Source organism: Benincasa hispida, chromosome 4 (genome assembly GCF_027475165.1).
Source record: "Benincasa hispida cultivar pf3 chromosome 4, pf3_genome.v1.1, whole genome shotgun sequence".
Taxonomy (NCBI): Eukaryota; Viridiplantae; Streptophyta; class Magnoliopsida; order Cucurbitales; family Cucurbitaceae; genus Benincasa; species Benincasa hispida.
The window spans coordinates 43,196,079-43,268,167 of NC_143481.1; the positions used below are offsets into that span (position 1 = coordinate 43,196,079).

At 33.2% G+C, this 72,089-nt stretch overlaps 3 protein-coding genes across 10 annotated transcripts; 2 read left to right on the forward strand and 1 right to left on the reverse strand.

The window, feature by feature from the left end:
- Positions 1-22,806: 22,806 nt before the first annotated feature.
- Positions 22,807-36,735, forward strand: LOC120076210 (uncharacterized). Of its 4 annotated transcripts, none has more exons than XM_090312671.1 (14): positions 22,811-23,035; positions 23,124-23,189; positions 24,381-24,446; positions 24,580-24,655; positions 24,860-24,937; positions 26,205-26,302; positions 26,734-26,807; positions 28,068-28,155; positions 28,242-28,399; positions 28,780-28,822; positions 29,390-29,455; positions 30,392-30,469; positions 31,044-31,188; positions 36,457-36,735. In XM_090312671.1, the coding sequence occupies exons 1-13, from the start codon at positions 22,934-22,936 to the stop codon at positions 31,158-31,160; spliced, it is 1,110 nt and encodes a 369-aa protein (XP_090168797.1). In that variant the 5' UTR covers positions 22,811-22,933; the 3' UTR covers positions 31,161-31,188; positions 36,457-36,735. The 4 variants fall into 4 exon arrangements, with proteins under 4 accessions (XP_038885903.2, XP_090168798.1, XP_090168797.1 ...); XM_090312670.1 differs by lacking the exon at positions 36,457-36,735 and adding an exon at positions 35,330-35,739; XM_039029975.2 differs by lacking the exon at positions 36,457-36,735 and having other exon boundaries at positions 22,807-23,035; positions 31,044-31,421.
- A 5,453-nt stretch (positions 36,736-42,188) lies between these two features.
- On the forward strand, positions 42,189-46,398 carry LOC120075638 (protein ROH1D-like). Of its 5 annotated transcripts, none has more exons than XM_039029220.2 (4): positions 42,189-43,910; positions 44,963-45,034; positions 45,131-45,273; positions 46,244-46,398. In XM_039029220.2, exon 1 carries the CDS (start codon positions 42,625-42,627, stop codon positions 43,798-43,800), a length of 1,176 nt encoding a protein of 391 aa, XP_038885148.1. In that variant the 5' UTR covers positions 42,189-42,624; the 3' UTR covers positions 43,801-43,910; positions 44,963-45,034; positions 45,131-45,273; positions 46,244-46,398. The 5 variants fall into 5 exon arrangements, with proteins under 5 accessions (XP_038885148.1, XP_090168799.1, XP_038885146.1 ...); XM_090312673.1 differs by lacking the exon at positions 46,244-46,398 and adding an exon at positions 44,696-44,870 and having other exon boundaries at positions 45,131-45,435; XM_039029218.2 differs by lacking the exon at positions 46,244-46,398 and adding an exon at positions 44,719-44,870 and having other exon boundaries at positions 45,131-45,435.
- A 2,337-nt stretch (positions 46,399-48,735) lies between these two features.
- LOC120075305 (Cupredoxin superfamily protein) lies at positions 48,736-50,974 on the reverse strand. Its single transcript, XM_039028573.2, has 4 exons — positions 50,576-50,974; positions 50,361-50,476; positions 49,628-50,032; positions 48,736-48,919 (listed from the first exon to the last, which is right to left on the reverse strand). Exons 1-4 carry the CDS (start codon positions 50,700-50,702, stop codon positions 48,854-48,856), a joined length of 714 nt encoding a protein of 237 aa, XP_038884501.1. The 5' UTR covers positions 50,703-50,974; the 3' UTR covers positions 48,736-48,853.
- Between the last annotated feature and the right edge of the window lie 21,115 nt (positions 50,975-72,089).

The following is a 72,089-nucleotide window of genomic DNA, read 5'->3' on the forward strand; positions in this document are numbered from 1 at the left end:
TTCAATTATATACGATATAATTGTCATGATGTATTTGATACATTATAGTTTAATGTGAGGAAATAAATAATTTGAATGAGATTCAAATATATTTTCTATAAATGTGATTCATAGTTGTTAAATTTAATATAAATGAGATTTATATTAAATGTCATTTAAAAGAGAAAATAAACTATAATTTATATTGTATGTGATACAATATTAAAACTATATGTTATATGTTATATTTGAAATAACATATAATTTAATATAAATATAATATGATAAGTTAGTTACCATATTTATTTATATTATATTATTATTATTATTTGAATAATATTTCCCATCTTTTCTCTCCACCCACTGTTATGTTGTTTATAGCATAATAGAGAATAAAAGAAAATTAGTTTTTCTTCTTCTCCAAGGTTGAACATCGTTGTACGATTGAGAGCTTTTATAGAATTGTCCTATGTTCTTGTGTTCTTGAGAGAACTCTCAATCTACCTCCTCCACACTTTAAACCTTTCCCTCTCACTAAAATAGTCAGAGCCCACCATTCATGGGTTCTCACCTCGAGAATACCAAGGACTCTTTTATGGTTGTGTCCGATTTTTTTGGTTCAAGAAATTCTTGAAGAAGGTATTCAAGAAGTTGTTGATTCTGTTTGAGGGATTCGTGAAGAAAAAGGTTCTTCAAAGGTGATATTTCCTGAACTTATTTCTTGAAAAGCATATTGTAATTTAACTTTAAATGCATATCTATTGTATGTTTACCGTAGACTTTACATTCGATAATTTATGGAATTTAGATTATCCGCTTTCGTTCAAGGTTCTCTTCATACAAATTCCTTTAGAAAATGCATTAAATAAAATAATTAAGACATTTTGAGCTGATCGATGTGGAGAGTTTTTGGATCTAACATTCCATAACTATTTGATACAACATGGAATTGTATCCTAACTCTCAGCACCTACTACACCTCAACAAAATGGTGTATCTGAAAGGAGAAATCGAACCCTGTTAGACATAGTTTGTTCTATGATGAGTTACACTTCCTTACCTGATTCGTTTTGAGGTTTTGTAGTACAAACTACAACGTACATTTTGAACCGTGTTTCATTCAAAAGTGTTAGCATAACACCTTTGGAATTATGGAATGGACGTAAAGCTAGTTTACATTATTTCAGAATTTGGGGTTGTCTAGCATATGTGCTTGAGGCAAATCCTAAGAAACTGGAACCTCGTTCAAAATTGTGCCTATTTGTAGGCTACCCCTAAAGGAACGAGAGGTGGTTACTTCTTTGATCTTAAGGAAAATAAAGTGTTTGTATCGACAAACACTACTTTTCTGGAAGAAGACCATCTAAAGGAGCACAAGTCCTGCAGTAAGATTGTGTTGAATGAACTTTCCAAGGAATCTACTAAACCTTCAACAAGAGTTTTTGAATAACCCAATAACTCAACAAGAGTTGTTGAAGTTGGATCATCTAGTAGGTCAAATCTACTTCAAGAGTTGAGGAAGCCTCGATGTAGTGGGAGGGCTACGAACCCACATATCCGTTACATGGGTTTAACATAAATTCTAGCTATGGTAGCTAACGAAGATGTTAAGGATCTATTGTCTTACAAGAAGGCAATGGAGGATGTTGATAAAGATGGGTGGATAAAAGCTATAAATCTCGAAATTGAGTTGATGTACTTCAATTCAGTTTGAGATCTTGTAGATCTATCTGATGGGTTTAGGTTGCAAATGGATCTACAAGAGAAAACAGGGTGCTGATAGGAAGGTGTAAACATTCAAGGCTAGACTAGTGGCAAAGGATTATACCCAAGTTGAAAGATTCGACACTTAGTAAATGAAGAAAGCTTTAACTAAAGGTAATTAAACCCGAAACATTCATCAACTTCATCCACAGATGCACTTAACGATTAAATATAAATGCAAAAACCCTCCGAGACTGTAAAATGAAGTTCAAAACAGACTTGTAATTTGGAATATCATAACAACCTGGCTCTGATACCAATTGAAGGAAACCGCTCACGAGGATTTCCATGAGCAGCGGAAAGATCATTCCAAATTACAATCATGTATGAATGTTACAATTACAGTCATAAACACAAATATACGATTATGCATTCATTATAAAAATTAAAGCATGATACAACAAATAAACAAGGAGAAATCTACACACATTTGTAGACTTGTCTCCACGCTTCTTGTCACGACCGCTCGAATACAACAACCTCGAACACTCGTCTAACATGAACGCTACACAACACGAACACCACACACTCGAACTTAACAATCGCCTCGGTCACGAACACCCCGACAACACAAATGGTCTCCACAGAACCTCGATGGTGTCGAGTTAAGTATGACATCACCAAGAAGGCTACCTTGGTATTCTCGATGTGAGAATCCAGAGGGTGGGCTCTGTGTGGACTTGGTTGGAGGCAAAAGATGGAGGAATCAACAATAGTGTAAACGATTGAGCAAGTGGGAGAAGACGGAACCTATCGTATAGGTCGATGTACAATCGTTGAGCAAAAGCTAAGCGGTCTTCTAGCAAAAGCTAAGCGATCGTTTAGCTTATCGCTTAGTTGTGTGTCTGTCGCCTACAAACACTACACGATCGTTTACCTCTAGTCAAGATGTCACTTAGTGAATCTTATTTACTTGACAACTTCTATGAGATTAATTTTTTCGAGAGAGAATATCTCAAAATCAATTTTGACAAAAACTTACTAAAATTAGGAAAAGCATTTTCCTTTTATCTCACAGTTACCATGAATCACCAATAACCTCCCACTCAATTGGTTATTAGAGAAAAATATTTAATTGTCAAATAATTAATATTAGTATAAATATAAATGATAACCAACTTATCATACTATATTTATAATCTATAGTTTTAATATTTCATCTCATGAAACATATAAACCATAGTTCTTTTTCTATTCTATGGCACTTAATGTAAATCTCATTTACATTAATCCTCCATTAGATGTGTCTCATACATCATACCAATCATATCATATATAATCGAATTACCTCTTGTCAATTTGAACATTTCAAATCAACACCAAGACCTGATCCTCAACTGAATCCATTGAGCTACTAAGGGGACCTTATGGATATGTAGCTCGAAGCTCCAACGGTACGTGAATAACTTATTAAACTTTTTAGTCACGGGATCCACCATCCGTTAACTGTCAGGCACTCCATTAAAGACCGACAGCTGAACTCTCCTTATTACATTTATATTATGTGTCCATATTAACCAATCAGAAGTGTGACAACCCTTCATAGATCACTCGTAAGTACAGCTAGGCCAATAACCGTTATGCCCTTATAGTTACATCTAACTCCTTAAGTACCATTGATCCCTCTAATGGACATAAGTCATTGTCTTACTATGACTAAGTCCTCTCTTCCAAAGAGAAGTTGTGGCCACTGTGTTCAAGCCCCGAAATCAGCCCTTAAGGGAGCAATCTCTCTACTTATCCCTGCTTCAGGAAATGAGTAAATTACATCTTGTGGATTGAGTTTCCAGTTCCCATATTAGACAAGTCCCCAAAAAGGTAGGCATGTTGAGTTGGGAATCTGGCCACTCGCACTCATACTAATCAAAGGACCGCCCTCAAAGGCAGGAGTTCCCAAAATACTCAGGATTGAGGTCGTGTCACCTATGGTCGTTTAAGTGGGATGTAAGTCTCTAGTATCAACGATATTATATACAGAGTCTAGTCATCTCGTGGTCCGGTCTTATACAAAATTTTTGTATCGAATACCCTCACTCGCACGTCTCCACATGAATGGTCAGGATCTATCATCTGTAGTAGTTTATAACACTTGCAAACCTTTATAAAGCGGATCGTATCCGTAGTGTCACCAGCATCAGGTATCCAACCTTAATCCTTATACTACAAACCTATTTAGGTTATTACTTAAGGCATGATCCTTTTGTATATCATATATACATGCTTAAGCTCACATAAGATAACCAAGGAGCTTTATTTATTAGATATGAGTAAATGCTAGAATGAAATAACATTTATTTTATTCATCAAACAATGTGTATCATTACAAACAACGAGACTCTGGGAGAATTAGGACACCAATCCCAATAGATGCATGCCTCAATTCCACTTCAATCTTCTCTATTTATTGCAGGACATTCATGCAAAGAAGAATGTTACATGAGGTGCAGTTCATGCCTGGAGATTTGAAGCAAAACTTAAGTGGGTTCACTGTAAGCTAGTTGAAGGTGTTAATGGAAAAATCCATAATTCTATTTTGTGTTTTTCAAAATTTTCCAATTTTACAAAATGATTTCAAAAAATCAATTTGAATTTCAAAATTGAAAACTTTTATTAATTTTACAAAGTTAATTTCATAAATTAATTTTCTAATAAAAATAATAAATAATTAATTATAATTAATTTAGTATCAAATATTAAATTAATTTTACACAAATTTTACCTTCATGAATTTAATATTTAAATCATATTTAAATATTAATTAAATTCTCCAATTCTGTTTAATTCTAAAATTAAACGCATAACTATATCTTATATATTTACTAATTTCCTTAATTATAATTTGAACGTTTCAAATTAACTTATCATGCTACTCTAAAGCTAATCCATTTACGAGCTAGTAGGGGGACCTCGCGGACCTACAGATCATGAGCTCCAACGATATGAAATTAATTGGCTAAACTCTTTGCATCGAATTAACCCCCATTCGTTAACTAATGGGTCACTCCACTAAAGCCCATAGTTGCACTCCCCTCACTGTAGATATATTATGTCCACTCAATATAACCACGATTAGCAAGTTAACCCTTCACATGTTGTTCGTAATAACGGCTGTGTCAAATATTTGTTTTACCCCCGAGATTACCGCTTGTTCCTTAAGTCCCACTGATCCATTAATGAATAATTGGTTTGTGATCCGATCAACAAATCAAGTCCCTCTTGGGCCAATGAGAGGGTGGTGCTCTTGTTCAAGACCCAGAGTCAGCACTTAAGGGAACAACCTCTCTGCTATCCCTAAAAGCGAGTAGGAATGAATTCCATCTTGCAACCTATGTGGCCATCTATCTACCCGGTCTTACCCCTGAAATTGAAGATTATTGAGCCGGCGCTGTTGAGCCAACCCTCACCTATGCAAATCTAAGGATAATCCCGAATAAATAGGAGTTCATAGTTAGCTCATGATTAAAGTCAAGTTACCTAGGTCATCGCTTTGAAATAGTTAGTCTTAAACAGTAAACAACGTTATAAAGTAATAGTGATTGATTTCGTGGTCCGATCTTGTACAAACTCATTGCATAGGACGCCCCCACTCATCATGTCATAACATATACGAATTAGGATCACATCGTCTGTATAACTTTACAACTCTTTGTAACAACTACAGAGTGGGTCGTATCCAATAGTGTTAACAGAATAAAGCACCCAACCTCATTCATATACTATAGATCATTTTAACTATTTACTCGAACCTGATCTACTTTTATGTCTCCATATAAAGTTCAAGTACTCATGTAATAGTCATGGGTCTTTTCGTTTATTGGATTTCTAAAACGAATTAAGCAATACATATATTCAATAACAACTTATTGAATTTTTAGAATAAGTTTTATTGTTTACAAACCACAAGTTTTAGGACATAAAACCCAACAAACTTTAAAGATCGACTCACCAAATTATCCGTTGTAGAAATGTGCACGCAGGGTATACACTAAGAACTCCTCTATATCCTGCAGGGAATAAAGGCCCGTACCTTTGAAGAATTGGCGAATCACGCCCACGACATGAAGCTAAGTATCGCTAGCAGGGGAACGAGGGACTTCTTAGGCCACGAATTGAAGAAAGACAAGAAGGAGGTGAAGGGCGTCGAAAAAATTATGAAAGGTGCCACAAAGGAATCAATGGTCGTTAATACGGTCCCGTTGAAGTTCTCCTCGAAAAGGAAAGGGAAGAAGATAGAAAAGAAAGATGAATGAGGCGAAAGATGTTGCCTAACCCTAAAAAAGCGACAGGAAAAAGTCTACCTGTTTTTTGACTCCGACGTTGCGGATATGCTCAAGCAACTACTAGACAACCACCTTATCCAGCTACCAGAATGTAAACGACCGGAACAAGCCGACAAAGTAGATGATCCCAACTACTGCAAGTATCACAGGGTCGTTAGCCACCCAGTCGAAAAATGTTTTGTACTGAAGGAATTGATCCTCGGATTGGCCCGTGAGAGGAAAATAGAGCTGGATCTATACGAGGTGGTCCAAACAATCATGCTGCGGTGATGGTAACTCCAAATATATCGACACCAATCATATATTATGAAGAAAGGGAAAGCTAGTCTAGTTTGGAACCCTCAAACCTGTGGTAGTGTAGTTTCAGCAGGAAGTCCAAGCCACAGATCCTCAAAACAGAGGAGAGCACGATGACGATGACGATAACGAAGGTTGGATCCTTGTGGCGCGCCGTAAGAAGGAAAGACTGAACTCTACCCAAAAAGAGTCACGCTCTCATAGAAACTACAGGAGATGAAGCAAGACACAAAAAAGGAAGGGTAGAAAGAAGGCTTGGAGGCCCAAGGCTGTTGACGAGAGAGATGAGGATGTTCCTCGTCCCAGGCGACAGGTGACGTTAGCAAATTTCGTCCCGAAGAACTTCTGCAATTGGGGTTGAAAGAAGATACCAGAGGCTGTTACATGTCATATTGTCAGTACCATGGAAGAAGAAGATACCATTCTATGCCCATTAAAATTGATAGGAGAGCCAAAGGGTTCGCCACCATTCAACGTAGCCGACCTACTCTCGCTCCCGCGAGAAGCTAAGACGACCCTTATTGAGGCACTGTTAGAATCCAATGCATCTGGTGCATCGACCTCCACAACACATACGTATGCCTCGTGTTGCACATCCATAGGCTTCTCAGACGAAGATCTGCTACTGGGATCCAAATTGCATAATAGGCCTTTGTACGTCTTTAGATACATTCGAGAACAAAGAGTGGGTCGAATCCTCATCGACAACGGATCCGCCGTTAATATAATGCCTAAGACAACTATGAAACAGTTGGGCATACTCATGGAAGAGCTATCAAACAGCAAATTAGTAATTCAAGGTTTCAATCAAGGCAGCCAAAGGGTGATAGACATGATACACTTAGAGCTTCTTATTGGCGATCTGAAGGCCGACGCGTTATTTCATGTGATAGACTCAAAAACCACCTACAAGCTGCTATTGGGACGCCCTAGGATTCATAAGAATGGTGTGATTACATTGATACTGCATCAGTATTTTAAGTTTTACCAAGATGGGATTAAGAAGATTGAAGCAGATTCTAATCTGTTTTTTGAGGTCAAGTCTCACTTCGTTGCAAAGTTTTACCTAAAGAGCAAGAATTTCGGTGAGACTATACCGATAGAGACCTTGCTGGCAAAGAAAGCAGGTGGATCCAGGTTGAGGTCACCAATAGACACAGAGAAAGGGGCGGGTAGCAAGGTACAAGCCTCCAGCCCAAAAGAGAGTAGGAAATCCCTTGGCGTTGAAGAAACACCCGTGGTGAGGGGCGAAAAAGCCTCAAAACCTTTGATTATGCGCTATGTCCCTTTGTAGAGATGAAAAAAGGGCGAGTCACCTTTTACGGAATGCTCAAAAGGTTTGCAGGTCGGTGACATAGAAATTCTATTCCCAAAGCTACTCGACGCTCAGTCTTTCGAAGGTTGACTCTGCCGAATGAAGGAAAGGAGGAAATCATTAGTTTAATCATACCAAGTTGATTATGTAGTCGATAACGATAAGCTTTAGCACCTGATCGCATTTTAATACTTCCACCAAGCATATGTTGGATATATCGTAGTAGTGGTAGATCTTCAAGTCCCATAGTAATTTCAAGAGAAGTATATCCTTGTTTACTAACTTGAATACTTCCATCACCGTCGATAATTCCAGCTAGCCACTCACAGAAGGATTTAGGATAAGTTGTTGTGCATGTAGTCTCTGAGGTTCCTACTAGACTGCTAGTATGTCGTTGGTTACCTGCTGATTGTGTCTTAGATACTCCATTTTTACTAGATCGGGGTTTTACTAGAAAACCACTGATGAACATAGTAGGAGTACCATTAAGCAGACAGTCCCAGCATATAGCGCAATGCGTATTCAGATTTTCATCTGAAAAGGGCCATTTAAAACCGAAGAACCAAAAGAGATGCTGGTATAATATGGGGTCTCCCCCTCCAGCGGGATCAGAAAAGGTTGTATTAAAGTTTCGATCGGTTAATAACATGGTAATAGCCCCTGCCAGTACCGGAAGTGATAATAAAAGTGGGAATGCTGTCACTAGAACGGACCACACAAAGAGGGGTGATCTATGCATAGTCATTCCAGGTCCACGCATGTTGGAAATAGTCGTTATAAAATTGATAGAACCTAAAATGGATGAATACCAGATAGATGAAGACTAGAAATTGCTGAATCAACTGCTCCTCCAGAATGGCTGGTAATACCACTTAAGGGCGGATAGACCGTCCACCCAGTGCCGCTACCCACATCTACTAAGGCTGAGCTTAATAGGAGCAAGAGACTTGGTGGCAACAACCAGAATGAAATATTATTTAATCGTGGAAATGCCATGTCAGGTGCACCTATCATCTGTCAATTGTCAGTGGTGGTGCGATAATCAGTCTCCAAGAGACTAGGTGCAGTTCCAAATGAGAGAGAAGGAAAACCTCACACTCCCATTTTTTATCACCTGAAGCACGAGAGGGTTGAAGATCCCCTCAACCAATATGTACCTAGTGAGACAAAGAGAAATGGAAAAGCCTGTGCAGACGCCCCCGAAATGACCATAAGAAAGAGAGGGCCGATACCCTAAGTGTCCATCTAATGATGAATCGATCTTAAAAACGCTGAAGGGTCATCGGACCAGAAGCCATCAGAAGAGGCAAGAAGTAATGAAGAGGTTCATAGTACCGTCCCCTCATGCATGAAGAGAAACATCTTCGTTACTCTAAACACAAGTGAGGGCTCGCTCAAAGTAAAGAGGTGCGACGTCGTTTTCACCAATCCTCATAATAGAAAGCTAGAGCAGGAGGAAAGCGAAACTTCATGCCACCACATCACCATCATCGAAGAATCTGAAGAAGGTAGGACCGAAGAGGAAATGGAGGACGCTCCACAAAGTCTAGAGGATGGTGATCAATCCACGGTGGATGAGTTAAAAGAGGTGAATCACAGCACAGTAGAAGAGTCGCGTTTGACTTTCATCAGTGCATCCCTCTCGGAAGGGGAAGAGGACGAATACATGAGTTTGCTCACCGAATATAAGGATGTTTTTGCCTGGTCATACAAAGAGGTGTCGGGACTAGATCCAAAAGTAGCAGTCCACCATCTCGCAATCAAACAGGGGTGTTGATCTGTTAAGCAGGCTCAGCGATGCTTTCGGACAGAACTTATCCCCCCAGATTGAGGTTGAGGTTAATAAGCTGATTGAAGTCGAGTTCATTCATGAAGTTAAATACCCAATATGGATAGCCAACATTGCCCTGATTAGAAAAAAGAATGGACAACTTCGTTTCTGCGTAGACTTTCGCGACCTAAACAGTGCATGCTCGAAAGATGATTTTCCATTGCCCATCACAGAGATCATGGTCAATGCGACAATGGGACATGAGGCCTTATCCTTCATGAACGGATCTTCCGGGTATAACCAGATACGAATGGCCCTTATAGATGAGAAAATGACGACGAACCCCAAAAAGGATATATTGCTACAAGGTAATGCCCTTCAGATTGAAGAACGCTGGTGCCACTTATCAACGTGCCATGCAGAAGGTGTTTGATGATATGTTGCACAAACATGTGTAGTGCTATATGAATGACCTTGTGGTCAAGACCAAGCGAAGACAAAACCATTTGAAAGATCTAAGAACCGTGTTTGATCGCCTGCGAAAGTACCAGTTAAAGATGAACCCCCTCAAATGTGCGTTCGGCGTAACTTCAGGAAAGTTTCTGGGCTTCGTTGTGAGACATCGAGGGATAGAGATAGACCAATCCAAGATCGATGCCATCTAGAAGATGCCAAGACCAAGGAATCTGCATGAGTTGAGAAGTTTGCAAGGCGGTGTCAACCCTTTCAAAGACTGATGAGAAAGGGAGAGAAGTTCGAATGGGATGAGACCTGTCAGAGTGCTTTTGATAGCATAAAGAGGTACCTAATCAGCCCTTCTATCTTAGGCCCTAGTAGCGGGTAAGTCGTTGATACTATATATCGCAGCGCAAAAGAGATCACTGGGGTACTGTTGGCACAAGAAGGAGAGAAGGGAAAAGAACACGCTCTCTATTACTTAAGTAGGACCCTAAACGGAGTTGAGATCAATTATTCCCTTATCGAGAAGACGTGCCTTGCGCTCTTCTTCACTATAAATGAGTTGAGGCACTATTTACCGAGATTAAATGGCAAAGGCGACTAACACAACTAGAGTGCTACAAGTGGCTATGGTGCTTTCATTATTTATAGTAAATTCGTTCGCCTTAGTACAACCTTCTACGATAGAAGACAATGGCATATCACCAATACGGAGTGGATAGGTAGATGAAGATAGAGGGCCACTTCTAACATCGTGTTTATATATAATGAGGAGTGAAAAATGTCAAGTGGAACTTTATAATTATTACTTCAATATAAGCAAGAAGGAACTATATCTAAGTTGTTGCGTATTTGTTAATTACATGGGCGAATCATATGCTGAAGCATTTGAGTTTTGGTTCTCATTTCCTGGTCTCGAAGCCTTAAAGCCTAATCCAAAGAAGCTTTTCAACAATTGTGTTAGGAGATTAATTTTTCCCGCACCGATGTCACTTTAAGCCAGACATTTAAGGGGTTTTTTTATAATTATTATTTGAACAATAAAAATATACTCATAATTGTTTGTGACTTTAACGTCACTGTTGAAGAATTATCCTTTCTTCTTTTCTTTATTACCATGTCATATATAAGTGGAATGTATTTTAGCTCGTATAGAGTTACCAAACTATACATATGAAACTGAACTAATCTACAATATATAACGTATCTTAACGTATATTAAAATTTTAGATCCTCATCTTACAATTTGATATGGAAAGAAAAAAACATGCATTTATAGTCACACAATTCACTTAAATTTGAAATTGAGACGAAATTTAATAACATTTGAACAACTATAACCCCAATGTAAATCGGCCATTGTACACCACATCTTTTATTACTTTTTTTCATTAAAACTAAGCTTTATAATTAATTAATTGGGAAACTATTCCTTTCGTAAGGTTTTGTCGATCGGTCAAGCTATGATGATTTGGAAATCTGAGAAATTTTCATGATGTTAATTTGTTACGTAGAATGACAGAATATGTCATGACTTCTATATATATATGACGTTGAGAACATTTCATATTTGAAATTGTTCTTTTGTCTTTTAGTACATAATTTCATAATTATTTTCTCGTGGTTGGGTTAGAACAATTGAAAATTTGCACATTTTGCCAATCAATAGCAATCTTGAAAAAATATCTTCGGATGTTTAATAAACCTAAAGAACAGATGAATGTGTTAAAAATTTTAGAAAATGAAATTTATAAAATAAAAAGTGTAAACAAATCAAGAACTAAGGTGAAACCATGCCTCTATTATTATCTATACAATATAAAAACCTTTGAATATTTTACGAAAATTTTAACAATTAGATCTTGTCATGCAAGAAAGAAAATCTAAATTCTAATTTAAATTTAAAGCATAACGAAGTTGAGAAAACGTTGACCGTAATTTCTTATATTCATTATTCCACGATGGTTTTAAAATTATCTTTTTCGTTCTTTGAATTTGTAAGGCCAAATTCTAAATAAGTAAAAGACCAAAAGATATTAATTAGCTAAGAAAACGATGCCATGAATTTTAAATTATGCTGGAGTAAATTTAACTTATTGCTTTTTGTTTTCATGGTAGAAGTTGTTCCTATTTTGCTACTTAAATAATTTCTCTTTGTAACGCAAAACAGTTGTCAAGAGAAACTACATGAATTCATGTTTCTTAAGGTATTTGAATAAGAAATAAATTTTTATTTTAGTGTGTTGTTTTTTTTTCGTTCTATTAAGATGATCTCAGGATAAGAATATTACAGAAGTTGTGTTTTAAATTATTATTGTATACATCGAGATGTAAAATCTAGAGTTTTTATTCTTCTATAATTATGTTTCTATGTAAATTTCAATGATTCAGATGAAAATTAAACATTTTTAATTCTCCAAACACATTTCTTATATGCATAATTAGTGTACATTAGTACTAGAAAGATAACAATTACAGAAATTGAATTTTAACGTAGGAATCTCAAGTGTTGATATTTCACAATTTAGTTGAAGGACTTTTCCTTCGATGCCTCAGTAAAGAAGAGTTAGCAAAGGGTTTGGAGGAAGCACACTCAGGCATGCGGCGCGCATCAAGCTGGATCAAAGCTACAATTCCAGCTGAAAATAATGGGTTACTATTGGCCGGGAATGATCCAGGACTCGATGGATTATGCAAAGAAGTGCGAAGCCTATCAATATCACGCGAATTTCATTCATCAACCGCCCGAGCCTCTGCATCCGACCATAGCCTCGTGGTCTTTCGAAGCATGGGGGCTTGATCTGGTCAGCCCTATAACATCTAAGTCGTCAGTAGGGCACTCCTACATCATCGCAGCCACTGACTAATTTTCAATAGGGGACGAGGTTGTCGCTCTAAGGGAAGCTAAGAAAGAAAATGTGGTTTATTTTAGTCACACTCATATCATTTATCGGTACAGTATTCCCCATCAAATCGTGACAGATAACGGGAGATAATTCTCCAACAGTTTGATGGACAGGTTGTGTGAAAAATTCAAATTCAAACAGTACAAGTCATCCATGTATAATGCCGCCGCAAACGAGTTGGCAGAGGTATTTAACAAGACATTGTGCAACCTGTTGAAGAAAATTGTTTCCAAGTCGAAGAGAGATTGACAAGAGAAGATCGGTGAAGCGTTGTGGGCTTATCGCACCACTCACCATACCCCACCCCGTACTCTCTCATTTATGGGGTAGAAGTTGTCCTTCCTTTGGAAAGAGAAATTCCATCGCTAAGAATGGTGGTGTAAGAAGGGTTGAGTACAGAGGACAATGCCAAACTGCGGCTCCAAGAGTGGGAAGCACTGGATGAAAAATGATTAGAAGCTCAACAAGCATTGGAATGTTACCAGGTGAGAATGTCTAAAGCCTTCGATAAGCATGTAAAGCCTCGGTCCTTTCAAGTTGGTGATCTAGTGCTCACGGTAAGGAGACCAATCATCACGACAAGACATACGGGGAATAAGTTTACACCTAAATGGGATGGGCCCTACATCATCAAAGAAGTTTATACAAACGAAGCATACAAGATAGTTGATCAAGACAGGCTAAGAGTCGGCCCAATCAATGGCAAGTTTCTCAAGAAGTTTTACACTTAACAAATGTTTTAAAAAAAAATCTTTGTACAAACTACGTTACAACTTGATCCCTGTCATTATAAAGGGTACGTAGGCAATTTAGAGAAATTTAAGTTCAGTCGCGCATTAAAAAAAACATTCTTTTGAACTACATTATGACTTGATCCCTATCATTATAAAGGGTACGTAAGCAGCTTGAAAGATACTTCAAGTTCAGTCCAGTTAAAAAAAACTTGAACTACCTCATGATTTGATCTCTTTCTTTAAGGGTACGAAGGCAACTTAAAGAAATCTAAGTTTAGTTCATCAGAAACGGTACCACAACCACCTAAGTATAATACTACAAGATTGATGTTGATCATCCCCGTTAAAGAATGACACTCCAGATTGAAGATGTTCATCTCTATTGGGGGAAACACAATGGATTGAAGATGTTCATCCCTCGTAAGGAGCTAGCACAGTAAATAAAAAGCACACACTTGGAATGCGCTTCGCTTCCTCTTCAAAATCAAACTTGGATGCTCCTCCATCTTCAAGTTCAGAGGCTTCGTCGATGCTCTTCAATCTTCAACTTCAGAGGCCTCATCGATGCTCTTCCATCTTCAAATTCAGAGGTTTCATCGATGTTTCATCTTCATGTTCAAGTCTGGAGGCTTTGCAATGCCATCTTCATGCTCAAAGTCACAAAGTCGAGCTCAATGCGAAGATTCATCGATGCTTCGTCGAACTCAAGTGCGAAGGATTCGCCGATGCTTCAAGCTCAAATGCAGAGGATTCGCTGATTCTTCAAACTCGAGTACAAAGGATTTGCCGATGCTTCGTCAAACTCAAATGCAGAGGATTTGTCGATGCTTTGTCAAACTCAAACGCGAAAGTCTCGCGATGCTTCTCCATCTTTAAGTTTAAGAGGCTTCATCGATGCTGCTCCATCTTCAAGTTCAAGATCGGCATGTATGGCCCCACTTCCATCTTCAAGTTCAAGATCGGTGTGCATGGCTCTGCTTCTTTCTTCAAGTCTAAGATTGGTGAGCATGGCTCCACTTCCATCTTCAAGTTCAAGGTCGGTGTGCATGGCTCCGCTCCATCTTCAAGTTCAAGGTTGGTATGCATGGCTCTGCTCCATCTTCAAGATCAAAGTCGTGGTACGGTTTCGTTTCCTATCCAAAATGTCAGCGCGACATTGCTTCATCTCCAAAGTCATGGCATGGCTTCGTTTTTATCTCCAAACTGATGGCGCGATTTCCCATCATCTCTAAACTGATGTGCGGCTTCACTTCATCTCCAAACTGATGGCGCGGCTTCACTTCATCTCCAAAATCATGACGCGACTTCACTTCATCTCCAAAATGTTGGCGCAGCTTTGTTTCATCTCTAAAATCATGACACAGCTTCGCTTCATCTCCAAAGTTTGGCATGATTCGCTTCATCTTCAAAGTCGTGGCTCGCTTCATCTCCGAAGTCTGGCATGGCTCACTTCATCTCCCGAGTCTAGCGTGGCTCGCTTAATCTCCTAAGTCTGGCATGGCTTGCTTCATCTCCCATGTTTGGTGTGGCTTCACTTCATCTTCACGATTCATGTTTATGGCTCTGCTTCATCTTCACAATTCATGTCGGTGCAACTTTTCTCATTCTCCAAAATGTTGGTACAACCTCGCCACATCTCCAAAATGTTGGTTTAGCTTCGCTTCCTCTCCAAAAATGTTGGTGTGGTTCTACCTCATATGCGAGGACAACTCTAGTCCGTCCAGCTTCACCTCATATGCGAGGACAACTTTGGTCCGTCCGGCTCCACCTTATATGCGAGATCGACTCTAGCCAATCTGACTCCGCTCAAAAGCTTGATGGCATATTCTTCCCATCTTCAAAGTTTGATGGCATATCCACCTCTCTTCAATACTCAATGGCATATTTCCCTTATTTTCAAATTTTGATCAAGGAGTAACATAATAAGGTAGACCTTTTCGGGATCCTCCCTAGGATGATCGAATGGAAGAGTTGTAAGCCTTGAAGGAACTCTTATTCAAGAGTACCTACGAGCGAAAGTAGATCTTTCCAATTCATTGTGGTAGAATTACCGCATATATATTCAAACATACTTTCATAATGTTAAAGGGATCAAGAAATCATACCAGATCAAGATTTCTCGAGTCTGAAGCCCAACCGTCTACCTCGAACAGTCACCACTCGAACAAAAGGAATCAGAGAAGACAACACCACTTAAAGCCCTCAGTATTCTTGGAGTGAGAATCCAAAGTGTGGGCTTTATTCGAATTTGATAGAGGGAACGAGGAAGGGTGACCGTACACAACAATCAAACAAGTATGGAGATGCGGTCGTCTATCGCATAGACAATATGTTTGATCGTTTAGGTAAAGTGTACGATCGTGTAGTAAAAGTAAACGATTGTGTAGGAAAAGTGTGAGCGATCGTCTATAAGATCGTTTAGTAAATACCGGGAGCTAAATGATCACTTAGTAAAAAGATAAACAATCGTTTATATAATAGCGCGCGGCGGTGTAATTGGTATGCGATCGCTTAGCAATATCGTATATGTAAGCAATCGTGTAATCCTATTGTATAGGCACTGATTTTCTAAATGATGACACTATCTTTTTCACGATACCCACGCACATCAAGATCAACATACCGTCTGCTATTTATAATGCACTCATCCGTTATTTTAAACGAAGAGACGCCTTCCCATTTCCTTTATAACCGTCCAATTAATGTGATCTTATCACATTCATAACTTATAAATTAATATCAAATATTAATTATAATATTTTTTCCTCTACTAGATATAAATCATATTTATATCCAATTTCTTCCAAATTAATGTATCTCGTACATAAAGTTAATTATATCATATTTAATTAACTCGTTCAGTTATATCATATATAATCGAACTCCCTCTTGTCAATTTAAACATTTCAAATTGACCCAAAAACTGACTCTCAACTTATATCCAAGCTACCAAGAGGACCTTATGAACCTATGGCTCGAAGCTCCAACGGTACGTGAATAGTTGACTAAACTTTTTAGTCACGATATCCACCATCCGTTAACTACTAGGCATTCCACTAAAGACCGACAGTTAAACTATTCTTTCCATAGATATATTTATATGTCCATTGGAATCATCAATACAATGACCCTTCACAAATGCTCGTAATTACAGCAAGCCAATTTACTGTTTTGTCCCTGTAATTACATCTTCCTCCTTAAGTACCATTGATCTCTCTATTGAACAATACAACATAGTCCTACTATGTGTGAACACCTCTTGGGCCATGAGAAGGTGTGTGGCGTGACATCGTTCAAGCCCTGGAATCAACCCTTAAGGGACTATCTATCTACTTGCCTCTGCCTCGAGGAAGGAGTGAATTCCATCTTGTGTAGTTGAGTTCCCAGCTCCTAAATCAGACATCCCTAAAATGGTAAGTTTGAGTCGGCGTTTTGGCAACTCGCACCCATGCAAATCAAAGGACCGCTCTCAATGACAAGAGTTCCCAACTCACCCAGGATTGAGGTCATGTTACCTAAGTCATTCTAATGAAGTGAAGTCTCAGTTATGAACGGTGTTATATAACGAGACGTTAACACTTCGTGGTTAGGTCTTATACAAACTCTTTGTATAAGATGCCCCGCTCACATGTCCCCTACGCAAATGATCAAAATCAGATCATCTGTGACAAGTCATAACACTTGTGACCATTCTACAAAGTGGGCCGCATCCGTAGCGTTACTAGGATAAGGTTTTCTTCCTATATGGCTATATCCATATACGACAGACCATTTTGGTTATCACTCAAGACTTGATTCACTTGTATGTCACCATATACATGCTTAAGTTACATACAGATAACCAGGGATTTTACGTTTATTGGTTTGTAGTAAAATGAAAAACATCTAAATGTGCAAAGTCAAGTAGTGAAGTAAATATCATTTATATTATACATCACAAGTGTTCGTACAAAGTTGTTTACAAACTACTGAACACGAGACTTTAGGATACAAACCTCAACAAGCCTTTGCGGGACCCCTCTCATGACGACCAAGATACACGAACAGTGCTACAACAAACCTTTTTGGGATCCTCCCTAGGGTGATCGAATAGGAAAGTTGTAAGCCTTTGCGGGGCCTCCCATGACGATCAAGATTCACGAACGGCTCTACAAGGCATACTTTTCCAGGATCCTCCCTAGGGTGATCGGATGAGGGAGTTGTAAACCCTTGCGGGGCCCTCCCATGATGATCAGGATGCATGAACGGCTCTACGAGACAGACCTTTCCAGAATCCTCCCTAGGGTGATTGAATGAGAAAGTTGTAAGCCTTTGCAAAGCCCCTCCCATGAAGATCACGATGCACAAACGACGCTACAAGGCAAACCTTTCTGGGATCCTCCCTAGAGTGATCGAATGGGAGAGTTACAAGCCTTTGCGGGGCCCCTCCCATGACGATCAGGATGCACGAACAGCGCTACAATGCAGACCTTTCCAAGATCCTCCCTAGGGTGATCGAATGGGAGAGTTGTAAGCCTTTACAGGGCTCCTCCCATGACGATCAGAATGCACGAATGGTACTACGAGACAAACTTTTCCGAGATCCTCCTTAGGGTGATCGAATGGGCAACTTGTAAGCCTTTGTGGGGCCTCTCCCATGATGATCAAAATGCACGAACAACGCTACAAGACATACCTTTCCGAGATCCTCCCTAAGGTGATCGAATGAGAGAGTTGTAAGCCTTTGCGGGGCCCTCCATGACGATCATGATGCATGAACGGTGCTACAAGGTAGACCTAACAGCACTACAAGGTAGACGGTGATCAAATAAGAGGTTGTAAGGCTTTGCACCCCCCTCCCCCCATGACGATCAGAAAGCACGAACAGGGATATAATAGATAGACCATGCCAAAGTCGTCCTTATGTGCACCAAAGACGGGTCGATGAAATTAAAAAAAAATTGTTTCGTTGTGCTCCTTTGGTTGCGCTGTAACTCCTACAAAAAAATAGTAAGGGGGCAAGTTAGTAAAAAAATAATAATAAAAAAAGAAAAAAAGAAAAAATCTTCTGGAAAAAAAAAAAAAAAAGAAAAAACAAAAGGAACAAAACATTGAAAGAAGAAGAGGAAAATGAGAGAAAGTAAAGATAAGAAGAAGAGGAGGGGATGAGGATAATGGAGGGGTTTGGGATCCTATTTATAGATGTTTCCTAGATTCCATAACAAATTAGGAAATTCAAATTAAATAAAGATTTGATTTAAAATATTAGATTCTTGTTAGATTTCCTAATTTGATTATATCCCAATTTCAAATTAAATTAAACAAATTCCCTATCTAATTTGATTTTATTAGAATTTGTCCTTCAACTAAGATTTGGACATATTCCAAATTTTATTCAAAATCAAATTGTTCGAATTAAATTGTAAATAAAATCTCAAATTAAAATTTCAACATATTCCAAATTGTATCCCAAATTCAAATTATCAAACTTTTATTCTTAAGCCAAATTATTAAAGATAAAATCTCAAATTAAAATATGGTCATATTCCAAATTTTATCCCAAATCTAAATCACCAAATCGTGACTTTTATCCAAGCTAAATTATTAAGGATAAAATCTCAAATTAAAATTTGGCCATATTCCAAATTCAAGTATCCTATTGAGTTTTATCTTCAATCAAAATAAATTGCGTATAAGAAAAAAATCTCAATCGATCTTTTATTAAAATTTGGGCATATCCCAAAATTTATCCCAAAATTTATCTTAAATCCAAATCAAACTAAATTGGGACAAAGCTCAAAATTTTTCGTAAATTTGACGATATTCCAAATTTTATCCCAAATTTAAGTTAAACTTATGTACTAAATTCATAGTTTGACGGACACATCAATTGAAGTCAAATTTAAGAACAAATATATTTGGATTTTGATTCCAACTTTATATTTTTTGAGATTTATCCACCCATATATGTGCATAAATCTCGAAATGGCATTTGTTGAATGAGAAATTTTGAACCAATCACAAGTTTCCACGTCATTTACTAAATTAATGACGAAATTCCAAATTTGGGCTCAATTAGGAGTTGACATATGTCTTGAATTGGAGTTGAAGACAAATTTCGATGACGCCACATGGTTTTATCATAATCGTTGAATCAGATAAGATTAATTTGGCCCAATTTGATATTATTAGGGTCAAAGTTTAAGGTTGAATTTGACCCAAATGTCAAATCAGGCCTAAATCTGATTAATTGGGCCCAAAGTTGCAGATCCATGGACCAACCAAGCCCAAGTCCAACTAGTTGGGCCTAAAGGCTAGTCCCATGGATCAACCAAGCCCGAGCTCACCTGTGAACTCTATAAATAGAGAAGCTCTCCTCATTTGGAGGGGTCAGCATTTTCGGACTCTCCTGAAGTTGTACTCTAGAAGACAGAAGACCCTTGAAGACACAAAAACTCTTCCAAAAGACTTCTAAAAGACTTCTACTTTAAGAACGCTCGATGTTTTTCTTCTTAAAGTTAAGCACATTCACCCAACTGAGAGAGAATCGGAGGATCAAGTATTAGAGATCAAATCACATCGCATCAAATCAACTTCGACATCAACACCAACTTAAGTTCAACTCCACGAAACACCTTATGTGTTGAATGAGAAATTTTGGACCAATCACAAGTTGCCACGTCATTTACTAAATTAATGACGAAATTCTAAATCATTAAATTTGGGTTCAATTAGAAGTTGACATATGTCTTGAATTGAAGTTGAAGACAAATTTCGATGACGCCACGTGGTTTTATCATGACCGTTGAATCAAATAAGATTAATTTAGCCTAATTTGATATTATTATTTGGGTCAAGTCCCAACTAAGCCCAGAAATAGATTGAATTTGACCCAAATATAGCCTAAATCCGATTAATTGGGCCTAAAGGCTAGAATTAACCAAGCCCAAGTCCAACTAATTGGGCCCAAAGACCAGGCCCATGGATCAACCAAGCCCAAGCCCACATGTGAACTCTATAAATAAAGAAACTCTTCTCATTTTGAGGGGTCAACATTTTCTACATTCAGAGAGCCCATGAGAGAATTCATCAAAAGACTCCTGAAACTACTCCGAGAAGACGACTCTTGAAGACACAAAGACTCTTTCAATACTTCTACTTCAAGAACGTTCGGTGCTTTTCTTCTTCAAGTCAAGCAAATTCACCCAACTAAGAGAATCAAAGGATCAAGTATTAAAAATCGAACCACATCGCACCAAATCAACTTCGACATCAACACCGACTCAAGTTCAACTATACGAAACACGTTTCTCTGGAAACCTCGTATGAACAGATACATTATAATATTAAGTATTTATTTGAGATAAATTAAATATTTGAATTTGATTCAAATATTAATTATGTGAATTGTATTCATATAATTAAATTCAATATAAATGAGATTTATATTAAATATCGTTGTTGAGAGAATTAAATTATAGGTTATATTGTATATGATACAATATTAAACTATAGATTGTATGTTATATTTTATATAACATATAGTTTAATATATATATTATATGATAAAGTAGTAATCACATATATATATATTAAGGTTTATTATTAAAATTATTATTATTATTTTTTTGAAAAAACAGTTCTCCCAATTTTTCTCTCCACAAAGTGGGATAATGACTTCAATCTTCTTCTTCCTAAAAGAAAAAAAACATAGAAACGTTATGTGAAAAACCTATCATTCCTCCTCCTCCTCTCTTCTAAGAAAATCAATTTTCCTCTCAACTAAAATGCCCAGAGCCTATGGGTTCTCATCCCCGGGAATACTGTGGTAGCCATTGTGGTAATGCCTAATTAAAAATCAAGGGAATTTAATTGAAGAATCGTTCTTGTAAGGGTTTCGAACCAAATTTATTTCCAATAATTATTAAAAACATGTTGTATTATTTGTTAAATGCATATTTTTTATTCTATTGTCTGTGAAATTCGGGGAGTTGGGATGATCCACCTCCGGTTTTAGTCCCTTGTACAGGGTTCCTTCACAAACGACATATAAAATTCACGTACTAGCCATGGGAAGTGAAGAGATCAAAGACAAGTTTCCAACAAGGCAAGTCTCTTGACTGTGACATTTTTTGTGTTAAGTTTTTAGAATAGCTTGTAACGGGTACGGATAGGGATAACTTAGATCATAACAATATGGAATTGTTTAGGAATAATATGTTGCCCAACTTTGGGCTAATCAATATATATACTTGAATTTCTTAAATTGAATTTGCCTTATATATATATGTTGAACCGAATAATATTAAAAAAAATACAATGAAGAACAAAAAATAACATAAATAAACGATCACACAGAAATAACTAAATGATTTTCATTGTTAACTACGTCAATTAAGGGAGTTAGGACCAATAGATTGTAGCAACATTTGATGTGTATATCAAACATATCTGGATCGATATTCAGTCGTTGGTGCATGATATTCACTAATTCACTGACCATTATATCATTTATGACCTTCGGACCTTTCATATGACCTCCAACATAATAACTTCCTGACTGGTCCCATTTCCCACCAAATCGTACAAAGATACGAAGTAACGTCATTGGTCTGTATCAGATTAGTAAATTTTAAGCAATACCCAATCAAATGTTAAAAATTCGACTAATAGTTGATAAGTGATTGCCCAGCTATTTATAAGTATTTGCTTAGAATTGTATAGCGATTGATCGCGTATATACTACTAAACGACTGTTAAATGTTATATACACGATTGTTTATATAATACTGCACGATTATGAAATAGTATATAAAAGATTGTTTATATAATACTAAACAATCTTGCTATACGATCGTTTATATATTGCTATACGATCATTCATTCAATACCAAACGATCTGGAAGACAAGAAATAATGTATAATATCATTTACATTCTCTCAGTTTCTGGATCTGACGAACAAATTTTGCTCTATTCCCAAAGATACAATGAAATGAATAAAGATGAAAGCGATCGACAATGAAGATGTTGTACTGAAACTTTGAGAGAACAATGAGAGAATTTCGTGGTGAGTTCGGCGGAAAATGAATAACTGAGAGTGACTTTCCATCATCGATATCAATATTATTAAATGTTATTGATAGAATATTAATTGAAAATAAATGCATTGGTATAATGTTAGTATTGCATTGAATACATATTGCATGAAAAGTTGAAAAAATCATTGAAAGAAGAAGAAATGCGGTACGGTTTGAATAGTTTTTTAAATTGAAGGTAAAATTGGTATTTTACGTGACCAAAAGTTCAATCATAAATAAGTTTTTGACAGAAAGGTTATTGAGAGTTGAATTTTCCATTTACCCCGAGCTTCCAGGCCATTGCACCAACTTCCAGTCCACCGGCGAAGATTTTTCCCGCCTCGGCCATAGCTTCAACTGCAGCAAAGCAATGTTGTTGAAGGCAAAGAGTCTGAGGAAGGCCGTTGTGCCGCCCACTCTCATCGACAATCCTTCTCCCGGGAATCTCCAGCCCACTCGTCTCGCCGTCCATGTACGTTTCTTTTCTTCTCTTTCATCAACCCTAACCTCTTTATTCCCTCTCTTCAATCTATCTCAACCTTTCTTCTTCTCCTCTCTAGGTTGGTGCAGACGGTTCTTCCTGCTGGGTCTTCATCGCTTCCGGTTCCCGCGTTTTTAAACTCCAGGTATGCTGCTGTCTACTGTGCGGCTTTTCAGCAACTCCAACTAATGCGCTGTGTGTTACTCTGACTTATAGTTTTATGTGTTTTGAAGTTTAGTTGTGTCGGAATTCAGTTAGAAAGCAAGTCCGTTCTGTTGTTGTTGGTAAGAATGGTATTGTGTGACTGATTGCAATAAAATGCTGACGGATTTTGGTGTTTCGGACTGAGACTCTGGTGCTTTTAGATTTATGTGCTTCTTCTAGTTTTAAAGGGCTGAAAATGAGCTGTGAAGTAGGTACTCTTAGTCACCTCCAGTTCTTTGATATTTGTTTGCTTGTCTAAAGGAGATCAGTGTTAGTTAACTCTCAATCAATATGTTCTATCTTGGGCTTCTGCTCCTCCTTTTACAGGAGAAAACCTGAGATTTTTTTTATTCAGCAATTCCTAAAAGTGTTACTGCCAAACAATGATGGAATACGGGAGCAAATGCGTGGAATCCTATTCTCCGGATGGCTCTTGATCATAAGGAAGTTTTAGAATGAGTAGATGTGTTACAGTTTTTTCAAATTAGTTTGGTCCTCATCGTTAAGTGGTTATTTAATTTGGAATCTGAAATCTTTGGAGTTCTGGGTCCCTCATCTCTCTTTCTTCAACCCCAGGAGAGGGTTCTATAATATCTATGCAAAGCCATTTAGGGGGTGTTTGGTGGCCCGTGATGGGATGGGGTTGTAATGTAATGTAATAAAAAACTCATGTTTGGATTGAGTGTCTTGGGCCCGATTTGTAACATAAAACTCATTCCATTCTGATAGTTTTCAATCCAACCCTCGTTTTTATTGTTTTCACGCTTCACAATCTCATTTTCATTCCATCTTTGATTACTCACGCTTTCCAACACTCCTCTGATTCCCATTAATCTTGATTACATTCCGGTTCTCCAAACAGCCTTTTAAAAAGTTAGTTTTTTGCTAAACCTTGGCGTTGGACTGCCATATTCGTGGGAGATGCTGTCACGTTGGCTATTGCCCTTTCTTTATGTGTTTAATGCTTGAAGCTAGGGGTATGTCTGCATAGTCAGGTTAGACCTGAATGAGGTGACTGTTTGAATGCAGTGGCACTATACATTAATTGTTAATGTATTAAATTTATCTTCTTTCGTCTCCATCTTTCATTTTATGTGAAATATTGATTGCAATTCCACTTTATTTTCTTTAGGTTTCCATGGAAGAATCATCAGTCCTCGAGGGAAAAGATAGCTTACTGATCCCTGAACAGACAAAGGTATAATTATTATATTATAGTTTTAGTCATGGTATATCATTATTTGCTGGAGGTTACCTATTTTATATTCATAATATAAAGAGTAGGAGAATTTCTAATGCCGCCACAATCCATCTGCCCATGCTTATTGAAGGTTCTAGACTCTTTATTACTCAATCGCTGTCCTCATCGCTCAGAAATACAGAGCTTGGTCTTGGCTGAAGTTGATAGTTAAGTCAGCCTATTCTTTCTCACACCTGTCTGTGCATGTATGGAATGCCATAGATGGAATATCTATATTTATAACCACGTAAAATACAAAAAATCAATGATACATCATTTTCTATGAGTCAGACATACTACTCAAACTAAAGTCTCCAAGATTCATGTATTACTATTATTGTCTTTTTTATTGATATGGTGCATTAATTCAGGTTCCAGTGACCAATTACTGGGGACAGTAGATTCCTATGGTCACCTCATTGTTTCTAAACTAGATGCAACTGGCAAAGGTACATTATCTTCTGTTTTTGTCATGAATCTCGATACGAATGATTTATAGTCAAGTTCCATCAAGAATTATTTGGAGGTTATTTAATATTAGTCGACAAAGCTGCATGTTGTTTGTACATGATAAAAGTATGTATCATCACTTCTATTGAAATGGTGCTATTAATATTAACATCGGGATCTTAATTCTATTTGGTTTTGTCTCTCTTGTATCTTGGAGCATTAGTCTCTTTTCATTTTCTTAATGCAAAGTGTGGTATCCTTTTTTAGAAAAAGAAAAAAATCAATTTGGTTTGGTAATTAACCTTTACCATTGAAAATTAAAAGTGATTTTGTTTTCTGTTAGGTCTTTTTTTTTAAAAAAAAAAAAAAAAAATCATTATTATCATTATTTATTTATTTATTTTTGCAATGTCCACTTTCAGCTTGGCTTTTCATGGACCTCCTTTGTATTATTTCGTTTTTCTCAATGAAGATTGGTTTCTCATAGAGAGAGAGAGAGAGAAAAAAAAAAAAAACTAATAAAGCTAAAAATGCTGAGTGAATAACGTCCCAAAGAGATCCCAAAATCTTTACTAAATGCACTCCTACTAGGAAGTTATAGGTTTTTTTTCCGGATGACCCTTTTCACCCAAATAAAATCTTACCCACTTTTTAAAAACATAAGTTTTGTAACTTTTTGCTTGTGTAATCAGACTCATCACGAAAGTGAAATTACGGCTTGTTGTGTATGTATGTCGATACTCGATTCTTGCTCTCAATTCTCGCTACTTGCTCAAAATTTTTTTTTTCTCTTTCATTAATTTTCTTTTCCTTTTTATTGAATTCTTATTACTTGTTAATTGATACATTTAAAGGAAGAGAAACTAGAAAAATTGTCCAAAAAAAAAAAAAAGGAACAAGAGTGGAGTTGAGTACCGACATCAACGGGTCGATCCCATAGCTTCACTTTGTGATTGGCACAAGCAAAATGTTATAAAGCAACATTAACTAAAAGCATCCAAAGTCTTAGTTATTATTTTACCAAATAAACTTGATTATTGTATATTCTTTCAAAAAAGTTCTTGATTATTGTATATTCTTTCAAAAAAGTTTTCTTTCTTGTACACGTTCATTTTGCATTCTTGGTGTATTGGCCACCTATACTTCTCTTTTAATTTTCTTTTCCTGCATGTTTTTACTTCTGTTAACTGTTCACATTGTCTTCTATTTTGTGATATAATCTCTTTAAATGTCCAAATAACTCATCAATATTTCTTGAAATTTCAGATGCAGACAAGTTTACGTATTCTGTATTGCCTCAAGATTCAGGTCTTGGTGAGGGCAGCTGGGCAGGATTATGCTTCAGTCCAAGTGAATTGTTCACGGTTTTCTATTTCTTAATTGAAGATTTTTAAACTCTTAGAATCATTCCTTCTGCTAAGTTCAAGATGCTTACTAGTCAACACATTTACTGATACACACACAACACACAAACATATATCTTCAGAATAAAAAGTTACTGTGTTTGTTTGCATATTGTGGAACCGTAGTTGAAACTTGGTTAGTGATTGTTGATTCCCATTGTTATTTTTTCATTTTATAACTCTTCAAGTTTCAAGTTCTAATACAGACACACGTACACTTACATCCTGAAATCTGATTTTAGATGGAAAGAGGGGAGAGTATAAAGAAAAAAGATATATATTAGATGCTCTTTTCTAGCTTTATTTAACCAGAAAAGTTATCTTTTTCCCTATGGATCTCACCTATATACTACAGTAACCCACTTTGCTACTGTGTTTTAAATTTCTTCCAGGCAGCTGTTGCTCATAGTTTCGGCAAAACCGTTGATATTTATGACCAGGATGTCCATGTTCGGACATTACGCACGTAAGTACTTACATAAGTTGCATTATTCATTCTAGTTATTATGCTACCTTTTTGGTGAGGTTCATTATCTTATCAGGTCTATCCACATTGAAAGCAGGGTTTACAAGCAAGGCACACAACTGCATTCTAGTTTGTTCTATTAGCTATAGGAACTATAGTTGATGGTAAAAGTCAATTAGCTAACACAAACTCCTTAAGGAGGATATGGAAGTACAACATCAAACATTTTGCAAGCAATGATAATAGGCTGCCAAGTGCCAAATTACCATGCCTAAGATTACCATTCTAAGGGGAAAATAAACAATTTTCAATCTATCAAGTTACGTCCTTCAGATTTTCCATATTAATTCGCTTCCTAATACACCTCTCTAGTTGCATGACCACTCATTTTAGAGCTTTGAAGATAGAGGAGTAATAAATGGGACAGTTGGACGGAATAGATGGTTTTTGAATGAAGTTGTTTCAGTTTCTTATTTTAAAAAACCAGTGCAGATAACTCTTCCATCCTTCAGAATGATCCCCTTCTTTCACCTATCAAGCTTCCCAGAAATTCTCCCTAAATGCAATGCTAGTTCTGGAGGTTCTAAAAAGGACCCGTTTCATTGTCCTGTAACTTCTCTTTTTAATAATGACATGAGAGTTTGGATCACAGGGCTTAGCGTGATAGAAATTCATTTGGGCTGACCTGAAAAGTCTTGCAGGGGTCTATGCGGACAATAGGTGCTTAGCAAGAGATTCCAATAGGATTAGAACTAGAAGGATTTACGAGAAATTTGTTCACGGGAGGAGCTAGAAATATGTGAATATTTAACAAGAACTTGAATGGTTCAATCTTCTTTTGCTTTTAACGTTTTTGTTTCACTTCAGTTTTGAGTGATGAAAGATGCCTTGGAATTGTCTTTGTTAGCTTCTTAGAACTCAAGGACACAGTTGTACAACCTATAGAACAGATCTTGTTCAAGTAAGGTCGTAATTGTCTTTTTTTAGCTCCATAACAAAACTCTTGAAATTCTTCTAGGGTTGCTTTTATGTGCACTTTACACATGCTAATAAGAATTTTTTTTCCCCTCCGAGTTGAGAACTTGTTGAGAAATAATGTGTAAGAGGCCAGTTTGTTTCTTTGTCATGGCATATTATGGCCTTTTTTGGGCTTCACTTTCATTTGTAATTAAATGAATTCTTGGACAACTGTTCTTGTTTCGTCCTGCTAAAAAGATTAAAATTATTATTATTTTTTATTTTTTTAAATTACTGTTTCAGACTGTTATATCCAACTGCATTGAGCTTCATTCAGAATCTTTCTTTTGGGAATGGAAGCTCCGTATTAGCTGTCACCGAAGGTTGTCAGGTAGTAGTGTTATGAGACTGCGCTACTTCCTAATGGGTCTTTTATTTTACCTTCCATCTCCTTTTCATCTAATACAATAACTGCAGTTGACGATCTGGGATTTGAGAATGAAAGAAAACGGTGGTTGTCTGCAAAGAATATGTGGCTCTGTTGGTGATAACTTCTATGCTGTCCGCACTTCCTCAAATGGTGATATTGCAGTGGGTGGAGCTGATCGAACTATAACGATCTATGATCCTCGAAGGTGATTGCTATTGAACTTTGTTACAATTACAATTTGCATAGGTTTCCTTTCTCCGTAGTCTTTGATTTTTGTACAGAAATCTTTCGAGACCAGAACACGGATTTTTCTGTTTTAAATTATTTTCTTGCATGGAGGTTTGCTTAAGAAATTCCAATTCTTGAGACATACACTTTCGATACAATTCCTTCATTTATAAACAATACACAAGTTCATAACATGCTGATGCTAAATAGTATGATTGTATTGAATGTACACGATCGTCAGTAATCTGTCAATTATGCTCTACAAGGATATGTGGTGAGAAAATAGTGTATTTGCAATTGAGCATGCTTTCAATTACTTCACCCCGACTAAATGACAAAATTCACATTCTAATTTAGGTGGTCAGCATTATCAAGATGGGTTCACTGCTCAAAGTATGAGGTTAGTGAGAGACTCCTCCTCCCCACACACACAAAAAAAGGGGGGGAAAAAAAAGAAAAGAAAAGAAGAAGAAGAAGAAGAAGAAGAAAAAGAGTATTGTTTAAAATAATAATAATAATGATTTTCCTTTTGCACTCTGGTCACGAAGGTCTGCATCGCTGGTCATTATTTCCTTGGTACAGGTCAAGGTTGTTTTATATTTTATGAGAATGTGCAATGGATGGTTTTTTATGCCCTATGTTGTTGTAACTTCATTCATTACGCTTATTATTCGAAGTACACATCAAAATTTTACAAAACACGTGTTAATGTAGAAAGGCTACTTTGCTTCTGGACTATTTTTATCAAAATACTAATGGGTTTATATGATAGTAATGCTTGTACATTTGTGAACCGACATAATAATGATATCTCTACTGCGTATTGGAGGACAGATCTGCTATTAGTTGATGGCTAGCAGTCAACATGACCCTTTCTTCCTGTTCTTAAAGATGTTTTGATGCATTATTTACACATCTATGTAATTTACTAAACTGTATACCAATGCCCCATCTTTTGTACTCGCAGATTACAGGACTGGCTTTCTCATCGATCGACTCTGATTACATTTATGTCCAGGGAGTTGACTATGAGGTAAGCTTATTGATTAATATGGTTCTTCCTGTCAAGTGCAAGGGTCATGGAGTCTCTCGCATCGACATATATTGACATATAGTTTTATCCCTTAGCTTGCCCAGGAACTCTTGTTTAGAGGAAATTTCCCTATACTTTAGTATCTTTGCTTAGGAAACCAAAACTGATCTCATCATATTTTCTCCTTGTGTAACAATGTTCCTACTCAAAAAGTGTATGGGTATTTTCTCATTTGACTGTGAGAGTACATCTCAATGATGCATTATATATATGCCTTTCGGGGAGTTCCATTTTGCAAATTTCATTCGGGATAGCTTTCTTTGGTTATCTTTGGTGTGTTTTTGGTTTGTAATAAATTGTGTTGCTCGATGATGGAGGAGGTGTTTCATCAAGCATTTTCAGGACAATGGAGGGGCCCTTCTGTGTGCAATTTTTGTTGGTATCATGTGATTGAATGGCTTGAGAAGATTGAGATAAAATAGGGGATTTCTTTAGATGGATTAAGAGTCCTTTGAGGAGGCTGTGGGTTATTTCATTTTTTTCTCATTACCCATTTATATTCTTTCCTTTGTCTTAGATTGTAGCCTAAATTCTCACTAAAGAAATTACATCTCAATATGATGACGAATTGAGATTATATATGATATTGATAAAGTTTCTTTTTTCAATCTCATTCTTGTTCTGTTTTCTTCATTTGAGACCTCCAATTTAGACCTGATACTTCACGTGTGTTCCATTCTTTCTTCTGGATGAGGTGTCAAGTGAACTTGCATATTTCCTCAGTAATTCAAATTTTCCGTGAAACTTAACAAAGGATCTCATTATCATAATCTTTACACGAAAGAGTGATGGCCACTTTATAAGGCCTCGTATGATGCTCTTGTGCTGATATTGGGGGTTTGTCTAAATATTAACTTGAACGTGGAGATCATGCAGGTTTTTTGTGGACAGTGGAAAGAACGCAAGAAATCATTTTCATTAAGAGGAGACTCAAATTGGCTTGGGTTTAGTAAGGTATCAATTTTCTCTGTATGTTGCATCAATTTGGTGCTGTTTGACACAAATAATAATAATAATCATAATAATAATAAGAACAATAATACTTTGCTACATTTGGAGTTATATTAGCCGTGTAAATTCAATGCTGCCTTTGGATAATTTTTCGTGAGCAAGTCGAGTTCGCATGTTAGTAACTTCACTTTAGAGTAAACTGAACCTGACATCTTGACCTCTGATAAGTCTATCGTGATGTTACCTTCGAACATCACCCTGAGTTACTAGCAACCAAATTTGGATGATAAAGATATCTTTGTAAAAGTCATAATTGAAAGTCCTGATAATTTCCCATTAATGGGAGGGGTTTGGAGAAAGCATGTTGACAAATAATCATCCTTTATTCAAATTTAAGATTTTCTGCCTGAAGAAAATCTAATCTGATGTCTAATCATCCATTGGTTTCTCAAGATTATATCAGCCCATTATTGGGTCTTCGAGAAACTGTTCAATTCCTTATAATCAATATAAAGACAATTGCTCGTGTTGTTTGGGGAAAATGATTATGACATATCTGTTCTACGTCATATTTCAGAGCTGCAGGAGGGACGTCTTAGGCGGATGGTGTGATTCAGGTAGCATCTTTTTGACAGATGTTACCTGCGACAGCAAAGACGACACGTCAAATGGCTTCGTCAATGGCCTTTCCTGAGTACACCTTCTGCTGTCTTCTCTTAACGGTACTCTTCCTCCTGATATCAATAATTTTAAGTTAGTTCTGAAGCAGCTAGTTAGGTTTTAGTCAAACAATCCTTTGATTTATTACTCATCAGTAGCGCTTATTCAATGCCCTGTCTACTTGAACAGTTCGCTTTATACATTGTTAGGTGATTCTAGTACCCTTGCACATGTGATAACCCCTTACTCTGCATAGTATTTAAGCAACTTCATTCTGTGATGGTGGTTACACTGATGAGATTGTACTTTGTTCTCACCCACCCCTTTTTTCTCAAACTAATAATTATAATTACCATCGAAACAAAACACAAATGATGTGTTTGGTCCAAGGAGTTGGGAAATAGGAATTTAGCCTAAGGAATTTGTAGGTTACTAAAAAATATCAACTTTATACCTTATCAACTCTTTACACTATGGGTCCCAGGATTTCACAACTTCCTGGATTTTATAACCCTTTGGAACTGACAATACCAACCTTTGTCCCAAACATCCCCAGACGGGTTGTTTGGATCCCCAACTTCAAGTGGGTGGAGTAACCTATTAGTCCACTCCATGTTTGGGGCTCCATAAGAGTTGATGTTTTCAACTATTATAACTTACCATTAGTTACAGTATTACTATTTCAAATCTCTCTTTAGTACAGTGGTGGTTATTTTCCACTCATCATCTCTCTCTCTTTGGTATTGTGTTTACTATTTCCTATCCAAACTAAAATAATATACACCCCAAACACAGATTATTACAAACCAGACTAAAATAATTTACACCTCAAACACAGAGACTATTATAACTTAGAAAATATAATAACCAACTCAACGCCCCAAACACCCCAAATATTTGACCAGTGATATGAATTATTACAAACAGGGAGGAAAGCTAAACTCTTTGGCCATAGAATATTACACACACACAAAAAAAAAAAAAAAAAAAAGGAAAAAAAAGAAAAATTCTTCTAGTGCAACTACTGGGTGGGATGGGATAGACTCTATTTCAATTTCAATGGTTATGATGAAGCAAATCTGAATGAAATGGATTTTTCAGGTAAATCAAACAGTCTTAGCAACAAGGAACCACTTGATTTGATTGGACTGGGTCATTTGAGATAGGTTTGGCAAATAAAATCATTCGATTTGGAATAGGACAGACTTGAAAGCCATGGATTAGTGGTCCTCAAAACCCCTCATTTTGAGGCTTTCTAAACTTGATTATGAACATTTCAAAGTCAAAAGGGTCAAGAAATGCTGGATCTGGGGCTTGCTGTGCCCTCTAGTTGGGTAGCGTTTGTGGGGGTTTTAACCCCTTTCTTTCATCACAGCAACTAGGGAAACCTGAAAAGTGTAGGGCCCCCTTTCCCTTTCTCTGATATCATCCATCGGATCAAACAGCTCACCAACTGCCATCAACTTACATTATCTAGTTTGGCCTTGTCTTAGCTGTTCTTCCATCACATTTCTTCCCGTCACATCTCCTTCTCTGTGCTCTTTTCATTCTAGGTTTAAATCATATTTTGATCTAGTTTTTCATTTCCTATTTGTTTTGTGTTCGTCTCTAAACTTTCAGACATTCTATCATGGGTTATGAACTTTGCATAAAAATCTATCATTTTGGTTTTTTTCATACTTTGAGTTTCATTCCATTTTAGTCTACGTACTTTCAAATGTCTAAATTTAATCTCTATATTTTCTATAAATCTTGAAAATAGTACTTACGGTTGGTTTATTATTGATGTTTAAGGAAAAGGTCTATTGATATCTCCTTTATAATTTTGGAATTATATTCACATAATTGTTTTTCATAAATTTATTATTATTTAACTATAATTAAAATTAATTTTGAAGAACTAAATTGAAAGTATATGAAAAACAGAGACTAAATTTGAACCATTTAAAGTAAAGACAAACGGAATCAAACTTCTAAGTACCGGATCAAAATGATATTGTAACTTAATTTGTTCTATAAATTGCGTATTGTAGACTTTTTTTTTTCTTTCTTTCCGTCAATATGTGGGGTGGAGGAATGATAGCACAAATATTGTGTTAGTTGAGTTATATTCATTTTGGTTATGTATTATAGAATTAAACTTATAATTAGTAGTCAATATTTCGGTTGGTAGAGAAAAAAAAATAGTGGCAAAAATAGATTTATATACGAACTTCAAGAATCGAGACTTGAAATGAAAATTAAGTAATAAAAACAGAAATTTAGACCTGTTTTTCATGTTTCTTCCTTTTGAAGGGGAAAAAAAGAAAAGAAAACATGGTTTACTTTGGAATTAGTTGCTTAAATTTTGAAAGTCTAGAAGGGGAGGAGTTTCACACGTGTAGCGATAGTTTAAATTTAGGTGGAAAGTTTCAAAAGGCTAGAGATTAAAATATTAGTGAAGCCTATGATATTGGACAGTGATTGTTCCAAAAAAGTGCTTCACATTTTTCATTCCTTTTTATATTTTCAAAGTGAAACCCAACGAAATGGTCAACTCTTTGAACCATCCTTTTTCAGGAATAATAAAATCTTGGAATTCAAGTTACTTTCCCAGCTGATAAGGACTTTTAATTAAGATCCATGCCTCCATAATTTTAGTAAAATTAGGATTCTTAATGTCCACTGGCTGTGTATATATATTAAAAATGTTGTTAATAATGGTTAAAGAAAGTTTTTTGTGTTATTTATTCTTTAAAATTTTGAATTAAAAACTAATTATTTTTAATTCTCCTTCCCATCTTAATTTAATGATATTTGGGGTACAATATGTGTGTCTAGGAGTGACAAAGTTAAGGATTTTGAGAAACAAGAAATATAAAATAAATCTCAAATCTCACCAAGATTTTGGGTGTGTTTGGAATACATTTTCAAGGGTATTTTGAATTATATTTTTTTTCTCAAATCAATCCAAAGGTCTTTTGTACATTTTTTTTTCAAATTTTGGAAGACCTTTGGAGGAGTGGAGTTGTGAATTCAAGGATTTGCGGTGTAAGGAGTTAACAAGGCATAAAATTGAATTTTTTTACTCGTGGTGTTCACAACTCTATTTAAAATTCCTACTCTCTCAACTCTTTGGATCAAACACTCCCTTAAATAGTATTTGTTTTCATTTTTCCAGCTTAATTTAAAATCCTCTTCCACTCTTAGAAGCTTTAAACGTCTATAAGTAATGTACATGAGCATAATTTAACTACCATAAAGTTTGTATTATTGATCCCGAATTTAGAGCTCAATTTTTTCACTTCACATTGTAAGAGAACGCGTGTAAGGCGTTTATTAATTAATTGTTAATAAATAAGATCAATTTCTCTGAAAAGAGAAGAAAACTAAATCTGTTATGGGCCATCAATTTTTTTTTTAAGAAAAACCATCTAAATAAAATCTATATTTCTTCCAAATACATACAAATGAGAAAATTTATAACATAATTCTTAATAAGCTAGTAAAGGAAAAATGGAAGGGGAAGAACAAAATATCCGCATATTAACGAAAATTCTCTACTATCTCTTTAATGGTAAAATCTTTAAAAGTTTGGTTGGTTGGCAATCTGTATTTTATTTTATGTTTTCAAATCTATTGATTTTAGCAAATATGTGTTTGATAGACAATTCAGATTATGTTTATGAAAATTGTTTTCAGATTCTAATATCCAAATAATGCAAATTTAGAAAACAACATTGTTATGTTTTCGTTAAATCTAGATCTTGAATTTTAAATTATAAAAGATAGAATTATATTAAATAAAGAAAAACATTTAAAAATAGTATGTTATGCTATAAACTCAATTTATTTTTTTAAAAAATTGAGATATGTATTATAAATTATATGTTATTATAAGATAATAATTAAATCGAAATTCAACCGAATCTGTGTCAAACTTTACCATCCAAAAAAGCTTTTTTTTTTTTTTTTTTTTTAGCTGCACAAAAAAAATATTTTGTTGCGAATGAACAAGATATTGAGGAATTGTCCATACTTAAAATCATAATTATTGATACGGGTCTTTTTAACGTCTAATTAGATCGGAGAATCATTTGAATTAAGAACATAAGCCCGTTACTTTTTATTTTTCTATAATTAGAGCATAGTGCCCTATCCATTTATTCATTCGACTTGACTTGACTTGACTTTTTTTTTTTTTTTTTTTCTTTCTGCATCAAGAGTTCAAACAAGGTTTGGCTTAATCTAGTAAGGTAAAAACGGCCTTGTTTTGGACGGTAGAATGGGGAGAGGGGGAAGGGAGAAGCAGGGCTCGATCGATAGGGAGAGGAGTCGTGCAAGAACGCGGGATATAGCAAGTAAGCAGCAAGATTATCTCTTGTTGACCGACTAATTAGGTGGGGACATGATTCAAACCTGCAGTCTTCAGGTCATGGGGCTGATGAGTCGACCAATTCCTCTACCCCGCTTCTTCCCCTTATCTTTCTTTCACTATTCCTACCCTTGGGGTTGCTTGGTCGGTCTCGAACCAGTGCTTAGTAAGCTAGGTCAAGGCCCCTTGTATAGGTTGGAGCTTCAAAGCGGACCTTCTTATTAGAGAAAGGAGAAAGGACTTTTTCACTTGCTTACTAGGGTTGATCGCCTACACGTCTTGTCTTTACTATTAATTAGTTAAGGGTTATAAATTGATCTCTTTTTCCCCTTTAAAAAAGAGACATGAAAGAAAGAAATCTATCAAATACATAATTTTTTTTTTCATAATAAAAATCAAACAACAGATACCAACCTTTGTAAATGGGTTAATTATGGATTCAGTCATTAGTGTAATAGAAAAGAAAAAGAAAAACAATAAAAAAGAAAAAGGAAGGGAAAAAAATTAATATAAAGTAAGGTGGGAAGGTATAAGAATGATGCAAAGTTGGTTTTTTGTATTTTGACTGAGAGACCATTTCTTGTTTGTTAGGCCAATGACAAATCTCTAATCCAATTTCAAAACACTTTGCATTTAGACCCCTCAATTTCTAAACTTTTCACATCACCTCTTCTTTTTGGCCCCCACTCTTTTATTTATTTATTTTTCAATTTATCATCCATTGTCTAAGCCCATCATATTTTTTTAGGACCACAAAATGCTTCCTACCAATAAAATATCAAGGACCCACACTTTTCCTTTTCATTCTAATTATTTTAGTTTATTTATATTTCCATCAAAATTAAATCAATACTTTTTATATATATATAATATGAAGTGTAACCATATGGTTATTTATTCTTTGTCATATTAAAATATTTGAAAGTTTTGAAGTGTTCAAGACTTCCTTTTTGTCACATTGGTTTTACTTTTTCAGAGGAACAAAATTCCAAAATTCCATCAAATCAATAGCTGCACATTCCAATTTAAATTTTTTGCTTGGTGCCCAAGCTTGGTTTACTTAAAAAATACTTCTAGTCCTAAACTTGAATGAAAGTAACAATTTAGTTTATGAACTCAGTTTGTAACAATTTAATCTACGTATTTTCAATTTTGTAGAGATTTAGTCTTTTAATTTTAATATGTAATAATTTAATCCTTATTATTTCATATTTGTAGCAATTTTATCCCTATATTAAAAAAATCATCAAAATTAGATGTCAATCTTTATTATTATATTGAATAGATTTTGTAGTTTACTAAAAAAAAGCGAGTCTTAATTAGTTTATCAATTTATTTATTTAAGAAATATCATTAAATTTTAATACTAAGTTCTATAATAAAGACTAAGTTGTTACAAATTTTAAAATATAGAGATTAAATTGTTACATTGTAAAGTTTATAGACTAAATTGTTACTAAATTGAAAATATAATGATTAAATTATTACAAATTAAAGAGAGAAGAACAAACGGTAATTATACCGATTAAAATCTTTTTTTAGTAAACAATAACAAGAGAGAAAAACAAACAAAGTTATCTTTGGTGGGTGATCTTTAACGCCAAATTGTCAAGAATCGATGTTATGGAAGCCAGCTCATGAGTAGGTAAGTTACAAACTTACAACAACAATTAACATGAAGTCATGGATTAAACCACAGCGTAGCAATTTAAACCTTAAACTATAATTAAATTAATTTCAAGCCTCTTATTTTCACTTGATCTCAATAAAAATCACCTAATAGAATTATTCTTATCCCAAAATTTTATCAAAGTAGCAAATAAACTTGTCAGGTAATTCTTTCTTTTTGAGTATAGAAAAATAAAGGTAAACGTGAAAATGAAAACTACTTATATCAATTTTTTAAAAAAAGAAAAAAAAAACATTTTTTGTCGTTAAGTTTTGGGTTTAGTTTTCCTATGATCTCTAAGTTTCAAAATGTTATACATTTTACCCCTAGTTTTGAATTTGGTTTCAATTTAGTTCGTAAGTTTCAAAATGTTACCGTGAAATTTGAATTTTGTTTCAATTTGGTCTTTAGATTTCAAGATTTACACCTTTAACCTTGAGTTTTCATTAAATACTCATTTTAAGTCATTAGCGTTGATGTCTAGAATTAATTTAAAATAATTATGAAGTGAATTTTAAATTTAAATTTTAACAATGATGAAAAACAGTGAAACTTAATTAATTATAATTTTTTTCAATTAAGTAATAGACATTAATACTAAAGACAAAAAAAATGATTATTTAGTGAAAAATTGATATTAAAAGTGTAAATATTTTGAAACAAAATTTAAATCGCAAGGGTAAAATTGTTACATCCTAAAACTTCTAAATTAAAATCAAACTCAAAACTTAAGGATTTCTAATATTTTGAAACTTATGGATCAAATACAAACTAAATTCAAAACCTATAGATCAAAAAGGTATTTTTAAAAAATATATATATTAGTATCCATTTGATTCTAGTAATTTCTTATGTTATTTTTTGTATGTGAATAACTCATATACAAAGTAATGTATTAATAGTTTAGAAATGAAATTTAACATTTAATTTAAATTGGTTCACTTATGAAAAATTTAGAATATTAATGAAAATAATTATTTTTCATAATATTAATAAGTTCAAGGATCTCCCATGTCTAGAAGTGTGAATGAATTTTTGTTTTAAAAAAGGGGAAGAATGAAGTGGTTAAACTTTTTCTGTTTTTGTAGATCATTATAATATTATACATATTCTTTCAAATTAATAATTCCCAAAAGTTTTAAAGTAATAATATAGTTGTTTCTTATTTTAATAGAAGATCATGATGTAGTGTGAATAATAGTTAAATCACTACTAAATATATTGATTCTTTTTTGCGTTTTGGAGATACCTTTAAAGTAGCTTTCTACCTTTTAGGGCTAAAATTTAATGAACACATGTTTCAAATATTGAGTTTTCATCTATAGCTATTTCCTTAGAATAAATGAAATAATGTGTGATGTTTCTTTTTATGAAAGTTTTAATTTTAGGATTGTTTTTATATATAGCAAAATGAGAAGATTTATTTACAAATATAGTAAAATGTCATTGTCTTAGACATCTATTAGTGTTTAGCACTGATAAATAGTGACATTTTGCTATATTTGAAGATATTTCCAGCATTTTTGTTATTTAAAACTATTATGTTTAATTTTATTTTAGTTTATATACCTTTAACAATAAACTACGAAATCTATGTTTAATACGAAAAAAGGAGATAATATTTAACTTATATTATTGTATACTCATAGACCAAAAAGGTTTAACTAAATACAGATATTCTTAAAACTACTTAGACTAACAAGACACCTCATGAAAATTTGGACACAAGACACGTTTTTTATATTCAGGGACTAAAAAAGTAATTTTAATTAGAATAAATGTTACCATTTTTATTTTATCAATGCTACATTCACTAAATAGTTTCAAAATAATTTATAAAAAAAAAAAAAGAAAACTAAATGCCAAGGATGTAAAAATATCGCAGTTAATATTAATATCAAAAAATCAATTCTACGTAAGTAAATCATCGATGGATATTTCTGTAAATATAAAAATAGAAAATATTTAAATTAATAAATAAGTTGTTTGTATTTTCAAAATAATTTATACATTCTGATACTAGATTGAAACCAATAGATAAGATTTTCTTTTTAAAAAAATACATATATTTAAAAAATATATATATATATAGGAGATATCAATTTATTATTATATTTTAACCTAATTTTTTCACAAACAAAATATAATTCTTACATAAAATATTAACTGTTATGTAATTAAAATATTCAAAATCCAACCTCCAATGTATGTGACACACAACTCATTTAAAATAAATAAATAACCGCATCATCTTCCATACATTGTATATCCTTTCTTTTAAATAAATATAGCATTTATAATACATGTGCTCATTAATGAAATTACAAGCAAAGTATGGCAATATTCATCTATCTTAGGGATTATTATGAAAAAATAAAAGTATTTTATGGATCATTTCTATATATTATTATTATAATAATAATAATAATAACAATAATAATAATAATATCTCAAAATCATAATAATGTAATAAAGACATTCTCCTCACCTGGTCAGACTCAATCATACCATCTTATTTATCTAAAATATTATAAGTACATTCATTTAAACATATCCAAATTTAGTTTATTCCATATTATATTATATATTTTAAAAAGGGAAAAATTATCAATTAGTACAACAATACCCAAAAAGATTTGAGCAAATCAACATCAATAAAAAAAAAAATACAAATCCAAATTGTGTTAAGCAAATTAAAATGTTTTAACCTAAATAGGACGTAACATGACGTCATGTAATTGTGTCATTCAATTATATCAAATTGAGTACTAATAATAATTAAATAAACAATAATTTATGAAAATGACTAAAATGAATATGATTTAATTGACATAAAGTTTATTATCTACTTTGAAGTTAGAGATTCGATTACTTTACCCTACGTACCCTGCAAAATAAAAATTGTGAAAATGCAATATTAAGTTTTGATGAAAAATAATTAAGACATTTTTTTTTAAAAAAAAAAATAATAGATTTACTTTAATTTAACCATGGGCACTAATAATAATATAAATGTTGTAGATAAGATTATAAATTTCTTTGTGGTTATTGTTTGTTAAACTCATAAATCATCGCTAAATTATTCTTAACCATTTAAAAAGTTTATTTGATGGATAATGTGAAAATTAACTAGAGAATCAATGAAAATAAAGTTATATTTCATGTTTTCAATTATGTATTTAGGAGTAGATTCACAAATTGAATCATAATTTAATCAAATTATTTTATAACGTGTTTGATATTTAGTTTATAATAAATTATTGTTAATTTATTTATGAATATGATTTATGTTTAAAAATATTATATAATTACTATTTTGTAATATTATATAGTTTATAATATATTACATAATACATATTATAATTTTTTTATAAAAAAAAATAATTGAGCTTATAACGTGACATGTTGTATTTTTTAAGGTTTTTTTAATCTTTATTCAATATAGTTGTACATTTTAAAATTTGAAATTTAAAATTTGTACACAATGACATAAAAATGTTGTTTGGATCAATAATCTGAAAACACTTTTTCAAAAATAAAATCTGAATTGTCTACCAAACATTTTCGAACTTAGTGAATCAAAATTTAAAACAAAATCCATATGTTCTAGTAAATTTTAAAAAGGTAATCGACTCAACATGGTAAAACTTATCACAAAGACAGCTTATTAGATTTGATTAATCGAAAGTTTTAAGAAGCTACGAGACGAAATTGAAATAAAACGATAATGTAAAAATCAAATTTAAAATTTAAAATTTAACATATGATGTCTTGTTAAATAGTTTGAAAATTTTATATTTGCTTGATTTTTTCTTAAATCTAACCGGTGCATTTTCTTGACTTATATGATAATTAAATATAGAGTTGGAGCATTTTGAATCGGTCTATAAATTTTTAAAATACTTTATTCGCAAAGAAAAAAAATACTAAATTAATTTTTTATTTGTGAAAGAAGATATTAAATTACTTTATATAAGTTTGATGGATGTCGCATTCATATTTAAGATATTATAGCGATACTAGTTTCATTTTATATTATATTATTATTTTTTCAAAGGTATTGAATTAATACGTTGAATGAAAAAATCAAATCTCTAAATTTGAAGTTGATAGTAAGTAATATGTCAGTCAAGCTATATAATTTTTACAAAATTTGAAAAAATATTTTTGTCAGATAAAATTAAAATACGACTGAATTATATATATATATATAAACATCCTTAAAAACATCTCTACTTTTTTAAAAATGGTAATATTATTCTTAAATTTTTATAGAAATTTCGAAGTTATTTTGAGTACAAATTCATTAGAATTTCACATGTAAATCAAGATTTGAAATGATGTAGGGAAGATTCAAAATTTTTATTCTACATTATCACATACTATTCTTCCGTATTCCAATTTATGTCTCAAATTTGAAAGACTTTGTAGTGAAGATAGTTTTGAAACACTTATAAAATATTAAGAGAGATATTGTAAATTGTAAAAGTATAGAGGTCTTTTTTAAAAAAATAACGAAGTTAAGAGGTTAATTTTTATAATGGTTTTAAATATAATTTTTGTCTTTATATTTCGAAATTTGTTCAAATTTAATCCCTGCACTTTCTATTGTTCAATTTTAATGCTTATACTTTCAATATATCTTAAATTTAGTATTCTTTTTTTGAGAAGTAGAAATGGTTAGCCAAAGACTTCCGTCAAAGAAATGAATAGGGTCCCAAATAACGAGAGATATGTAAAAAACAGGTCCGATTACGCCTATTCCTAATCCTAGTCCTTACTACTAATTTATTCTTGATTTCTTTAAAACTTTTAGTCACCCATTAACATTTTTACTATAAATTTTGATAACATGTTCACATACTATATTTCTTTGTATAAAAATTATTGTTATTATTAGTTAACCAATCTTCGATGAATGACTAAATTTAAAAACAATATTTTAATTAAAATAATTTAGGGTTTGAAAAAACAAGAAAAAGAAGGGAAAAAAAAAAAAAAAGAAAGAAGGAATTTGTTAAATAATTTGAATTTGCAAATTGAACAACTGCCGAAGAGAGACACGCGGTGGTAATTTCTCCCAATAAAAGGGGCGTCCCCTAGGTTTTTCTTTTGCATCTCAAACCAATTTTCTCATCATCATCGCCATTTCTAAAAATTTCTTCAATTTCAGTCGCCATTTTTCTCTCTCTTTCGATCCTTCTTTCTCTCTCTCTAACCCTAATCTCTGTTCTTCCATTTTGAGTGGTTCAATTTAGATCTCCCCTTCAAATTTCTGGCGTTGATTTAGCCTAGTGGCTGAGTTTGGGGGAATTTCCATTTTGGAGTTTTCAATTTTGTGTTTGGTGAAAGGAAATTGATTGATTGATTGATTATCGATCGGTTTCATTTGGTTTCCTTCTCGTTGAATTGGGGAATTTCCCGATTAGGGTTTCTGGTTCGTGATATGTGAAAAAGGAGTTTCTTTGTGCGAGGATGCCAGCTACAGATTATCAGGGTTCGTCGGCTTCTTTTACCAACATTGGCCGCCCGGTTCAGAGTATTCGCCGAGATCAGCTTTACGCTATGGATGGTTCTCCGACGTCTCACGAGCAGGATCTTGATTCCTTTCAGAGACAAGTTGCTGACCGGTTTTTGGACCTTGCATCCGTCGGTCCTGAGGAGTTGCTTTCCCTATCATGGGTTCTGAAGCTTTTGAATTCCTTCTTGTGCTGTCAGGAGGAGTTTAAACTCGTTCTCATCAGCCATAAATCTCAAATCTCTAGACCCCCTTTGGATCGTTTGGTTGCTGATTATTCGGAGAGAAGCGTTAAGGCGCTTGATGTGTGTAATGCGATTCGTGATGGGATTGAGCAGCTCCGGCAATGGCAGAAGCTTTTGGAGATTGTTCTTAGTGCGTTGGATAATTGTAATCATCAGAAGCCTCTTGGAGAGGGTCAATTTCGTCGTGCCAAGAAGGCACTCATTGATTTGGCTATTTGTATGTTGGATGAGAAAGATTCGCATACCTCTGCTCTTGCCCATCGCAACCGTTCTTTCGGACGGAACAATGCCTCGAAGGATCCACGGTCATTGGGTCACTTTCGATCGCTCTCGTGGAGTGTTTCACGATCGTGGTCGGCGGCGAGACAGCTGCAATCGATTGGTAACAATTTAACGGCCCCTAAAGCGACTGAGCTTTTGACTACAAATGGGCTTGCAGTTCCTATCTTTACCATGAACATGGTGTTATTGTTTGTAATGTGGGCGCTGGTGGCGGCTATTCCTTGCCAGGATCGAGGCTTGCAGGTTCATTTCTCTTTGCCTCGAACTTTCCCATGGGCGGCTTCAATCCTTCAACTTCATGATCGAATTGTGGAGGAGTCCAAGAAGCGAGATCGAAGAAATTCCTGTGGGCTGTTAAAGGAGATTAATCAGATTGAAAAGTGCACGCGTCTCTTGAATGATTTTGCAGATTCAGCTCAGTTCCCATTGGCAGAGGAGAAAGAAGCAGAGCTGAGACAGAGAGTGCAAGAGCTAACCACAGTTTGTGATACTCTGAAGACTGGATTGGACTCACTGGAGCGGCTGGTGAGAGAAGTTTTTCACAGGATTGTTCGTAGCAGGACTGAAGGGCTTGACTCTTTGGGACGAGCGAATCACTCTGAATAGAATTGTTGGAGTTTCAGATCATGTTCTACTTTGGTTTTCATGGTTTCTTCTAGGAATAAGAGAGAACAGAGGATGAAAAATATGAAGACGAGAGTGTCAGTTACTAAATGGTGAGGGGACTCTTTGTATTTATTTACTCAGCGTATATTGTGTAAAGAAATTTGGATTTGAAAAGATTGGCATGGATCTTCTCCATCTGGTGGTCTTGGTAATGCCATATTGTTTTACAGTGCCATATTTATCAGCCCATGATTGACATGTATTGTTCATTGTTAGTTACACAGTCGTCTCTTGGTTCATGTTTTATACAATTGCTGCGAAAAATGACATTACTATCAAAAGTTTCATTTGTTTCTTTCGAAAATAGATTTGTGTTTTCTCGATGTTCTTTCTTCAGGATTTTGTGAGAGAGCTAATCAAAATGTTCATCTCCATTCATAGATAGGTTCTCTATAAAGTTCTTTCTATCCCATTGTAATGGTATTTCTTACTTATTTTGTGAGATGGGAACCTCTTCACTTCTCCTTCCCAATAAACATCCTTGGAAAGCATTATATCATCATTTCAGGTTTCTCCGAGCATTTCTTTCAATTCCCTCCTCCACTTTTGAAACAGTATGGTAAATCTGGATGATGTTTTGATATACTGAAAAGAAGGAATGAAATGTTAGTGTTACTATGGTTGTTCTCAAGAACCTAAAGGATAAAAAATTCAGTGGAACATATTGCGCAATTACTTTTTGAAAGGTGTCTTCTATCATGACTAGCCCCGCCCCTTTTGTCATAACTATTGTAATTTTCCTTCCTGTTAATATTATAAACTTGAAATTAGTGATTTAAAAACTGCTTGGTTCAAGCAGTTTTGTTTCTGACCAGATGAATGAATTTGTTTTTAGTTTATTTGAACTTCTTTGTTAAGCCGCTCCATAGGGTGGGAGAATCTATCTTGTGCACCATTCTGGTCTGTGGCTTCAAGGAAGAAGGATATGGTGGTCCAGGTTTTACACTTTGAAGTGACTGTCATGTTCCTTGTTCTGTGATCGTAAAAAATTGTTACCGACAGAATTGAAGGTCTTTGGGCGAAGCTTTGACAAATTAATTAGAATAATTGATCTTCTGATTATTTTATTACAGAGATTTGATATTGATTTGGTCTTCCACAGGATCTGCAAAGTTCGAGGAATGCTGACCCTTGAAGGAAAGAGAGAGAGTTTGACAACTTGGTCAGCATAATGGTAAGATTTATTCTTACACTTTTGGTCAAGTCTAAATTTGACTTAAAAAAATTATCATAACCAACTTATTTGGACTTTATCCTCTTTGGTTTGCAGAGTGGCATCTCTGCCGGGTTTGACTGTCTCCTTTCTCCACAACACTTTTTTTACAGTGCTAATCATAAAGTTAACTCCATACATTGCACCGAGAGTCTGAGACTAAAGAGTTTTTAGTGGCTTTGTTTGCCATCAAGGATGAGGTAAGGCCTTGTCTGCACACTACAGTTGGTAGTTGAAATTCATGTTTTTGTTCTTTTGTTGGGATCATGAAAGGCTGATTTTCCATTCCTTGTTTGGTTCTCCTGCTTTAGTCATGACGATTCTCTGTTTTGTTTAAGCATAACCCTCTTGGATTGATTTCACTTCTTCCATCTCTTTTCAGTCTCTCAAAATATTTTGGCCCCATTTGGTAATCATTTGAACTTTAGTTTTTAGTTTTCTAAAATTAAACTTATAAACACCTCTTCCACCTCTAAATTTCAATTTCTTGTTTTGTTATCTATCTTACTAATGTTTTCAAAAATCAAGCCAAACTTTGAAAACTAAAAACTAAGTAGTTTTTAAAAACTTGTTTTTGTTTTTGAAATTTGGCTAGGAATTCAACTTTTGTACATCATTGTAAGAAAATAAGATGAAATAGGCTTAATTTTCAAAAATCAAAAACAAAAAACGAAATAGTTACCAAACGGGACCTTTGTGTTTCTGTCTTTGCCTTGTTGTGCTTTGTGTTCCTAGTATGTATTGTGTGTACTGTATTTATTCATTTGATTTTTGTTGGTATTGGTCTTTGTAGTATGATCTTTCTTGATGAACCTCTTTTGAAAGAGTCATAAAAATTTATCAAATTCCACCAAGGAACCTCCTCTTGTAGAGTTTGACTTCTGTGCACTATATCTAAAAGTAAAACCTTCATCCGTTTTCTGTTGTTGTGCTGGTTGTTGGAATATATAATTGTTCTCGACTATTCCTTTTGAGAAATTCAACATTATATGGAATTCCACCTATGATTGGGGTCCTTCCCTAGTCCATCCTCTGGTAGAGTTTTGACTTCTACCATACACTGTAATCTAAACTTCACCCAATTTTTCTTAGTGTTGGTTTTTGTGGTATGGCTTTTCTGTAGGATGATCTCTTCTGATAAAAGTTGACATTGTTTTGAATCCCACTTAGGTCGCTCAATTTTGTAGAGTTTGGCATCTTGGGAATTCTGGTTTCTTCTTGTCCTTCTTGATTCTATCCTTTAGGGCATCCCTTACTATTCTATCCACAGTTGATGAACTGGCTTGGGGCCTACAAATCATGAGACAGGGTCCCATTCTTCATAATCTTTGATGTTAACTCTCTCTTTTCTATTAACCATTAGTTCATGATATTCTTTTCATGACAAAGGAAAGTAGAGCACCCACCAAAAATCAATATCCTTCAGCATGACAAGACACCTGTGATTTTATGTTCACAAATTCGACCATTCATTCAGAATCTTGAAAGATTCTTAGACCCAGAATTTAATGAACTTTGTATGTATCACGAGCCTACGGTTCCAACGTTTCACCATGGTGACCTACAATAAGTTCTCGCCAATAATCACGAACCAAAACGACCCCGTGAATGAAATAATGCTGAACGATGGGACTGAATCACAATCTAAGTTTCCTCCATAAATATTTGACTGGATTTTCCAACTTAAATGATATTCAGCCATATACAAATAGCATCTCCATGGATGAAGATATAATGGAGATTTGACCCTAGAGGAAATAAAGTGGCCATTTTAGCAGGTTGGGAAAAGATTGAGAATAATATTGGACTAGTGATTTTATTATCATTTCATTTATTTTTATGAGTAATTGAGTGTTGTAACTTTATAAATAATTTTCTTCATGAATTTGAATAATTAAAAAGTAGTATGCGTTGGAAAATATGGCCCCAAAAGAGTCTATCTTAGTACTAAAAGTAATCGATGAACTATCAAAAGGGGTCTAGTCATATATTTAATTTAAACCTTCTACTTTATAAAATATTCTTTGCTTTTAGATTATTATTCGTTGGCTTAGAACTAGAAAAATCTCATGTTATATTCCATTCGTGAGGAACGGGAGAAATTAACCCGAAATCAACTCAGTAATCATCCTAATACTAAGCAGAAATTTACTCTACTCAGCATACTTGGGTGATTTAATTGGTTAAGGCATTGTAACTTCGATTGTATAGTCGAATTTAGAGGGAAAAAAAAAAGCAAAAAGCCCTCCAACATCTAGTAAATAAAACCTTAATCCATGGGAAAAAAAAGTTAAAACTCAACCTATGAAACATGACAAATACAGTTACATGATACGGATATGATCGAATACGGCGATTTGTCAATTTTTAAAAAACTAAGATACGGATATGTATAAGGATACGTCATTTTTTAACATATATATTTGTAAAAAACGAGGATACTAATACATTGAAGATAGATTTCTTTCTTTTAAAAAATTTCAGATATAGATAAGTTTAATATACAAGTTAATAACAATAGCACAAAATGAAATGTAAGCACTGAAATACAATAAAAAAAAAAAAAAAAAAAAAAAAAAAAAAAAAAAAGCAACATCTAAGATGTTGAAGTACAATAGTTAATAAAATGCAATAGAAAAGTGACTTGTATTACAAAAAAAGAAGAAGAATATTAGAGGGAGAAGTATGAAGATAAACGAAGAACTTCTTCATTGAATTATTGAAAATATCCAAATGGTTTATATTTTGGTGGACTTTGTGGGGACTCAAATGTAAAGAAGAAAATTAGATGATTCTAAGGTTTGGTTTTTTATTTATTTTTTTCCTTTTAGTTTTGGACTCAAATAGTGAGCTTTTTAAATAGGTTGTTTAGTTTTAGATTGGGAAAGATTAAATGAATTGTTTGTTTTTTTTTTTTAAAAAAAAAATACGTATAGAAATATGTTCAAATCGTGTATCATAGATATGTATTATTTGGAAATATCGATATCCGATACATGTCTGATATGAATTTTTTGCCTCACATGAAATATATGTACTCCATAGAACTCAACTAACCATGAAAAGTATTCAAACGAAGTGACAAATACAATTATGAATTTACAGAATTTAGACGTTTTCAAGCTAGATTTGTTTGTTTTATTTATTTATTTTTCTTTTTTTAAGTATTTGTCAATTTATTTCGGTGAAATTTACAAATGACTATCTTAATGCCACTACAAAGCTTTGGTTGATTTAAGGCATTCATTTTGAAGTTCTTCAAAATGCTTTAAATTTATTTGGTTCTTTCTTAAAACAAGAAAAAGTATTTGAACAACCTACCATCAACTATGTAACAATGTCATAAACGGGTTGCAACTCGAAACCGATCCAAATTCTAACATGGATACGAGTTAAGTTTATGGATTGGGTCGAGTTGGCTGTCTTTATAGATTGAAAAGATTCAAATTAGTTCAAAAATTTAAAATTCTAACATTTTTAAATCGAAAGTTTGAAGATAATATATATATTTTTCAAAGGAAGATAATTTTAATCCAGTTAAAAAAAAAAAAAGCCTTTTAAATGGCAAAAGAAAAGGTCATATACAACCTGTTCCAATACCTTCCCCACCATATGGCCATATATTTATTATCTTAGTGGGAGGAGAGAGAAGACTTTATATGTAAAAGTTAGAACATCCAAATGCATTTGATTGATTGTATCTCATCATCAACCATTCTAAAACATTACCATCATCATTTTTCTACACAAAAATTGGCAAACCCTAAAATCTCTCTCTTTCTATTGAAATAGAAACAAGATTGAAATTAAAGCCAACTTAATTAGAAGAGGAAATGCCATGATTACCTGCATTTTGCATACCAAATCTTTGTATTAGTACTAAGAAATTTCAAATTCAATCATCACTCTTTCAATATCATCAATGTCAAATATAAATAAACACACCCATATGTTTCCTTTCCCTTTTTTTTTTTTGTCCTTCAATCAAGCATGTAAAAGCTCCTCACTTTTCACTTTTCTCTTTTTGACTTTTGCCCTCATAAACACTTTTCCCTTATAAAATATATGAACTTGGCTCACAAATCAAATTGTCTAGTATTTTTACACTTTTACTTCTGTCTACATCTTCATTTTGTTTTATTTTCTTCATCTCAATTAGATACAAAACCTTACTGCCATTAAAAATTTGAAAATGGGGATTTTAATTTAAATTCAGGTATTTAAATATAGAGTCATTTGATAACTATTTAATTTCTTTTATTATTGATTTATGAAAATTAAACTCAGAGACCCATGATAAATGAGGTTTTTGATATATTTTTATTTTCTTTTTTGAAATTTGACCAAAAATTTAAATATTTTATTAAAAAAATAAGAAATCCATAGAAAAAAAAAAAGTTGCAGGATTATAAACATAATTTTCAAAAATTAAAAACCAAAAATTTTGAAATTAGAACCAAACTCAAAATAACATTTTTAGCCTTTAAATAATAAAATGACATTAGCCCTATCAATTCTAGAGAGAGAAATTAAGAGAGAGAGACAGAAGGGTACTCTATGTGTTCCATGGTTTGAAGTTTGCAAAGGGCGAATAGTGGCCGTGTCCACCTCGCCGGTGGGAAGTGGAACCGCCGGATTACTGTTGATAAACGCCAAACCTCCTCCTTTCTCCGGCACCGTGAACGGCAAGCTTGCACTCGGCGGCAAGCTTGGCGGCGGACTCGGCGACGACGCCCCCTGCCGTGGGTGAAACGGCCAAGGGTATGCCGGAGTAGACGGCAGAACTCCGCCGGAAATCGGCGCCGGAGCCGCCATCGGAGGGTTCTGTGGAGAAAGGTGGGAACTTTGAGATGGGGGTGAAGCAGAGACCTTCACAGCAAGCTTTTGAGAGCCATTGCAAGAACTTTTAGAGCCATTGTTGAAGGAAAAGAAGAAAATGCCAAGCCTTGATGGATGCCACTGAAATTTTAAAGTTCAAAAACAGAGAAAAACTTATCAGAAACTCAAAACCCAGATGAAAAAATTGGGAAAGAAGAAATTTTTATACTAATTTCACTAACCCCACAACTAAAAATGAGTAGAAACACAAAACCCAGATAGGAATTTGGATGAAAATGACAAATTTCCACTAATTTAGTAAACCCCACAAAGAAAAAAGACAGAGGACATTAGCCATTTTATGAACAATCGAGTTCCTTTAACTCAACCGATTTAGACATATACACTTGATGAAGATGTTAGAAGTGGAGTACTCATTCATAAAAGTAAAGAGAAAAGAGAGAGATACCATAAATGAAGTGGAATTGGGTTTGGTGAGAAGAGTGGCATGAGTGTAATTGCAGAGATTGAAAGCCCTTTGATTATGGAAAATGAAGAGCTCATAATGAAACTTGTGCTTGAAAACTGAGAAGAAGAAGAAGAAAAAAAGCAACAAAGATTCAGTAAAGAGAGTAAATAATTATTAAAAGAAGACGATATAATTTAGTGGTTTTGAGTAGTTACTGATGGAATCTCCAATATGAACAGAGGGGTTTTTCCATTCTGAAACTCCATCAAGAACAATGGTAACAGAGGAGTAACAAAGTTGAAACAGAAAACACAACACAAGCATTAATAAATGGATCTTCATCTTCTTTAAGGAATGTTTTTCAAATTTTCAGTTGTTTTGAAGATGAGATGAAAAAGAAGAAGAAACTTGGAAGAATGAAAAGAGTTTTGAAAACAGAGAGAGAGGCAAGAGGTTGAAGTTGAAATGACAGAACAATTGTTGAGACTCTGCCATAGCAAAAGCTTTCAATGGATGACAGACAAAATATTGAAGAATGTGCACTTTTATGTTTTTTCTTTTTCTTTTTTTTTTTATACAGTAAAAGTTGTAATGATTTTGGTTTGTGGAAAAACTACCAAAGAAATTCCGAGCAGAAGAATAGAATATATATATATTATTTAGGATCGGAAAAAATACTTTGATTAAACTTTGTTAGTAATAACAATTTAGGTATGTTGATAATCATTTGTTTTTTCTTTTAAAATTAAGTTTATATGTATTATTTTGAGTTCGAAATTTCTTTATTTATTATCTACTTTTTATTAATGTTTTAAAAAAATAAATCAATTTTTGAAAACTAAAATATACAAATTTAAAAAAACTTATTTTTGTTTTTAAAATTTGACTAAGAATTCAATCATTATATTTAAGAAAGATGCAAATCATTATAAAAATCGAATCGAAATATGTTTAATTTTCAAAAACAAAAAACAAAAAAAGAAATTATGACCAAATGAGGTTGTAGTTTTTATTTCAATGGTAAGTGATTTGATCTTCTTTCTTAGAGGTTGAATATTTGATCACTCGTTTCCAATTTAAACTACAATAATATAGTGTACACAGTAATAAGTTTCATCAAAATTAAGCGTTGGCTTTTATAATAAAACAACTTAGTATTAAAAATTTATGAATAAATTTGATTTTTCTTCCGTTAAGAAATTTTATTAATTTTTAATAATGTTATTCACAATCTACACTAAATTGTTACTAGTTGTAAAGAATGCTGATCAAATTATTACTCATTAAAATACAACACAAGATTCAGATCTATCAAACCTACGATAGAGATTGAAAAAGCTATCCATCGAAAACCCACACCACCCAACACCTTACACGCCCAACTCGAGACTTCCTTGCTCCCTTAAAGCAATGAATGCATTCAAAAGCACGCCATAGCACGAGAGAAAGTTTCCGCCCGATTGAAGACGGCATTGAACGGTGGTACGTACGGCTTAGAGCCGAGGCATTTATAGGTCTCCTTCCTGTCAGAGTTCTATGACGGAAGTGATAGCGGAAAAGGCAAGTCTTCCTGGGTCTAGAACAACAAAGATTGAGGTGTCATAAATCTAAGATCAAATATCAATTTATACCTTGAACTTTGGTAGTTGTATCAATTTAAATCATAAACTAATAATTGTATTAATTCAAACCCTAAACTTTTACAAGTGTATTAATTTAGACCCTGAACTTTCATAATTTTATTAATTTAAATTCTCATTATGTTTTATTTGGATACAATTATGAAAGTTCAGGATTTAAATGAATATGTCTATGAAAGTTTATGGCTTAAATTGATATGGTTATGAAAGCTCCTGATTTAAATTGATATAACTCCCAAAATCCAGGGATTTAAATTAATGTAACTCCTAAAATTTAGAATCTAAATTGATATAATTCTCAAAGTTCAGTGTTTAAATTTATATAACTCACAAAGTTCAAGAGTATAAATTGACATTTTTTCTAAATACAAATTTCTAAATACAAAGATTAAATAAATATTACAAATTAAAATTAAGTCTCATTTACATTTTTTTTTTTTTTTTTGAGTTTGTATATAATATTTTAGAGTGGCTATAGGAGTAATGATGGGGATTATTATTCTTAAATGATTACTTGAGTGAGTGATTATTCATTCTCAAGTGTTTTTTTTCCCCTCTCTCTCTTTTCAAACCATATAATATAATATAATGTTTGCTTTATCTTTCCTTTCTCGAAATCTTTACCTTTTTTCTAGATTATCTCATCCTTGCTTTACACAAGGTCATGATGCTCATACTTTGATGCAATTTTAGGGAATTATTTATCTTTTCTTCCTTTTCTTCCAATTTTTTAATATTTGAGGACAGAAAAATGGCTTCACCCTTTTGGAAGACTTTCAAGAGAAGATGAATAAATTTTAAACAAAAACACACCATTGTTTAGATGAGAAAACTAGGGACTTGTATTATGTCATATCATATATGGTATATAACAAAGAAAATGTTGGTGTCACTTAACATTTTTAATTACTTTTATATTAAAAGTTTGTGGTTTTTTTTTTTTAAAAATAAAACTTCATTAAAGAACTAGTCATAACTACAATCCTCGTCCAAAAGAGCCAAGGAGAACAATCCGGGATAGGAAGTGTATCCCCAACTTCTTCAGAGCCAAAAGAAGAAAAAGATACAAAACAACCCCCATTCACCACAAATGATCGTAGTGCGAGCTAGAGGTGGGCAAGCTCATTCGTAGAAAGCGAACACCAAACAGAAGACAACATTTGAGCTAATACGCCCCACAAGTTCCAACAAATCCAGTATCCTGCGAGTAATGATATTGATAAGGTTCAAGCAATCCGACTCCACAATAACAAGGGGATGAGCCCCAGTCACAAAACTTTCAGATATGTGTAGTAAGAATGGAATGCATATAAGGATGAATTTTGATTTAAATATGTGTACTAAGAATGGAATATATATATATATATATATATAAATATATATATATATATATATATATATATATATATATAGTTTAAAGGATTATTTTGAAATAAAGAAAAATGAACCAACTTATTTACAAATATAGTAAAATGTCATTGTTTGTCGGTGATAGATCACAATTGACATCTACCGTGGTCTATTGGCATCTATCAGTGTCAGTGATAAATTTCTATCACAGTTTATCACTGATAGATAATGACAATTTACTATATTTAAAAATAATTTCAACCGTTTATCAAGGAATCTAAAATTGAGATGACAAAAGAGGATATAGATTCATTTGATTGATAAGCCAGTTTATTAATTATTATTTATCATTTGTTGTAAAAAAAAAAAAATGGCTGCCTAAGAAGTACCATACCAAGCTTTTCTTGTTCTTGGTGAGTTTTTGGCCCTATCTGATATTAAATATTAAAAAGAGAAAAAGAATAGATAAAGTGTCTCTGTGTAGTGTGCATGCTCTTGGAAATTTGACCCAACTAATGGATTTTTTAAAAAAATAATAAAGAAATAATAAAGAAATAATTGTTTTTTAAAATAAAAAATCATTATTAGTGTATAATGAAAATCATAAAGTTTTCACTAGTGAACCAATTTAAATTATGCTGGATGATTTATACCCATATTCATTTGATTTCTTTTTAAATAAATCAAAACTATTTAAGTAAAGTTATTCTCATTACAAATTTTCACATGGGTAATTAGTAAAATAAATAAGGAGAATAGAAATCTTATACACTCGTGAAGTTATGCATTAACAAGTTCAAAATAAGACTATAATAAATGGTTTAGAATGATTAATTTATGAAAGTTTAGAATCTTAATCGACACAGATATTAATTGAAGATTTTAAGTGATAAAATTCTAAAGTTTATGAACGTAAATTGATTTTTTCCTTATTTTTTTCCCATATAATTAAAATAAAGGTACGTTATTAGAAAGTTTAGATTACATACTTTTAGGAGATACTAATACAAATCAAATACTTGATTTTAGGATGTAAAAAAATGTTTTCATGCTCAACAACATAGTATTGGCCATTGGGCTCCAACTAAAAGAATCAATACTTGGAAATAATAAGTCTACTTAGTTCAACAATAGTTAATATATATTATTTTTATTGAGGTCAAAAGTTCAAATTTTCATACATTATATTTATTGTATTAAAAATATACTTATATCTTCAATGTCAACATGAGCAAAGTTTAGCAAGAATTGACATATACTCCTCTCGTGATCGACAATTCAAATTTAAATACTTCGCATTTGTTGTATTAAAATAAATAAATAAATGAAAATTTTAAAGGGATCGAATCCCGTGCGGAAGCATGTGAATGCAGTGCCAGTGTCAATCAATTTTTAAAACTAAAAAATTAGAGAAATACAGAGAGACAAAGTTAATATAAGCATGCTTTTGAGAGAGGAGAAGGGATAAAATGGAACTCACCTCTGAAAACTCTTCTTCACGTAACTCATTTCTACGCGAACAAGATTTCCCTCAAGCTCAACATACTGCAAAGTGCAAACTGCTTCTCGATCTCTTCCATCTCTGCCTCGCTCGTTGTCACCTGAACAAAAACTCTTTTAGACACTGTCACTTGGACTTTCTTGCTATTCTCTGACAAGGACTACGGATTGTGAGATCTAATAGTGTTATGGAAGAGGAAGGATCAAAATACATTATATTAGTTTGAATCTTATTCAAATATTCATCTATCTTATACATAATGTTCATTATAAATCATATTTATTACTAACTATGTATTATAATGTATCAATACACATTATACTTTATATTAATCATATTAATATAAAATTTTTCTTAAATAATTTGAACAATTCAAATTATTCCAAAACCATTTATTCCTTGTTTTATCCACCGTGAGCTAGAAAGGGGACCTAATGGACCTACAAATTAGAAGCTTCAATTATACAAAATTAATTAATTAAACTCTTTAATTAAATAATCAACATCCATTAATTGCAGGTCACTCCACTAAAGATCCACAATTGCACTCTTCACACTATAAATATATTTCTATGTCCGCGGATATAACCAATCAACAGTAAGTCAACCTTTCACGAATCACCCGTAACTAGAGTTGGATGAAATTATCGTTTTATCTCTATAGTTACATCTAACTCGTTGAGTACCATTAATCTCCTATACAATTAGTATAGTCCAACTATAAACAAAACTCCTCTAGGGCCAGTGAGAGGGTGAGACGCCTCATTGTTCAAAACCCATAATCAGCCCTTAAGGGAGCAATTCATCTGCTTACCTTAAAGGTGAGAATGAGTTGATTCTATCTTGTATAGCTATATTCTCAACTCCTTACTCAGATAAATCCTCAAAATGGTAAGCTTATTGATCGATAAAAGTAGTCATTCTCACCCATACATATCAAAGGATTCGACTCATAGACATGATTTCATAACCCACTTAGGATTAATGTCAAGTCACTTATGATCATCCTATTGAAATGTTAATTTCTTTAAGCAACGATGTTATAAACAGAGACTAACCATTTCGTGACGCAGTCTTATACAAACTCTTTGTATATGATACTCTCACTTACATGCTAAGGAGCACATATACTTCTAATTGTGCAAATAATCCATATCAGATACGGATACATCTAGATATGTGGCAGATACATATTTGATACGTTATTTGAAGTATTTGATTTTTTTTTTTTTAATTTTCATATACGCATATGTACTTCCAGATACGTGAAGGGGATACGTTGGGTCTTTATTTTGTCAAATTTAAGCCTAACCCACAACCATTTTGTTTAAGTGCATGTTTCGGAAAAATATTAAAATCATAAAAATCACTTTTTTCATTTTTAAAATCACTCGAAAACATACTTTTAATTACTCAAAATTAATTTGGTTTTCAATTTTAGACTTTTAAATGCAATCATTATCAAAATTAGTTTTGAAGGATTAAACATGTTTCGGATGATTTTAAAAAAATACTTTCTATACATGAAACCTTAATAAGGGACTTATATTTCATTAATGTTCAAGATTTTACTTATTTACGAGAGTGTTAACTTCCTTAAAAAAATTAGGATAAAATTAAGATAAAATTATCATTTAGTCCCCAACAATAAATTAATCATATATATTTTAAAATAGGAAAGAGAGAGGAATTTTAAACTATGCACACTTTTTAAGGCAAAGTATATTAAATCATATATTTTTTTTTCTTCAAATATCCATGACTTTCCACATTTTTCAATTTCTCTCTCAAAACCCTCCCTCGTATATATCCATATATGTTGTGGTATATATATTCGATATATACTATATGTACTCTTTTTTTCTTAACTTTTATAGGAAATTTGATATATACTGTGATATACATATTTGTTTATTTCAAATAAGTGAGAGTGTTTTTTTTTTTAGATTTCATATTATTATGATATATACAAATTTTGATTTGTTAATATTTCTGACTATTAAATAATATATATGATATATATATAATGTGATGTAAACGAAATTTATGATATATATACTGTAATTTATGGTTGAACATTAAGCCAATATGTGATATATATAACGTGATATATTTCATATATTAGTTTATACTGTGATTTATGTCAAACATTGAGTCAACTCTAATTTATATACTGTGATATATTACATATATTGGTTAAGATATTTTCAAATACCTAATAAAATATTCTAATGTATATTTAAATAACCATGAATCTGCCAGATAAACCAATAAATTATACGTGAAACCAACATAAATAGACAATAAAATTTTATTAAATGCATTTTCTCTCAAGCAAAATAATAAAATCTCAACAAATAAATGTATTTCTCTCCCCAATTAAACAAAATGAATAAAATCATAGATATATTTTCTCTCTCCAACATTAATGGTGCTTTGTAAATATGGGAAAAAAATTTCCCACATTCTCTCTCCACCCACCACACTTAAAAGATATTTTAATCCGAAAACTCCATTAAATCTTATATACTAAAAAATAAAAAAGATTGGACATTTATGAAAATAAATTTTGAAAAGTGATTAAATATATAATAATCCATTTTAAAAATGACAAAAGTGATTTTAACCATTTTAAAATCACTTCTAGATATAAAAGTCCATTTAAATCGAGTAATCCAAAATAAAATAAATTTAAAAACATAAAAAATTAAAAGAGAAAACTCAAAACGTGATCAAATCTTCATTCTTTTCTTCTCTCTCACTAATTAAATCACGATTCACACCTCTTTTATCATCAACTTCATTTTCAATCTCATCCTCTACTTATTTCCTACTGTTTGCTATAGTCGCTCAACCACCACTCGATGTTATTGGATTTTTTTCCTCAAGTTTTCACCCTCTTCTTGAATTTATTTTAATCTAACTTAAAATAAGTATTATAACAATTAATTGAGCATTATCATACACACATACATATATAATAATGTATCTTCAACATATCCGTATCTTAGTTTTTTAGAAAATGGCGTATCGTTATATCGTATCCATATCCTGTATCCGTATCTGTGTTTGTGTTTCTTAGCTTACACGTCTCCACATGAACGATTAGGATCGAATCGTTTGTAACACTTTATAACTATTGTCATAATTATAAAGTGGGTTGTATTCGTAGTGTCATCAGGATAAGACACCCAACTTTGTCCATACAATATATACCATTTAGGTTATTACTTAAACATGATTCATTTGTATATCAACTATATAAAAGCTTAAGTTACATAAAATAACCTCGGATCTTAGTTTATTTAATTGAATTACACAATTCTAAATGTCAAATAAAATAATTTCTTATTTTACTAAATAAATGGATTTCGTTTATACATTATAAACCACGAGATTTAGAACATAGTCTCCAACAAAACTTAGTGCATGGTTCGAAGTTATTTTAAAATAATAAAAATCACTCGAAATTAATTTAATATTGAGTTTTACACTTTTATATGGAACTTTTATATAATCAAAATTAGTTTTGAAAGACGGATTTTGAAAACGAAAAAAGTAATTTTAACAAATTGAGAAAACTCACAAACATGACCTTAATATATCGAGGATATACATTCACTTGTTCGAATATAATAATATAAATACTTTTTATAAAGGAAAAAAAAGGAACAAAGAAGTAAAGGAAAAGTGAAAGGTAAAATAATACTAATTTCTTTAAATTTTCATTTGGTTACATAGTTTTGGGATTTTTTATTTTAATTTCTATGCTTTTAAAATGTCCAAATTTAGTTCATAAATTTTTAATAAATTTTATATTTAATCTCTATAATTTTTTTTTAAATACAACTATGAATATGGGATTGAACATTTGATCTCTAAAAAGAAAGTTCATGTAAGTTATTATTGAGTTAAGCTCACTTTAACACATAAAAAATTGTCAATATTATTTAATCAATTTTGATTAAAAAAAAAAAAAACAACTTCAAGATAATGAATTTAAAATATATAAACTAAAATTAGAGATTTAAAAATATTATGACTAAAATCGAACACACTCCACAATATAATGTTTAAAAAGGGTATTTAATTTCTCTAAAAAAATTATTCTAACTTGATAATAATTTCGATAAAATGAACTTAACTCAATGATATTGACATTTACTCTGTTCTTAGAAGTCGAAGATTCAATCGTGAAGATTAAAAATAAAAATTAAAAAGCCGTAAAAATAATTTGATGAGAAGTTGGCATCAAGGGAAGGTATATTCTGTCCTATTTATTCTTTTCCGATAAAGCAGAAATTGCAGAATATAGTGGTCACAAATTAAGAAACTGAATTTGCCTCAAAAGATGAGATTTAATTTCTTATTTTCTTATTATTATATATTTTTATAAAATATCAATTTATAGCCTAATTTAAACTATCAATTTTCATAAATGTATCAAGTTATACCATCTATTATGTTTCATTTGAGAAAACTATGTATAAAATTTATAATTATATCAATTAAATACGTAAATTTTCGTAAATGAATTGATTTAGACTCTTAGATATGTATATTTTTTTAAAAAAATCGTTTATGCATTCACATTAATGTTCAATTTATAAAACTAACATTTGAAGATGTATACACACATTTGAGATTTAATGCATAGATGATTTTTAAGATAATCGTAATAAATTGTCTAAATTAATTGGTTTATGAAACTTTAGATATTTGATTAACTTAAATTATAAGGAAAATTACCTTTTTAGTCCCCGTTTTGAAGAATAGGTGCGTTTGGTCCATTAGTTTTCAAAACATACTTCTTTAGTCCCTCGCTTTTTAGAATAAGTACATTTAGTCAATGAGATTTCAAAAATGCACCTTTCTTAGTCCTCAAATTTTTAAGAATAGGTTTAAAAGGTCCTTAAACTGTTCTTCATTTTCACTTTATATAATTATATGAAATTTCAAATTATAAAAATATGTTTAACAAATAATTTTAAAAAGAAGAGGTAATCTTAAAAAAATAATTTTTAATTTAAAATAATAATAATAAATTAATGTGGAGACTTGTTAAACCTATTTTTAAAAACTCATGGATTAAAAAGATATATTTTGAAAACTTAGAAGCCAAATGAACCTATTCTAAAAAATTCGGGGACTAAAAAGTTATGCTTTGAAAACTTAAGGATCAAACACACATATTCTTCAAAATTTAGGGACTAAAAAGGTAACTTTTTTAAGTTATAATACACACAGTATTGGTCGGTTGAAATTTGAAAAAGGGTGTAAATTGATTTGTTTATGAAAAGTTCATGGATTAAATTTATATAATTATTAATTTAGAGTTTTAATAGATACAATTCCTAAAATTTAGAGGTATAAATTAATATTATTTGTCTATAAAGTTAAAAAAAAAAAGATATTTAATCAGACTATCTACTCCAAAAAGTTTCTAATTATAATTTCAAACTTTGGGGATCGATAATTCTTGAAATTTGAACTTTGAACTCTATTATCTATAAATCCATCGTAAATTTTCAATTTTAATTAATAAAACACGTAGGAAAATCCAATATAGTCTTCATTAATTTTTTTTAAAATAAAAAAAAAAATTCTCTTAAAGAGACCAACGTTTTGAATTGACTTCACTTTTTTACAATTTTAGAGTTGGAAGGTTAAAATAAAATGTTTTAATACAATCATGAAATAATTGAAACATACTCTGAAGTTGAGTGATATGATTAAAACATATCATGAAATTCAAAAGGCATAATTTAAATTTACACTTATCTAGGTTTTTTTTTAAAAAAAAATAATTGTCACTTTTTCATCCCAATTTAAGAAAAATTTGGCCGGTTATTTTGCATAAAATTAAAAGATAAAAATGAAACTCTTCAAAATTTAGATAAAGTTTAGAGGTATTATTAAAATTTACCTTAACTTGATGAATATATATATATATAATTCAACCTTAATAAAAACAAGCTTTAGAAATAGTTGAGAAAAAAAAATCGACTTACCACTTAAAAATTCAATAATTTCTTTTAAAACAAACCATTTTTGAAAGACAAGATAAAAACTAAAAAAATCGTTTGAGACAAGGAGTTGATTATTATAGTCGTAGGTTATTATAATTGGGTTACAATAGTTTGATTTGGGATGTAGATTATTTTAGTTTGAATTATAATAGTATGCGTTTGATGTGTAAACTATTTTAGTTTAAGAAAAAAATAGTAAACACGGTAGAAAATAATAAAAAAATGATGAATGTAAAATAATAAAAATTATAACAAATAGTAAATATTATAGCAAATGAGAGTTTTGAAATAATGTTGACTGTAGCTAATTGAGAAATACAAAATAGTATTTACCGTAACAAGATATAGTTGTTATAGTCTTAAAATAGTTCTTGTTCCAAACATACCTTAAAATAGGATATAAACAAAACATCACTTGAAATTGAGTTTAGTCATATATATATACCTTTAGAGTTTAGAAAATGAAAATGTATTAGAAATTAAAGGAAAAGAAATAATTAAGGAGGGTAATATGGTAAAGTGCATTGTGGAACAGAAGCACAGCTCAAGGCTCGAGTAATAGGAGTGAGTTAGTTTGACTTTGACCTACACATGAAATTAAGACATTGGGGAAAGGCTAATTATATGGTCTAACGTTGGAAAAATCAACTTGTGTTGGGACTTGAGATGTGTATATTAATTAGTATGTTTAAATGAATTTGTGAATAATGAGTTTATTATTATGTTTCAAAAAATAAATTCAACTAAATTATATTCAATGAAAAAAGAAAAAAAAAAGATTCCAGGTAAAATCGAAAGAAAATCTTTGTTAATTTGATTAGTAGCTATTTCGAGGGCCAAATATTAATGAGTTTCAATCTCCCACATCAATCTTTTAAAGCGAAGGTCATGCTTACCAATTCCTAATGAATTTTGTTATAATTAAAATTGGATTGCATTGATGGAATAATGAAAGTGGACCTCAATTGTAATCGTTTTTTAGTTGCAATTGATCGCTTTTATCTATGCATTTTAGAAAGGTAATCTAATCCTTAATGAGGTTGTTACTTAGGGTTATAAGTGAAAGGACAAAGTAAGATTACAAAAATACCCTCCATTGTAAATCAATTTTTCGGGCAATTGATGGAATCCCTATTTTTGCAAACATTTTGAAGATTGTCTTTTTCTTCTTCCTCTTGGTTTAACGTTCGACTGACCTTTTTAGGTTTAGCATATGGACGTTTGATCATTAATAAGTACACCATTTGTTGTTATTATGCTTCATTAGTAATTCCTTTTACAATTTGAACATATCCGATTTTTCTCTCAATACCTGTTCATTTAGGGCCATAAAAATTGTGGCGTGTTTGTTTCAATTTTTTTAAACTTGTAGTCCGAGTTTGAAAAAAAACCTAAATTTACCATTGACACCATAGTTGTATTGAATGTATAATATTGCATGTTATATTTGTTCTACTCAATTGTTCTGAAGTTAGCACTTAGTGTATTGATTGGACTATTGTATTTTTCCACTCGCCTGTTAATGTCAACGTTTCCATTTCTGTTTTCGTTCCCGGTTGCGACACAGTTATGATTAATCTTCATGAGAATTTGAACTCAAACGGAAACGGTAAATAGGTAACGCTAATTGAAACGATAAACTAAAAACAGATGAATATCTATACATTTCTTATGTAAAATTGTTGCAAAGTTGGCATGGCACAAATCCAGTACAAGATTCCTGTATCCGAGTGGTTTCCTGCTCAGTACACCAGTCTATCCCATATCAAGCATCCAACATCGTTATCAAGAGAAAGCTGAGTCCTGCGCAATTAGATATATCTAGAAGAACGATATTCGATCGCTTTATTGATCTGAATGTTACATTTAGTAGTGGTCTTATTCATGAGGCCTTACTGAAGGAGATTGTGGATGACAGAGAAGACTGTATGTCATTCAATATTATGGAAAGCCCAGTGACGTTGGAAAAGCAGAATTCTTATTGTGTTTGGATTGTGGTCGCCTACACTTGTTGTTTAGCGAACAAAATTAATAGTTATCATTTGTGAGACATATACTTCAAGTGTAAAAGACTGAATTTGTTTGACTTGGAGAAAGAGTATTAGAAATGTGAGTTTGCAAATGACAACGATATTGTCAAAGTTTCGTTAGTATACTACATGGAGCTTACAATGATGGGAAAGGACAAGCACACGTTCGTTGGTCTGTATCTATTTCAGGCTACTGATGATCTTAACTATTTCAACAATGTGGATTGGGGGTCAATGTTATGGGACACGACCCTGCGGGGTTTACAACGGGCCTACGTTGGGAAGGCTAGGATGTACAGGGACAATGGTACAAGAAATCCATCTTATGTCATAAAGTTTAGCCTCCTTGAGTTTCCACTTGCCTTTCAGGTAAAATAATTTGGTTACAACTGAAGGACCTGTGAGGTCAACTGCGGAAACGGTGATCGTTCCCAATTTTCAAAATCACATAATTAAAATACAGAGAACATAAGTTATACATTATAAACAGAATTTTATAGCATGCTTTTTAGAGGAGGAAGAAGGGTTAGAAATTAAATATCCTTGAAGCCAAAATCTTCATGAAATCCCTTCCAATTGATCAGAACTCTCCAATTCTCCTCGAACCAAAAACAACAATCCAAGATGGCCACACCAAAAGGTAAAAAAAAATTGAACACTTATCGATGTAAAATTTAAAACCTCGTCTTCTAACATGAGAAGCAGGGTTGGTCGCAGGCAACTCCAACAAAGTATTCGAGGAACTGCGGTGGTATTTAATTTCATTGTAGCAACACCATCGATCGAGGACAATGTCTCATATGGGCAAACCTATAAAATTTTACAAAAAAAAAAAAAAAAAAAATTAGAAACAAAGTTATGTAGGCGTGCAAGGTGCATATGGTGAATTAATTAAATTATAATATTGTTGTTGGGGTTGATGCCCTAAATCTCGTAGGGTTCTATAGTTTTTAATTGTATTGTACAACATTTTATTTATTTAATAAAATATGAAATGTTTTATTTGACATTTAGTAGCATTAAACCCACAAGCCAATAAACTAACATTCAAGGTTATCTTTTGTAGCTTAAACATATATATAGATGTTGGGGTTGATGCCATAAATCTCATAGGGTCCTATAGTTTGTAAACCTTGTATGAACAAATATTTCTGTAATTAATAATATTTGATATTTTATTCACTTTGTCATGAAATATATGATATTTTAGTTGCATTAACCACAAACCAATAAAATAACATCCAAGGTTATCGTTGTAACTTACACATGTATGTAAAGACATACAGGTAGATCATATTTAAGTGATAACCTGAATGGTCTGGAGTATATGAATGAGGTTGGGTACCTTATCCTGATGACACTACGAGTATGACCCATTTTGTAGGTGTTACAATTATTGTAAAATGCTACAAATAATCTGATCCTGATCATTCATGTATTAGACATGCAAGTGGGGATATTCTATACAAAGGAGTTTGTATAAGATCAGACCACGAAATGTTTAGTCTCATTATATAACGCCGTTCATAATAGAGACTTTCATTTTACTAGGATGACCATAGGTAACATGATCTTAATCCTGAGTGAGTTGTGAATTCCTGCCTATGAAAGCAGTCCTTTGATTTGTATGGGTGAGAGTGACTTGATCGCCGACTTAACAAGCCTACCTTTTTGGGGATTCGTCTGATTGGGGAGTTAGGAACTCAGCTACACAAGATGGAATTCACTCCATCCTCGAAGTAGAGGTAAGTAGATAAATTGCTTCCTTAAGGGCTGATTCCAGGTCTTGAACAATGTGGCGCTACACCCTCTCCTGGCCCGGGAGGGGTTTAGTCATAGTGGAACTATGATCTATTGTTCATTAGAGGGATCAATGGTACTTAAGAAGTTAGATGTAACTACAGGGACAAAACAGTAATTTGGCCCTGTTGTACTTACGAGCAATTTGTGAATGATCATCGAACTGTTGATTGGTTATATCCAATGGACACAGAAATATATCTGTAGTATAAAGAGTGCAACTGTCAGTCTTTAGTTGAGTGCCCCACAGTTAACGAACGGTGGATAGTGTAATTAAAGAGTTTAATTAATTATTCACGTCCTGTTGGAGCTTCAAGCTACAGGTTCATAATGTCCCCTTGGTAGCTCAAAAGGGTTTAATTAAGAATCAGTTTTTGGGTTAATTTGAAATGTTCAAATTAATAAGAGAGAATTTAATTATATATGATATGATTAAATTGATTCAATTATATATGATATAATTGACATAATGTATTTGATACATTATTGTTTAATTGGAGGAATAAATATTTGAATGTGATTCAAATATATTTTCTATGAATGAGATTCATAGTTGTTAAATTTAATATAAATATGATTTATATTAAATGTCATAAAATAGAGAAAAAGAACTATGGTTTATATATTGTATGTGATGCAATATTAAAAATATAGGTTATAAATATAATATGATAAGTTGGTTATCATATTTATTTATATTTTTAATTATTTGGATAATTATCCCCTTTTTCTCTCTAACCACCTTAGTGGGAGGTTAGTATTTTTTTATGGAAAAAGGAATAAAAAGAAAAATAGTTTTCTTCTTCTTCCTAAGTCTTCTATACGAAATTAAGAGTCTATACGGTAGTCTCCAGAAACTACACAATTGAAGTACTTTGCTATACGATAGCTTGTACTTTCTCAATCGTATTCCTCATCCAATCTCACTAACTCCCTCCTAACCAAAATAGTCAGAGCCCACCATTCTTGGGTTCTCACCCTGAGAGTAGTAAGAAAACCAATTGGTTGTGTCCTTTACACTTTTAGTTCGAGTGTTCTGGTTGCTGTTTGTTCGAGGAGAGTTTGTTGTTGTTCGAGGGATTTACTTGAAGAAAAATTCTTCAAAGGTATAATCTTTAAACCTTTTTTGTTGTTCAAACGCATGCTGTGATTCATGTTATGATGTATAATTTTTATTGTTTACTGTAAATATTTGTTTTCAATCAAAATGGGATTTGGACGGTCCGCTCCGCTCATAGGTTCTCTATAATACGACGTAGAGACATACAGGTGGATTATGTTTAAGTGATAACCTAAATAGTCTGTAGTAGATGGATAGAGATAGATACTTTATTTTGGTAACACTACGAGCACGACCCGCTTTGCAAATATTACAATTGTTGTAAAGTGCTACAAATGAGCCGATCTTGATCATTCATGTGGAGACATGTGACCAAGGGTATTCTATACAAAGGAGTTTGTATAAGACCAGACCATGAAATGACTAGTCTCATTATATAACACCGTTCATAATAGAGACTTACATTTCACCAGGACGACTATAGGTGACATGACCTAAATCCTGAGTGGGTTGTGAATTCCTACCTATGAAGGGGGTTCTTTGATTTGTATAAGTAAGAGTGGTCAGGTCACCGACTCAACAAACCTAATATTTTGGTGACTCGTCTGATTGGGAAGCTGGAAATACAGCTACACATACGAAATTCACTCATTCTTCAACGTCGGGGAAAGTAGGTAAATTGCTCCATTAAGGGCTGATTTTGGTCTAGCTGTATTTACGAGCAATTTGTGAAGGGTCATCGCACTGTTGACTAATTTTATCCAATGGACACAGAAATATATCTGTAGTGCAAAGAGTGTAGCTGTCGGTCTTTAGTGGAGTGCTCGACAGTTAATGGATGTTGAATAATTAATTAAATAATTAAAGAAGTTTAATTAATTATTCAAGTACCATTGGAGCTTCAAGGTACAGGTCCGTAAGGTCCTCTCTGAAGCTCAACAAAGATTAAATGAGAATTAATTTTGGATTAATTTGAATTGTTCAAATCAAATGAGAGAATTAATGATATGTGATATAATTAATTTAATTTAATTATATATGATATAATTACTATAATGTATTTAATATATTATAAAGTTTATTTGGGAGGAAATAAATATTTGAATATGATTCAAATATTAATTATGTGAATTAGATTCATATAATAAAATTTAATGTAAATGGGATTTATATTAAATATCGTTGTTGAGAGAATTAAATTTATACGTTATATTGTATGTGATACAATATTAAACCATAGGTTTTATGTTATATATGATAGAAAATATAGTTATAGACATATACATATATACATATTTCAAGTTGGTTATATATATATATATTAAAATTAAAATTAAAATTGATTTGTCTTAATTTTTTAATTTTGTTTATGGAGGGAAATAACTTCCCTTATTCTCTCTCAACTTATGTAGAGTGGGTGGTTGGGAAGTTTTTTTTTATCTTCTTCTTCGTTTTGACAGAGGGGTGGAAACATAGAACAGTTCTGGGAATTTTCTTTTTACCAATCTCTCTTTTCCTCTCTCAATTCTCACTCTCTAAAAAAATCATGGAGCTCACAAACTCATGTGATTCTCATCCCAGAGAATACAAAAGGCTCTTTGATGGTGTCTAAATTGAGTTCGTGGTCATTTGGAATTCCTTTTGATCATGATTGTTCCAAATCGAAGAGGATTCATTTGAAGAAAGGTTCTTTAAAGGTAAAGGTCTTCTTATCCCTTTTCTCTTTTATTCTAATTAGCATGCTATAATTTTTATTTTGTTGCATAATAATTCTGTAAAAATTGTGAGTTTTGTAAAATTGGAATTTGGGTCCGATTCCAGCTTTCGCTCAAAGATATTCACCGGTTCTTTCATTTTCTGTGTTCATGGATATAACCAATCAACATTAAGTTGACCCTCTACAAATTGCTCGTAACTACTAAAGAAACTCTTTAAACAGAGAACCAATGAGTAGAAGTAAATCATTCCAAACACCATTGTGAAAGAATATGAACATTTATATTCTAACAGAGCAGTTATGCATCAAATCTAAATTACAGCATGCTTCAAACAAACAAATACAAAGGGATCGAGTGAATCATACCTTTGAAGAACTTTTATTCTAAAATTCCCACGATCAACACCAACAAGGCGCCCAACAGCACGAACGCAATGCCTCTGGAATATCCTCCAACATCAACGAGTGAAACTCGATCCTCGACCCTCAAACAGAAACTCGACGGTACCACGAGGCGACCTTGGTATTCTCGGTGTGAGAATCTAGGAGGTGTGGGCTCTGTATGGATTTGGTAGAGGGAAGGAGGAACTGGATGACCGTGTAAACGATTGAGTAAGTGGGAGAAGACAGAAGTCTTTCGTTTAAACTTGGGTACTCGATCGTTTAGCAGCAAGTAGCTATCATATAGATTACTCGTTCCTTGATCGTTTACTCTCTCAAAGCTATCGTCTAACTCTTTTCTTTATGCGTGATCGATTATGAAAAAATGAAAACGATTTTCATTTTATCCATCAGTTATCATAAACTGATTATAGCTTCCCACTCATTCGGTTATTGGAGAAAACCGAAATCAATTATCTTATAATTGATTTAATTATAAATAAATATAATAACTAATTTATCATATTATATTTATAACCTATAGTTTTAATATCACATCATATGTAATATATAAACCATGGTTCTTTTTCTCCTTTATGTCATTTAATATAAATAACATTCATATTAATTCCTCTAATTAATGTATCTAATATATCAAATCAATTATATCACATATAATTGAATCAATTTGATTATATAATATATAATCAAATTCCCTCTTGTTAATTTGGACACTTCAAACTAACCCAAAAATTGATTCTCAACATAAATCTAATGAGCTACCAAGGGGACCTTATGGACTCGTAGCTTGAAGCTCCAACGGTACGTGAATAACTGACTAAACTCTTTAATCACTATATCCACCATCAGTTAACTGCCGGTCAAGAACGACAGCTGCATTCTTCGCACCACAGATATATTTCTGTGTCTATTGGATATAACCAATCAACAGTACGATGACCCTTCACAAATTGCTCGTAAGTACAACTAGGCCAATTTACCGTTTTGCCCCTATAGTTACATCTAATTTCTTAAGTACCACCGATTCCTCTGATGAACAATACATCATAGTCCCACTGTGAGTAAACTCTTCTTGGGCCAAGAGAAAGTGTGGCGCCACATTGTTCAAGCCCCGAAATCAGCTCTTAAGGGAAAAATTTATCTACTTACCCCTGCTTCAGGGAAGAAGTGAATTCCGTTTTGCGTAGCTGAGTTCCCAGCTCCCCAATCAAACAAATCCCCAAAGTGGTAGGTTTGAATCGGCGATCTGGTCACTCGCACCCATGCAAATCAAAGGACTGCCCTCATAGGCAGGAGTTCACAACTCACTCAGGATTAAGGTCATGTTACTTATGGTCATCCTAGTGAAATGAAAGTCTCTGTCATGAACGACGTTAAATAATGAGACTAAACATTTCGTGGTGTGGTCATATACAAACTCCTTTGTATAGAGCATCCCCGCTCTCATGTCTAATACAGGAATGCCAGGATCAAATCATTTGTACCACTCTACAAAATTTGTAACAAGTACAAAGCGGGCCACATTCGTAGAACATCAACCCAATGCGACCAACTCTTGATCGCATTCCCCATCGTTTAACCGATGTGTTCATCAGCGATTGCGTACTCCTTCATCTCTACGATGCGATCATCGCATAGAACATCTTCTACACGATGCGACCAACCCTAGATTGTCTCCTTCCTCGAAGAGTCGCAACGCTTGTCCAGAACTTCGACGAACAACACAAAACTTCAAACAAACTTTGAATATAGACTCGATAACGATTATTAATGCCCAAAAACGCAGGGGCCTTTACAAACAATCACAAATGTAAAAGAATTTTTAAATCAAACCGAGGCTTATCATCCCAAAAACATCCATTAATTTGACACATTCACAACAGATTTAACAATTAAACAGCATAGAAATGCACCCACCATGAATGTATATTTCATTTCGTTACAATAGATGAAATCAGAGTATCAAAACCTGGTTCTAATACCAATTGAAGGATTTTATATCTAAGAGTTCCATGAGCATGTTCGAATCGCTCCGATCTCACAATGATCGAAATACAATAATATACATTCAACACAAACAGTTATGCAAACAAACTCTAATTAACGACATGCTACGAACAACAAAATAACAAAGGGCAGAGCTCCATACCAGTTGAAGACAATCTTCACACTCTGGAACTCCAAGCAGCGGAAACCCTCCTACGATCTACCAACGCCCGACAGAAACGTCAATTGCAGCAACATGAGACGCAAACTTACGACCGTAACGGGGACGAAACCACCACTAAAGAGCTCCGGGTATTCTTGGAGTGAAAACCCAAAGGATGGCTTTGATGAATTTGGTAGAGGAAGGAGGAAACACGAATCGTGTAGGTGATAAGCAAGTGGGAGGGAAAACAACGCTATCACATAGCAGAAGTGCTTATCGTTTAGGAGAAACTACACGATCGTGTAGGATTTACTGAACGATCGTTGAAGAAAAGGTATGCGATCGTTTAGTTGAATCAACACACTATACGATCATTTAGAAAAGCTATCCGATCGTGTAGGTGAGAGTGTGCAATCGTTTAAGCGTGCGAAGGACGATCGTTTAAGTGGAGAAGATCTATCGTATAGTCTCTCAAGCAATCGTTTTCTTTCACCAACGTGTGCTTCCGAAAAACTTTTTGGGCGAATGACGGACGATGCATAAATGAAAAAAATTTTAATTTTAACTCATCGGTTACAATAACCGATGCTGCCCACTAACCCATGTTCGAATGTGAAATTTGGTATAATTATCTTATAATTAACCAATTAATTAATTAATATAATCATATTATATTTTTAACCTATAGTTTGATATCACATATTTACTATAGTATTTTCTCCTCTACATGATATAAATCATATTTATATCTAATTTCCTCCAAAATAATGTATCTCATACATTTGCCAATTATATTATATATAATTAACCAGTCCAATTATATCATATATAATCGACCTTCCTCTTGTCAATTTGAACATTTCAAATTAACCCAAATACTGGTTCTCGACTTTATCCAAGCTACACAAGGGACCTAATGGACCTGTGGCTCGAAGCTCCAGTACGTGAATAGTTAACTAAACTCTTTAGCCACGAGATCCACCATCTATTAACTGTCAGACATTCCATTAAAGACCAACAATTGAACTCTTCTTATCACAGATATATTTCTGTGTCCATCGGATATAACCAATCATGAGTACGATGACCCTTCACAGATGCTCGTAAGTACAATTGGGCCAAATTGCCGTTTTGTCCCTGTAGTTACATCTCCTCCTTAAGTACCACTGATTTCTCTAATGAACAATACAACATAGTCCTACTATGTGTGAATACCTCTCGGGCCAAGAGAAGGTGTGTGGCACCACATCGTTCAATCCCCGGAATTAGCCCTTAAGGGAGCTATCTATCTACTTACCCCTACCTCGGGGAAGAAGTGAATTCCATCTTGTGTAGTTGAGTTCCCAGCTCCCAAATCAGACGAATCCCCAAAATGGTAGGTTTGAATCGGCGTCCTAGCCACTTGTACCCATATAAATCAAAGGACCGCCCTTAATGACAGGAGTTCCTAACTCACTCAGGATTGAGATGATGTTACCTATGGTCATCCTAGTGAAGTTAAGTCTTTATCATGAACGGTATTATATAACGAGACGTCAACACTTCGTGGTCAGGTCTTATAAAAACTCTTTGTAGAGGACGCCCCCGCTCGCATGTCCCCAACACGAATGATCAGGATCAGAGCGGGCCGCATCCGTAGCGTTACCAGGATAAGGTTTCCCTCTTATATCCATATACTACAGACCATTTTGGTTATCACTCAAGACATGATCCACTTGTATGTCACCATATACATGCTTGAGTCACATACAGATAACCAGAGATTTTATATTTATTGGTTTGTGGTAAAGCAAATAAAACAAGTAAATGAGCAAAATACAAGATTTGAAGTAAATATCATACATTAACAACACAAGCGTTTGTACATACTGTTTATAAACTACAGGACACGAGACTTTAGGACATCATCCCCAACAATATATGTAGTATGAAGAGTGCAACTGTCGATCTTTAGTGGAGTTCCGTAAGTTAATGGATAGTGGATAATTTAATTAAAGAGTTTAATTAATTATTCACGTACCGTTGGAGCTTCAAGCTACAAATCCATGAGG

Excerpts from the sequence above, each read along its gene's own strand:
- LOC120075305 (XM_039028573.2), bottom strand. The coding sequence starts at position 50,702 with ATGAAGATCCATTTATTAATGCTTGTGTTGTGTTTTCTGTTTCAACTT. Across the intron at positions 50,477-50,575 it reads TCATATTGGAGATTCCATCA|TTTTCAAGCACAAGTTTCAT; the intron begins GTAACTACTCAA and ends TCTTCTTCTCAG. Across the intron at positions 50,033-50,360 it reads CCAATTCCACTTCATTTATG|TGGCATCCATCAAGGCTTGG; the intron begins GTATCTCTCTCT and ends TTAAAATTTCAG.
- LOC120075638 (XM_039029220.2), top strand. The coding sequence starts at position 42,625 with ATGCCAGCTACAGATTATCAGGGTTCGTCGGCTTCTTTTACCAACATT.
- LOC120076210 (XM_039029975.2), top strand. The coding sequence starts at position 22,934 with ATGTTGTTGAAGGCAAAGAGTCTGAGGAAGGCCGTTGTGCCGCCCACT. Across the intron at positions 23,036-23,123 it reads CCACTCGTCTCGCCGTCCAT|GTTGGTGCAGACGGTTCTTC; the intron begins GTACGTTTCTTT and ends TCTCCTCTCTAG. Across the intron at positions 28,156-28,241 it reads CTGTCACCGAAGGTTGTCAG|TTGACGATCTGGGATTTGAG; the intron begins GTAGTAGTGTTA and ends CAATAACTGCAG.